A 60,948-nucleotide genomic window follows, 5' to 3' on the forward strand; every position below is an offset into this window, starting at 1 on the left:
CATCCCCTGAGAACATTCTATTATTCAGCCTTCTTCCTAAAGCAACAAACCATCCTTTAGCAGGCATTGTTTTTAGCCAATAATAAGTGGAAATTTGGACAATTACTAAGGGAATCTTCATGAAAGGAAATGTGATACATTTATAGGGATGGCCCATTGAATATTGGGTTATCAAAAGGCAGAGTCTCTGGGACGTGGACATGTCTGTTGTGACAGTTCCTGGGTGATTTCGATGTGGACTGTTGGCTTAGATTATCATCTAAATGACTTTTTTCCCAAATGCTAACCTTTTGTTCTTAACCTTTTTATTGGACAATCTTTCCATTCCCTTTGGTTGGGGCTTTCCTAATTGTTAAATGCTTCTGCTGTCTGTAGGTGCCAGTAGCCCCTAGGCCTTCTCTGAAACAACAGGTATTAAAGGTCATTCGCATCTCAAAATTCATGGCATGCTCTTTTCCTTTAAACTCTTGAAAGTTCCTTTGAAAGGTATGAAAGTTCTGTTTCTTGACTCCTAGGGGCATGATTTAACAATGAAAGATTCGTAAAATATTATGGTGATCTAGAGGGACACAATTTTGTACAGTATTTGATAACTAAGCTTTTTATCTTTTAGGTCTTGTTTGACTGGATGATGAAAATTGGGTACCACACATCCCTATACAGCCTTTCCACTTCCTTTCCCAGAAGGACTCTGGAAGTGGAGAGAGGCTGGTCACTGCAGGACGTAGGAATAACTGTGGATACTGTACTCAACGTGGAAGAGAAAGAACAGAGCAGCTAGTTAAGAAATGCAAACTACCTGTTCTACATTAAATCAGTTATGCCATGACCTTACAGGACAATAAAGGATTCACATTAAAATCATGCCATACCTTGATTGCACTCAAGGCAGTAAACACTTTAATGTTGATCTCCATGGAAATATATGGACATAAAGGATTAGAAAAGGATTGCTCTCCGCATATAATAATTTTTGGAGTGTGCCATCTTGCAGTGTACCAAATGAGAACGAGATAGAAGTGTATACAGTAAGGTGCTCAATAATTTGTATTTTTGCTAGCTGATGCCATTTATCAGTTTCTGCCTCTTCAATCTGTTTTGCCACATTGAACATTTCACAGTTCAGCTAAGCTCTTTAAAGTCTTATCAGCAGGAATGTTTTTTCTGCTGTAATTCTAGAAATTAAACTTTGAAGACGTGTCAAAGCTCTTTTAAGGCTTTAAAGTTCTTTTTTTTTTTTTAATTTATTTATTTTTGGCTGTGTTGGGTCTTCGTTGCTGTGCGTGGGCCCTCTCTAGCTGCGGCGAGCGGGGTCCACTCTTTGTTGCGGTGCGTGGGCTTCTCATTGCGGTGGCCTCTCTCGTTGCAGAGCATGGGCTCTAGGCACGCGGGCTTCAGTAGTTGTGGCTCGCGGGCCCCAGAGTTCAGGCTCAGCAGTTGTGGCGCACAGGCTTAGTCGCTCCGTGGCATGTGGGATCCTGCCGGACCAGGGATCGAACCCATGTCCCCTGCATTGGAAGGCAGATTCTTATCCACTGTGCCGCCAGGGAAGTCCTAAGGTTCTTTTTGATAGTAAACATTGTATGTACTAATGTTAACTAATGTTTGAGATTTATTTCATTTTGTCTTGCACTGAAGTGTAACATTTACAACATTCCAGGTGGATCAGTATTTTTAAAGATAAAACAATGAAACCAGTGTAGGTGAGTTTTTAAAATATATCTGGTCATTTCATTTCCCTGCTTATACTCCTGTAATGGTGCATCCACGCACTGTAATGCCAAGTCCAAACTCCAAGGATGGTATAAAGGCTCTTTTTTCTAGCCACGCCCTTTCTCTTTCCCATCTGTCTTAAGGAGTCAGTTTAAGTTGGCTCCTCTGTGTATTGCCCTTTATTTAATGCTCCTTTAGTCCTCTTCTGTAGAATTTATTACATGTATCATAGCTACGTTTTTGTTTTCCCAAATACATACTTCCTTAAAAGCAAGGATTATATCCTTTTTTCCCCTTCAGAAATACCTAGTGTCTAGTAATGCTTCATGCAAAATATTTGAAAATAATAAGTTGTCTCAACCTTTACCTTTTTTTGTCTCTGGAATATTCCACATTGAAAAAAAATGAAAAAAAAATTCTGATTATAAATTAATTATAAAAGCATTTGGAAAACAAGTTACGAAACAAAAATAAAATCACCCATAATCTCAATACCCAGAAATAAACATGACTGACATTACAGTTCTGTAGGTCCTGCCAGACTTTTCTATGCTTATGTGCCATCGATTAAAAAAAGAATAAAAGACCTCATATTTTTAAACCTTTTGGAAAAACCGATTATTGTAAAAGCTACCAAGTAATTATGCTGCTTAGGAAATGTGATAGCAGGCTCCGAGGTGGTCCCCAATGATCCCTGCCCCCTGGCTGCCACATCTTAGTGTGGTCTTCTCCCTCGTTGTACCAGGGTTGGTCTGTGCAGCCAATTAAAGTGAACAGAAATGGTGTGTGTCACTCTGAGATTAGGTTATACAAGACTGTGGCTTCTGTCTTGGTGTCTGTCCGGTCACTCACATGGGAGAAGAAGTCATGTTGTGGGCAGCCTCATGGAGAAGGCCTGTGTGGCACGGAACTGAAGCTTGCCAACAGCAACGGGGCTTGTGCAGTTAAGTGGAAAGTGGAAAATGGAGCTAACGAATTAAGGCTTCTAGCTAAATATATTCCCAACCAGATTATTGAAAATACCAGTGGCTTCTTCTTGCTGCTTATGGTAAAATGTGAGAGCAAAGAGAGAAGTTAAAGAAGGGACTTAAAGAGGAACCAGGCTCACTGGTTTGCAAGATGCCAAATAACGCAAAATGCCTTCAGAGTGAAGGTTAAATCAAGAGCACTCTTAGGAAAGCATGGTCTAAAGATGAAGCCAAGAGTGTAAATGTAAAATCCTTTGTTAAGATCTGAGACAGATCAAAGGTGATGCCTCAGAATAAGACTCACAGATGATTCAAAGTTTAAAAAAATATATCAGCGGTAACCTGGTCAGCTTGGACTGAAAGAGAGAAGTGAAAATGAAGAGAGGCCTTTGGACCCCCCAAATTCTACTGCTGGGAAGCAAGCTGAGAAAATGGCTTGGCTCCGTTGTAAACCTGTCAAGTAAAAGAATGACTCAGAAGGTGAGGCCAAGGCCTCTGAAGGCCAAGTCAAGAGCCGTTGGAAAGTCATTTCCTGGCAGGAGGACTGAGTTCTAGTCAAGGAATTTCTAACGCTTGCCCAGCTGGATTTCAGAACGGCTCACCAACCAGTAACTTCTGTGTGCCGTTCATTTTCTGTCTTTCTGAGCAGGAATCATGCTGTCTGATCAGCATTTATACTGGGCAAGGGGAGGGGGAATCACGTTTCTATTCACAGGCCTACAGATCTGGAGGAAGTGCTTGAGAGCTGCGCTTACGAGCTACATATACTCCCGTAGTCCCATCTTCGCCTGGACCTGACTTAGGTAAGAGTCTGGACTTGGAGCTGATGCCGTAGTGGGTTGAGACTTTTGTGTCCCTTGGGAGGGGGCGGGCTGTGGAGCCAGCCTCCGAGATGGCCCCAGTGATCCCTCTGTCCTGGTATTCACGCTGTTGTTCCTGCTGTTCCCTCCTGCGATGTACCAGGGTTGATCATAGGAGCAACAGAATTAATCGGAAATAATGACATGTCCTTTCTTAGGTTAGATTACAAAGGACAGCTGCTTCTCTCTTGGTTCTCTCTGTCTCTGTCTCATCAGTTACTCTGACGGAATCATGCTGTTTGCAGCCCGGTGGAGAGGACCCCCTGTCAAGCAATGGGAGCCTCCTGCCAACAGCTCTGCAAGTGAGCTTGGAGAGAATCCTCCAGCCCCAATCATATCCAGAGACTGCAGGCCTGGCTGACACCTTGACTGCATGCAGCCTAATGAGAGACCTAAGCTGCTCCTGGATTCCGGACCCTCAGAAACGGTGGGAGAGGTAATACACGTTGTGTAAAGCTATACGGTTTTGGGGAAATTTGTTATGTGGCAATAAATAACTAGTACAAGAAATATTCAGGGCATTTCCCCCAACAATATGAAGACGTCCTTAGGAATGACTTTTACTTTTCTGGATAGATTCTTTGGTTCCTCTAGGTGTTGATATCTCTTTATCAGGGTTCCTTTCAAAGACTTCTTTGAAATAGACTCAAATGCAAATAGAAATGCAAAAGAAAAAAATCCAAACATTTCCGTATTTACCTGTTCTGATCACAGGCTCTATTTTCAGTTGTCCATCCACATCCATTTCCAAGGGTATTGACTACAGAAAGAATTATTGCCATTTTAAAAAGATCTGTGTTATCTTTTAAAAAGCTAAAATTTCAGTCATTAACAAATAGGTCCTAAAATTTGTGGAATAAAGGTTCCTCCAGCCCCCCACTCCCCAATTTCTAACATAAAAACATTAGGGCCATTTATTTGCCTGGCAATACGTTTTTCTTTAACACAAAGAAAAAACACTGTCAGTCATGTGTACAGGTAAAGGGCTAAAAATAGATGGTTAATTGTTTCCTTGGTGACAAAAGCTAATTCTTGCTCTGAATTTAGGGAAACTACAGATGCCTTAAATCTTTAGATTCTTGGTTAATAATACTATTTTATACTGTAGTCCTCGTGCAATGAGTTGGAAAAATTAGAAACATGATTAAGGAATTATTTTTTCTAGATGTGATGATGGTATTGTGGTTGGGTGAGAGAGAGTCCTTATCTCTAAAGATACATACTACAATATGATAGGAATTACGGTCAAAATTTGCTTCAAAATAATCAGGGGGGACGGTATGTGGGGATATAGATGAATAAATATTAAAGCTAAGTAAAAGGTACATTGAGGTACCTTGTACTCTTATTTCTACTTTTGTATAATTTTCCACGATAAGATGTTTAAAGATATCAACAGCTTAAGATAAAAAAGGGGACAGACTTGTAATGTGTCAAGTGATATATGAGAGAGGTGTGACTTAAAATAGCTTTAGATTTTTTAAAAGAATAGCCCCAGGGAAAAGTAACTTGAATCCTATTTCAGCTTAGCCTGTTTATTATTGTTTTTAATAATATCCTTCAGTGAAGGAGTGATACTGAAAAATTTAGAAGACCTACATCTTAAGTATACTAAAGAATATTCCGAGTGTCGACTGAAAAATAAAAAATGCACGTTTGAGAGTTGTGAGTTAAGTTTTATTGGGGGCAAAATGCGGACTGTCGCCCAGGAGGGAGAGACAGCATTTCAGGGAGCTCTGAGCAACTGTAATGGCAGAGGGGCGGGCGGAGGTCGGTGTTGTACGTGCCTTTAGTGACGGGGCGCGCGCAGTGAAGCACGCGTTTTGGCAGAAGCTTGTCACGAGGAGCAGACGTCACCATGAGGGATTTCGGTGCTTTTCTAGATACGAGGAGATGCAAGAATTGGGCTCATAAAATCGTCTCCTAAAAATATCGAACTCTGAAGACCTGTTGTGCCAGTTTTTCCCAGAGCGCAGAGGGCCTCATTCCTGCTCTCCACCCTGAACTCCTTTCAGGGGATGTTGAAGGTCAGCCGCTGCAGCAGCTCCCGATTTCATCCTTGTCGAGGTGGATGGCGAGTGCCAATTTGTAGTTGGCACGGGTATTTAAAAATAGTGTGCAGTCAACATGATCAGGAGTGCACTCTATAACCTGTTTATCTCTAGCACACAAGCCACATACCCTTATTTAGAGAATTTCCCCTACTTTTATTACTCTTCCTCTCTGTTCCTGCCTCACTTCGTAACTTTCTCCCTCACTGTCTGGACTGATGTGGGAGATCAATTGAGTAATTGGGTTTAATGATACAATGGATGCCTGTTATCGAAACAACCTATAAATGTCATTTCAGGCTGTTCTACTATTGACAGTGACACTAAGGCGTATTTTGTAGTGGGGAGAAAAGAAAATAAAAAGCATAAAGCCATCTTTTTTTGAAGGAAATTTTAAAAGAAATGTGACATTCCTCTTTAAAGGGGCGGGGAGTGGGGTGTAGGGGGAGAGACTAGCCTTAATGAGTTCATTGTTCTGCTAGCTGAAATTGAGATCCTGAAAATAGCAAGTTCTAAACCATACAGCAGTTTTGGACTTCCACTTAGGATCTGAAGAAATCCACTTAGAAAGCTGCAAAAAATGTTTCTCCCACCCTGACAAGAAACGGCTGGATGACAGACAAAAGCGTAACATTTTTGAGCCCTCAGGTGACTGAGGCTGCGAGGTAGACACAGAAACTGAATTCCAAAGAGGGAAAATCCACTGAGAGGAGAGACGGGGCACACAGACTCTCTCCTGTCTCATATCAATGGGAGAAAAGGTAGCTGCTATATAAGCAGGTAAGAAAAATTTAGCTAAGATTTTTTTTTTTTTTTTTTTTTTTGTTTTAAAGTTTATTTTTTAATTTTATTTATTTATTTATTTATTTATTTATGGCTGTGTTGGGTCTTCATTTCTGTGCGAGGGCTTTCTGTAGTTGCGGCAAGTGGGGGCCACTCTTCATCGCGGTGCGCGGGCCTCTCACTATCGCGGCCTCTCAGATTTTAACATTTGTAAAAGCCAAGCGTGGGCTGTTGTATCACTTTGGAACAGGACTGGCTACTTAATTTGTGGGTCTTAGTGCAAAATGAAAATAAGAGAACCCTTGCTCAGAAATGAAGAATTCAGGATGGTGACAGCAGAGCGTGAAACCAGACGCAAGGACCTTCTAAGCGTGGGCTGTTTGTGAGTGCACAGGTCGTGTGCCTCGAAGCCAGTGCTCAGACGCAAAGGCGGTTCCCACTCACCTGAAAGCTGTTCGCCTTCACCAGGTGTCCGCGAGAAGGAGAGAGAGCACTGCCGGCCTCCGTACAAACGAGGAGGTGATTGGTGTCTGTGCAGGAGCAAGCTCAAAGCCCCACTAGCTTCCCGGGCTCCTTCTCCCCTGCAGAGCCCAAGTCTTAAGGTGCTGTGGGTGGTACGCCAGGTACTATGGCCACAGGACACTGGCAGAGATTTACTGTTTCTAGAGAAACAGTAAAAGCAAAACCCACCCTCCCAGGACGCAGGCGAAGACTTGTTGCTGCTGGGGGAGGGGTAGAAGCAAAAAGTCTCTGCTGCTGGGGGAGGGGCAGATACAGGTACCAGATGATGGCTGGCCTGCTGCGGGTGGTGCAAAGAACCACCACCCCAGACCCACCGCAGTTGCCAGCCCGGGTTTGGAGGCCACAGGTAGGAGGGACAGGAGTGCCAAGAAAGCCTCACCCCTGAAGCCAAAATACAAAGGGCCTGCCTGAGATTTGAGGCCGAATTGGGACAAACAGTGTCTCACCTGCTCCTACCACGAGTTTAGCACCAGCCACGAGCAACAGCTGTCTACACCGGGGACGGGGTCAGAGCCTGGAGGAGGACCCTCTCTCTGATACAGGTATGTGGGGGCCATGGAAAGCCGAGGGGGGCACGGGGACACAAGGAAGCCTGGCACCCAGCCCCTGCCCTGAGCACAAGGTAACAGCACCCAGCCCACCATTAGTGGGATGTGAGGCCTCCACAGGCCTGAGGCTCTGAGACTGAGTGATACTGAATTCTATACCTAGTGAAGATATCTTTCAGAAAATGAATCATGAGGGAATGCCCTGGCGGTCCAGTGGTTAGAACTCGGCACTCTCACTGCCGTGGGCCCGGGTTCAATCCCTGGATGGGGAGCTAAGAGCCCACAAGCCGTGTGGCGTGGCCAAAAAAAAAAAATCATGAAGTTTTTTTTTTTGGCAGAAAAAAAAAAGAAAGAAAAAAAATCAGATTTCAGTTGCCAGGTGCAGTATTGGACATCCAAAAAGGCTATCAGGCAGGAGAAATATTTTTTAAGACATAAAAAAGCTGAAGGAATTCATCACCAGCAGACTTGCACTACAAGTAAGTCTTTAAGGCAGAAGAAGAATTATACCAGAGCGAAATATGAATCTAAACAAAGGCATGAGGAGCCCTGGAAATAGTCTATATTTAAATGACTACATAAAAGTCTTAAAGATTTTTATTATTTATATCCCTTTAAATAATAATCTACTGTTTAAACAAAAGCAGTAATGTTCTATGTGATTTTTCTTTCTCATTAAAAAAAATTTTTTGTGTCTCTCTTCCCCCCATTCCCCCCCCAGCACCACACAGCACTGCACCACATGTGGGGTCTTAGTTCCCCGACCAGGGATCAAACCTGTGCCCCCTGCATTGGAAGCGTGGAGTCTTAACCACTGGACCGCCAGGGAAGTCCCTGTGATTTTTAATATGTGCAAAAGCAACAAGTATGACAATAGCACAAAGTTTGGGCAGGGATAAACAGAAATAAGGTTCTTATACGGTATGTGGCATGGTATAATATTACTTGAAGATAGACTGTGTTAAGTTAAAGGTATACCACAAATCCTAAAGCTACCACTTAGAGTAACAAAACGGTAAGCTAATAAGCCACTAAAAAGATAAATGGAATACAAAATATTTAATCCAGAAGAATTAAGAAAAAAGAATGTATGGGACAAATAGAAAACAAAGAGCAAGATGATAGACTTAAACCTAACCGTACTGATAATCACATTAATTGTAAATAGTCTAAGTACCCCCAGGTAAAGACAGAGTGTTAAATTGGATTTATTTTTTAAAATATTTATTTATTTATTTATTTATTTAGGCTGCCCCGGGTCTTAGTTGCGGCATGCAGGATCTTTAGTTGAGGCATGCGAACTCTTAGTTGTGGCATGCATGTGGAATCTAGTTCCCTGACCAGGGATTGAACCCGGGCCCCATGCATTGGGAGCGTGGAGTCCTACCCACTGGACCACCAGGGAAGTCCCTAAATTGGATTTAAAGAATAGCACCCAACTGTATGTTGCCTTAAAAAAACAGTGGTAACGGATAAACACCTCCAAAGAAAAACTACAGCTAATATGAAATATTGGTTGTCTTAGCTAATACAATGATGAAACATGTAAGAAAAGTCACAAAGATTAGGAAGGAAGAAAAGAGCTTTGTATTCACAGACAACATGATTTTGTAATTTAAAAAAATTCTAAGTATAAGAATTAAGTGTCTTTAATATGGCTACTGGATACAAGCACGATACTTTAAAAATCACTTATTTTTATTTATCATCAGTAAACAATTAGAAATTAAAATAGAATGGTATCATGTTTTACAACAGCGTTTTAAAATCAAATAGGAGAGATAGGCAGAGAAACATTTCTGATACAGTGAATCCCGGAAACAGCAGAGAACATGTTAATCTCAGGAAGGGGTGGAGGGACTGGGGAGGGATCCCAGAGGAGATATTCTTGAAGCTGAGTCTTAAAAGCCCCCTGCGAGGAGAAAGAGTGGGGCTTGGGGGAGGAGCCGTGGGCTACGTGCCCTGAGTCCGGGGTGAGACTGGACAGGTACACAGGACCGAGCTAGATAGAGTTTGGGCGCAGAGGAGTTCGGGCACAAAGATTTTGAGAACTTTTCCATGTTTCTGTTGACTTGGTCTAGGGACCACCTGCTCTGCCAACCCCCCCTGCCTCGTTCCTCCCAGGTGCTCCCCACTTGGAGTCAAGGTACCAGGTGTCTAAGCCAGAAACGTGGGAGTCACTCTTGACTGCTCCCTTGTCCTCACCTCCATCCAGTTAATTATCAGGGCCTGCCCTGTCTTCCTCCTAAACCCTCCCCAGGTTCACTGTCTGCGCTCCATCCCCGCGGCCACTCCCCTCCTCCAGACAACCCTCTTCACTCCTGAATCCAGTGGCTGGCAGTGACTGGGTCTCACCACCTCCAAACTTTCACATTAGAGAAATCCTTCTAAAACACATCTGACCACATTCCCCCTCTGATTGAAAACCCTTTTCATCCATCCATTTAACATATACTGAGCAAGCGTTTGTTACATGTCGAATACTGTGGACACAGCGAAGAGTAAAACATAGAATTTAAAGCCGATTGGGGTGGCAGACATCAATCCAGTGATCCTCCACCACCAAAACAATATATAATTACAAACTGGGATGTGTGTCATAGGAGGGCCTGACCTAGTGAGGGAGGTCCTCGAATGCTCCCCAAGGTATCCATCTGAAGTTTGAATAGCAGTCATCCAGATCGAAGAGTCAAGGATGGGGCAAGAGCTGATACAAAAGCCTTAGAGGTGCCTCTCTGAGCCTCAGTTTCCTCATCTGTATAATGGGGATATTTAGAGTTGTGAGGATGAACTGAGTTACTATGTATAAAGTCCTTAGAACAGGTCCTAGGACGTAATAAATTTTCAATAAGTGTTAACTATAATAATAATAACTTAATTTTTTTAAAAGTAGAGCTGTTGGAAGCCTATCAGCAAAGGAGTTAAATGAGAAAGTAGCATTTTTTTAAAGGTCATTCTGGCTTCAGGGAGCATGGATTGGAACAAGGAAAGAACAGATTTGGGGGGTTTAATGAGGATTCTTTTGCAGGGGTCCACTGAGAGCCATGGGACATTTAAACTTAAGGAAGCAGAGGGGACTTGGAGAGATTTTGTGATTTTGGCAGAAGAAACTACTAACCTTGATGTCTGATTGGCTGTGGGATGCCATAAGAGGTGGCAAGGGGCCTCCCGAAACTGTGGCCCTGGCAGCAGGGGGTGGTGGTGATGTTCTTCACGCAGGTCAGGGGAGCCTGGAGGAGGACCAGGTCGGGAGGTGCTGAGCCCAGTTCTGGACATATTCAGATTCAGGTACCAGGGGGCATCCAGGGTGAGGGGCTGCAGAAGCAGCGAACTAGGTCTGGAGTTCAGAGGAGAAATGGTGGCTGGAGACGTAAGATTGAAATTGTTGGCAAATACGTGAAAATTGGACCACAATCAACCCTTCTGGAAAAGGTGGGAGGAAGGCAATAGCTACATGATTTTTAAGGTTTCTCCTGGTTCCAACATGTGTAGGATTCCAGGTGTAGAGGTTGGTAGGACCCCAGAGACAAAAACCCCGCAAAAATAAATAAATAAATAAATAAATTAAATGAAATATGGTTAGATGGCAAGATTTATACACCAAATATAATACCCCAAATAGTATAATACAATGTTGAGAGAAATTAAGGAAGACTTAAAGGAGGTATATGCCATCTCCATGGAGTGGAAGACTCCATGTGAAAACATCTATTCTCCCCAAAGTGATAGATACTACAATCCTGGTCAAAAGCCCAGCAGGTTTTTGGTTTTTTTTTCTCCTATGTGTGTGACTATAACAAGCTGATTCTAAAAAGAAAAAAAAAAATTTATTGTGGTAAAATATACAGACTTTACCATTTTAACCATTTTAAAGTGTATAATTCAGTGGCATTAAGTACATTCACAATGGAGTGCAACCATCATCACCAACGATTTCCAGAACTTTTTCATCATCCCAAACATACTACACATTAAATAGTAACTCCCCCTTCCCTCCTTCCCCAGCCCCTGGTAATCTCTATTCTACTTTCTGTATCTGTGAATTTGCCTATTCTAGGTACCTCATATAAGAATTAAACAATATTTGTCTTTTTGTGCCTGGTTTGTTGCACTTAGCATGTCTTTGAGGGTCATCCATGTTGTAGCATATATCAGAATCTTTCCTTTTTATGGTTGAATAATATTCCATTGTACGTATATACCATATTTTCTTTATCTACTTGCCGGTTGATGGACATCTGGGTTGTTTCCACCTTTTGGCTATTGTGAATAACACTAGTATGACCACTGGTACCTAGTGTATTCTTTGTAAGATTTAAATGAGTGATTCAATTTCTTTAACAGTAACAGTAGTTAGACTCCATTTTTTTTTTCCCTTTTCCATTATCGTTTATTACAGGATGTTGAATATGCAATAGGACGTTGTTGTTTATCCATTCTATATATAATAGTTTGCATCTGCTAGTCCCAAACTTGCAATCCATCCCTCCCCTCCCCCCCCACCCCTTGGCAACCACAGGTCTGTTCTCTATGTCTGTGTAGACTCCATTTATTCTTGAGTCAGTTTGATAAGGTCAAAATACCCTAGTAATTTGCTCAGTACTTCTTTTTTGCTCAGTTTTCAAATTTATTGGCAAATATTATTCATAGTACCCTCTAGACTTTTAAATCACTTCTCTTTTATTCTGCAAATTCATGCCCCTGAATGTTTTCCTTCATTTTATTAATCTTTTCAAGTACCAACTTTGGTTCTGTTGATATTTTCTTTTGAATCTTTTCTTTCTTTTGATATTTGCTCTTAACCTGTTAACTCTTATGGAATAGTAAACACTTACCTCAGTTAATTTTCAGCTTTTCCTCTGTTACAATACAAGCATTTAGTTATAAATTTCCCTGTAAAGCCTGGTTTGGTTGCACTGCACAAGTTTTGTTTCTGTAAACAGCTTCATTGAGGTATATTTTACATATGAAATATTCCCATTTCAAGGGTACAGTAAAGATTTTTGGTAAATTTACCAAAAGGCGCAATCATGACCATAAACCAGTTTTAGAACATTTTCATCATTCTAACAAGAACCCTCATGCCCAGTTACAGTTAATTCCCATTCCCACTGGCCAGGCAACGACATACATTCATTCATTCACTCATTCATTCAGCTAGCTGCGCCAGGTCTTTAGTTGCCGCATGCGGGATCTTTTAGTTGTGGCATTTGGGATCTAGTTCCTTGACCAGGGATCGGACCTGGGCCCCCTACGTTGGGAGCGTGGAGTCTAAACCACGGGACCACCAGGGAAGTCCCAGGACTAATCTTCTGTCTCCATAAATTTGCCTTTTCTGGGCATCTCATAGAAATGGAATATGTGTAGTTTCTCATGTCTGGCTTCTTTCATTAGCATGTTTTGAAGTTCATCCATGTTGTATTATGTTTCAGTTCACTCCTTTTTATTAATGCTGGTTTACTATTGTATAACATTTTTGTCTATCCACTGAACAGTTGACGGACATTTAGAATGTTTCCAGCTTCCAGCTATTATAATTAATGTTGCTGTGAACATTTGCGTGCATGTCTTTGTGTGAACATGTATTTTAACCATCTACGTGGGTAGCTATGAACGAGTGGAATTGCTGGGTCATAGTTACGTTTAAGAAGCTGTCAAGTTTCCCAAAGTGGCTGCACCATTTTACATTTATCAATAGCAATGTGTGAGGGCTCCAACTTTTCCACATTCTCACCAATATTTGTTATTTGTTCATAAATAAGAAAGGCTTATTATACCCTTTCTAATGGGTGTGAAGTGATATCTCAATTGTGCTTTTAGTTTACATTTCCCTAATGACTAATGATGTTGATCTTTTCATGTATTTATTAGCTATTTGCATATCTTCTTTGGTGAAATGTCTTTTCACATCTTCTGCCCATGTTCTGATTGTCTTATTGAGTGGTAAGAATTCTTTAAAAATCTGGATACAAGTCTTTTATCAGATGTGTGATGCAAATATTTTCTTTCAGTGTATGTCTTTTAATTCTGTCCTTTGAAGCACAGAAGTTTTGAATTCTTTCATGGTCCAGTTTATCAACTTAAAAATTTTGTGTACCATTCTTTTGGTGTTATTTAAGAAATCTTTGTTTAACCCACGTTGTCAAAGGGGTTCTGTGTTTTCTTGTTAAAGTTTGATCCATTTTTAGTGAATTTTTGTGTATGATGGGAGGTAAGCATCTAAGTTCATCCTTTTGCATTTGCATATAACAATTTTCCAACACTATTTGTTGAACAATCCTTCCCTTAATGAACTGCCTAGCTATTTTTGCTGAAAATTATTTGACTATAAATGTAAGGATTTATTTCTGGACTTTCAATTCTGTTCATTGATCTGTATGTCCATCCTTACATCCTATACTACACTTCTTTTTTTAAGGGATTTTAATTAATTAATTAATTTTTGACTGCGTTGGGTCTTTGTTGCTGCGTGCGAGCTTTCTCTAGTTGCGGTGAGCAGGGGCTACTCTTCGTTGCAGTGCACGGGCTTCTCACTGCGGTGGCTTCTCTTGTTGCGGAGCACAGGCTCTAGGCACGCAGGCTTCAGTAGTTGTGGCTCACGGGCTCTAGAGCGCAGGCTCAGTAGTTGTGGCACACGGGCTTAGTTACTCCATGGCATGTGGGATCTTCCCAGACCAGGGCTCGAACCCGTGTCCCCCGCATTGGCAGGTGGATTCTTTTTTTTTTTTTTTTAATTTTATTTATTTATTTATGGCTGTGTTGGGTCTTCGTTTCTGTGCGAGGGCTTTCTCCAGTTGCGGCAAGCGGGGGCCACTCTTCATTGCGGTGCGCGGGCCTCTCACTATCTCGGCCTCTCTTGTTGTGGAGCACAGGCTCCAGATGCGCAGGCTCAGTAATTGTGGCTCACGGGTCTAGTTGCTCCGCGGCATGTGGGATCTTCCCAGACCAGGGCTCGAACCCGTGTCCCCTGCATTGGCAGGCAGATTCTCAACCACTGCGCCACCAGGGAAGCCCGGCAGGTGGATTCTTAACCACTGTGCCACCAGGGAAGTCCTGTACTACACTGTCTTGAAAACTGTACTTTTATAGTTAAATTTTGACAGGGAAGTGAACGTGCTCTTTGTTCTTGTTTTTCAAAATTGTTTTGCCTATTCTATTTTATCCACGTAATTTTATATGTATTTTCATAACCAGTTTTTCTAAATTCTGTTTTATGGAAGTTTAAATTTCCTTTACTTCCTCTTTGACCCTTATTTTTGAAGTTTCAAAATATATAGGTATTTCTATAAATAATATTTTTGCTATTAACCTCTAAATTAATTGCACCATAGAGAATGTCAATGTTTTGAAAGTTTTTGAGACTTGCTTTATGGCCTAATAATTGCCAATTTTTATAAACGTTCCATATAAACTTGACAAGAATGTGTATTCTGTTAGGATACAGAGATGTATATATGTTTATTATATCAATCTTATTCAAATGTGTTGTTCAAACCTTCCACAGTTTTGGTATTTTACTTTATAATAACAGAGTTGAAATCTGCCACTGTAATGAAAACTTGTCAAGCTTTCTCTGCATTTGTAAGGCTTTTTGTTTTTAACATACTTGAGGCTATTTTGGTATAAGCATTCAGCTTTAGAATTATGAGATAACTATTTGTATTGATCCTATGCTCTTAAATTTTGTCTCAAAAAGTCTATTTTAATATTTATATAGCTACTCCAGTTTTCCTTTGTTTAGTATCTTTTCTTGGTCTATCCCATCTTCTAATTTCAACCTATCCAAGTCACTTTGCATCTGGTGTGTGTCTTGTAATCAGGTATATAGCTGGATTTTCTAAAACACCAACTCTTACCCTTTGTCTTTTAACTAGAGAATACAGTTCATTTACGTTGATTATAATTTTGAGATGTTTATACCTATTTTTACCATCTTGTTTTCTTATATAAAGACAAAAGAGTTTAGTTTTCCTCTGTATCTTCCGTCTCCACCCCGCAGACTCGGCATGGTCCCTTCTACCATCTGGAATTCATGCTGTACATTTAAACAGCACTACTACTTGTACTAAACTTTATCTGGAGATTAATTATTTATTCTCATTTCTAGATCAAAAGGTAAAGATAAAATAACATTTTGGTTTTTAAAAGATTCTACCCAGCCATATGATATCCTACAGTTTTTAGCATATCATCCATAGTTTAAAATGTGAATAATACAAATTACCTAATGAAATGATGTTTAGAAATAAGAATGTCTTTTATGGCCTAAAAGTTATCAGGTACTCTTAAAAATTTTTTTCTTCTGAAAATAAGTCCTAAACAAAGAACACTACATTTAAAGTACCTCAACACAACTGTTTATTACAGGTCAAGAGATCTCATATGAAGTTACAAAAGAATAAAACTTTCATTTAAAGTGTACCACAGTAAATCAACATGTTTTTGTTTAAAATGGAAAGTTTATTTGCTCAGTACACGAAATAGAATGCAAGCACTGTCATGACAAATATACAGAAATATGCAGATCAACATAAAATAGTAATTTAGTTTAAAGGAAGGGAAATCTCTTTAAATGTTATGACAACGTACTCCCAAGAATCTTTTTTTCAGTTAATTATACATTTCAATAAAATACACGGTAATGAATTAAGTGGAAGTTAGCTTGTGAATTTTTCTTAAAAATAAAAATCCAACCCTATTAATCCATGCCAGTTAAACACTCTAACTAAAATTTCCAAGTAAGTGCAAAAGGAGATGGAGTTAGTTACCTTTTTTGCTTGAACAGTCCCAAGGAAAATGGTTAACTACAAACACAGCAGGCAAACTGTTAAGTCCGACTGATCTAGAACATAGTGTTGAACTAATTTCAGTCTCAAGTTGTGCTAAATGCTCATCATTAGTATGGCACAGTTTGGTCCATGATATGGTTTAATGCCAAGACAGATCCCAATTTGTTACAGAAACACATAGATTACTGTTGCTTTTTTTTGTTTTGTTTCTAAATATATATATTTTAAAAAGCCAGGTATACTTCCACATACAAAGGCAGGTTTTCCCAGGAGGAATTTACAGAAAGTAGTCTGGGGTGCGCCGGGTCACATGAGGCTCTCCACGACGAGGTGCTGGGTCAAACTGAAGGCTATAAATGGCAAAAAAGAAAGCAAATGGTTAAAGGATTTGACGCTGCAGGCAAACGAATCAATAAAGAACAAGACACCGAGGTAGAAAGAGCAGTCCTCGTCTCCCACCTTTTCTGTGTTGTTTATGGCTGGAATGACCCTGGGTAGGTCACTGCAGGTGTTCTCTTTCATAGAACTATCTCACAGAGCTACGGTGAAGATTCAGGCAGACAAGATGTCTGGTTCATGTCTGGCATAAACGGTTTGTAGTATTACTATCAGTTGAATAGAAGTAAAGAGAGCAGACATGCTTGTTTTAGATTTTAGAGGAAAAGCATTCAGTCTTTCGCTATTAAGAATGATGTAATTAGCTGTGGGGTTTCTGTAGGTGACATTTATCAGGATGAGAAAGTTCCCTTCTTTGACTAGTTGAGTACAGCTGACCCTTGAACGACACGGGGTCGGGGTCCCGACCCTCTGCAGTTAAAAATCCGAGTATAACTTATAGCCAAGCCCTCCGTATACGCGGTTCCTCCCTACCTGTGGTTCCAAAGCCCCTGTAGTGCTGTAGTGTTTAGAGTACTAAAAAAAAATCCACATACAAGTGGACTCACGCAGTTCAAACCCATGTTGTTCAAGGGTCAACTGTACTTTTATTGTGAAAGGGTGCTGGATTCTGACAAATACTTTTTCTGGCCTTAATGAGATCATGTGGTTTTTGTCCTTTATTAATATGGTTTATTACAAGAACTGATTTTCATGTTTTGAACCAACTTCGCATTCCTAGGCTAAATCCCACTTGGTCCGTGTATAATTCTTTTTATATACTGCTGGATTTGGTTAATATTTTGTTGCAGATTTTTGCGTCTATATACATAAAGAGTATTGATCTGTAGTTTTCTTAAAATGTCTTTGATTTTGGTATTAGGGTAATATAATCTTTAAAGAATTGGTTGGGAAGTAATCCCTCCTCTTCTGTTTTTTTGTAGGTCTTTGTGAAGGACTGGTGTTAATTCCTTTTTAAACATTTGGTCAATTCACCAGTGAAGCCAACTGGGCCTGGGCTTTTCTTTGTAGGAAGTTTTAAAATTATTAATTTAATGTCTTCATTTGTTACAGGTTTATTCAGATTTTCTATTTCTAACTGAGTCAGTTTTGGTAGTTTTTCTTTTTGTCTTTCTAGGAATTTGTCCAGTTTATCCAAGTTACCTAATTTGTTGCCATATAGTTATTGTATTCCCTTATAATTCTTCTTCTTTCAGTAAGGCTGAAGTAAGTGGGGATTTTGGTAATGTGAGTCTTCACTCTTTTTTTTTCTTGGCCAGTCTAGTTAAGGCTTTTCAGTTTTGTCAAAAAGAGACAACTTTTGGTTCCGTTGGTTTTCTCTACTATTTTTCTACTATTTCATTTTATTTCCACTGCTAATTTTATTTCCTTCCCTATGCTTGCACTGAGTTTAGTTTGCTCTTCTTTTTCTAGGTCCTTAAGGTGTACAGTTAGGTTATGGAGGCTAGAAGTTGGAGACCAGGGTGCCAGCATGGGTGAGTTCTGGTGAGAGCCCTCTTCTGGGTTACAGATTGTCAACGTCTAATTCTATCTGATTTTTAATACAGGCACTTACAGCTATAAATTTCCCTGCAAACACTGCTTTCACTGTATCCCACAGGTTTTGGTACACTGTGTTTTCATTTTCACTCATCTCAAAGTATTTTCTCATTTCCCTGGTGATTTCTTCTTTGACCCCCCCCCCCAAAGGTTATTTAGGAGTGTCTTAATTTGTACCTATTTATACATTTTCCAGTTTTTCTTTTGTTATTGATTTCTGATTTCGTCCCACAGTGTTTGGAGAATATACTTTGCATGACTCCAATCTTCTTAACTTTTCTAAGGCGTGGGCTTCCATCCGAGCACACGGTCGTGTTGGAGGAGGGCCCATGTGCGCCTGAGAAGACTCTGTTCTGCTGTTGCCGAGTGGGGTGTTCTGCAGACGTCGGGTCAAGTCGTAGTGTTTTTCCAGCCTTCTATTTCCTTGCTGATCTTCTGTCTAGTTCTGTTATTGCAAGGGGCATAATAAAGTCTCCAACTATTTTTGTTTGTCCGTTTCTTCCTTCAATTCTGTTCATTTCTGCTCCATATATTCTAGGGCTCCACTGTTAAGTGCATATGTTTATGACATATTTTCCTAATAGTCTGACTCTTTATCATTGTGAAGTGTTCTTCTTTATTTCTAGTAACAGTTTTTGTTTTGATATCTGTTTGGTCTGGTATTAGTATATCCAGTCCAGCACTATTATGGTTACTATTTGCATGATGTATCTTTTCTCACCATTTTTAACCTATTTGTGTTTTTGAATCTAAATTATGTTTCCTGTAGACATTATAAAGCTAGATATTTAAAAACAAAAACACCAACTTGATAATTTCTGCCCTTTGATTGCATTGTGTTGATGACTCATTCAGTGTTATTGATATGACTGGATTTATACCTGCCATTTTCTTTTCTTTTTTTAAATATGCCTTTCTTTGTTTATTGGTTCCTGCTTTAACTGCTTTCTTTTTAGTAAAATATTATTTTCTAACATAGTATTTAAATTCCTTTAATAACTTTACAATTATTTTTCTTTTTTAGTGGTTGCTCTGGAACTTAGAATACACAACTTATGAAATTCTACTTCAGATTTATAAATTCTGGTGATTTAAGAGGTATTTACTCCTAGATAGCATATAGCTCCTTTCCATTTCCATTCCCCGTTTTTGGTATTGATGTTATACACAGTATATGTTACAAACCCCCAAAATTATTATATAATACTTTTAAATATAATTACTATTTTATATACTCTTATGACCCTAAAGAAGCTGAGAGAGAAGGAGAGTGAGTGTATATTTATAGATTTTTGTTAAATAACCTTCTCATTTTTATTTTCTTCATATTCTTCCTTTAATTCAAATTACCATCTGGTGTCACTTCCTTGCTTTAGTACAGCTTTGTTCCCACCCACCTCCTCTGTGCTGTTACTATCAAATCTACGACTGCATTTCTATATATTGTTTCTTTTAAGTTCAATTATACTACAAATATATCCTTACTGTGTCATGCAACTGGTTTTTAAATCAGTGAAGAAGGTGCAATTCTACCATCTTCTACTATTACTACCTTGTGTGTGCAGTTGACTTACTTTCTGGTATCATCTGCTTTCAGCCTGAAGTGCTGCCTCTAGTATATCTTGTATGGCAGGTCTGCCAGCACTGAATTCCCTCAGTTTTTGTTTATCTGGCTATGCCCTTCTTTTGCGTTCATTCTGAAGTTGTGCTGGATATGACCTTGTTTTTTTATTTTCAGCACTTTGAGTATGTTTCATTGCCTTTCTGAGGAAATGTCAGCTGATTATTCAATTGAGGTTCCCTTTTGTAAGTCATTTTTCTCTTACTGCCTTCAAGATTATTTCTTTTAGACTCTCAACATTTTGACCATGATGTGTCTGACTGCTCCTGTGTGGGTACAGCCTAATATACGTGCACAGCCGTCTTGTCTCCCAGAGTTGACTGTGATGATCTCAGGAAAGCTCTTCTTCACTGTCTCTTTCCCTGGTTTTACCTGTTAAAGTTCTCCTTGCTCTCCTCTTTTGCTTGTTGCTACTAGTATCATGGGAGCTATGAGAGCCTTCTTCATTGGTCTCCACCATAATACCCACTGTCGTCAACAAAATACTTAGGCTTGCAATTCTCGACCCTCTGTTCTAAGTAAGGTCAGCCCCCTCAGGCAGAGGTAAGGAACTTTTTGTTCTGCATCTCTCTCTGAACAGAACTTCTATGCCACTGTTCCAGAGTTGCAGGCAGGTATGATGGCCCACTTCTTAGTGACCACCCCTGTTCTAGAGTAGGCACTGAGGCAAGAACTGGGGATACAGCATTTCCTGCCTGCCACACATGACTGGAACAGAGCCTCCACCCTAGGAGCCAGGGAGGGGAGGGAGTCTCAGCCTGACCGACTGCACCCACTGGGAGCAGAGCTTCTGTAACCCTGAACGGGGACAGGTGAGACACGCTGGCACCTGCCCCCCAGGGGGAGAGACCACAGCCCTGGATGGGGACAGGTGAGATACGCTGGCACCTGCCCCCCAGGGGGAGAGACCACAGCCCTGGACGGGGATAGGTGAGATACGCTGGCACCTGCCCCCCCAGGGGGAGAGACCACAGCCCTGGACTGGGGACTGGGGACTGGGGGAGGGGAGAAGCCCCATCTTCTTGACCATACCCACCCAGGACAGAATGACTGCAGTGTCGTTTCTGTACAGGGGACCTGGAAACAGGAGGGAACACTTGTGACTCAAATTCCACAGACTCTGGTGTTATACTGAGAGTTAGCAGATCCAGAATAAGTGTTTCTGTATTTGCTGTATACATTTAGGACAAATTCCAAACACTTGAAACAATTATTTAAAGTAACGTTTTCCACTCCAGTGTTTGTTCCTACTGGGGAGAGGGTTTGCCATGTTCCTCACTCCGCTATTCCAGAAGCAAAACTCCTCTACCTCTAACTTTAATAATCCACATTGCAATTTTCCTTCTGAAAGTGATTACGTACAATTAAAATTTAAAGCTACTTACAAGGAATACTTCAAAGTGTCATCTAATTCCATGATAGCAGCCTGGTTCCCACAACGGTAACAGTAATTCGGTGCACTGAAAATGGTAACCACATTCCGATCGTGACACCAATTGTATCCCTGCAGCATTTAAAAAAAAAAAAAATCAGTATTTCACCATAAAATCATAATGTTGACATAGCTAAGTTTAGAAAACTAAACTCAAAAGTTACGAGTATTCTCTGTGGAAATGCAGTCTTCTGTGTGACCTTATGTGGTGTCCATCTTTAATATGTACATCTGCACTGAGATTCAGCTATGGAGCTCAGTAACTGTTTTTCTGCTTAATCTATGCTTGAGATTGTGGCTAGGATGTATATTCAGATTTCTCCCACAATGATGGAAGATGTCTCAATTCTTCCTCATAAATTATGTCAATTTTTGCTTTATGTACTTTGACTCTATTACTAGGTAAATAAAAATTTAGAATTATTATCTCCTATATAACTGGGCCACTTTTCATCAGCAAAGACCTCTTTTTATTTCTAAATATACTACTGTCTTACAGCCTTTTCTGATTCATATTATTAACTATATTTTGGATAATTATCTAACTGATATACTAATACACCATTTTCCATCCCTCTATTTCTAGTCTGGGGTATCATTATGTTTTAGATAAATCCAAAATAATGGGTGAATTTTTTGATTATTTATCCAATGTGAGACTCTCAGTATTTTAGGGAAGTAAAAATTTTTATCCATTCACATTCCTTATGATTATAATGAGGTTTATCTTTACTGTACAAATCTATGTTCTTTATTACCATGCTGTTACCCCTTCTGCCTCTGTTGGGTTAGTGAAATTTTCTCTAACATCTTGAAGCTACTCCCTACTGGTTTGGAAGGATTATATTCTATTTATATTCCTTTAATGTTTAAAAAATAGTAACATCATGGTAGAGAAATGTGGCAGGCACCACCTTAACTAAGTGATCCAAATTAGTTAATAGCACTAGCACTGGGAAAGATCTCATGACCTGATACGATGGGCTGAGAAGGACACATCATCATACTGTGATATGCCCGCCAAAAGTGCATATCCCGAATCATAAGGAAACATCAGCCAAACCACGAATGAAGGCTATTTCTACAAAATAAAATTGCTTGTAGTCTTCAAAAATGTCAAGATTATGCAAAACAAAGGAAATCTGAGGAATTTCCACATCCAAGGGGACTGAATACAGCATGATACTGGATGAGATTATAGGTGCACACACACACTATTAAATTTTGCTATAAAAAAATTTTGCTATAAAGGACATTTGTGAGATAATAAAAATTTGACTAAAGCGTTTATAGACTTAAAAATTTTTTTTATTATTTTATTTTTTTGGCCGTGCTGCGAGGCTTGTGGGATCTTAGTTCCCTGACCAGGGATCAAACTTGTGCCCCCTGCAGTGGAAGCACGGAGTCTTAACCACTGGACCGCCAGGGAATTCCCTGAATAAAGCACTTAGATAATGGTACTATATCAATGAAAATTTCCTGACCCTGATAACTATACTGTGGTTATTTAGGAGAAAGTCCTTATTTTTATAAAACACACATGGAAATTTGGATGTAAAGGAGGATCTCACCTGCAACTGACATTCAAACAGTTAAAGAAAAAAAGTAATGTGTGAGGGGAAAGGGGAATAGGAAAGGAGAAAGAATGATAAAGCAAATATTAAAATATTTATATTTGAGGAATCTGAGTGTAGGACAGAAAGGAATTTTTTGTTACTATTTTTTTGCAATTTTTCTTGAAGTCTAAATTAATTTCAAAAGTGAGATATAATTTTGCTCTGGCCAACTAGTACTTTCCCTACTTGCTAAAATCAGCCAAGTTTTTTCTCCTTTCATTTAGGTAATGGGGAGGAATGTTTCTGACATTCTAAGTCATGAAGCTTTATTAGAGAGACATTTATTTGAAACAGAGATCATCATCCTATAGGAAAAGGACATACCTCCATTACAAGTTGGTGAGCACGAGAAACCAGTGTGAGACCATTGGCATGGTTAAATGTTTCAGAAATATCTTGTCCAAATGTGTAGCCAGCGCCGCGTGGTGAAATACCCCACCCACCACGATCATCTGGATCTGACCATAACAGATCACACATCGGGCCCTGGCAAAGAAAATGAAGTATGCCATGTAAGTTATGAGTGCTCATATTTAACTAATCTAGGGTTACCACAATGTGGTTATATTTCTTTCTTTTTCATTAAAACTAAGTTTACCTCATGTGGAACTTCTTGTAAACGATCCAGGGCTCTTATATGATCCAGTGTATCTATGGATGGGGAGAGGCCACCATGGAGGCAGAATATCTGTTTATGAATTTAAAAAGAAAATGAATTTGTTTTATTAAATGCTAAAAGTTAATGGAGAGTAAATAATGGTTACCAATGTCAATCCTAGTAGCTTTTCTTTTCAAAATAGCATTTAATAATATTCACAGTGGAAAATGTATAATACACAATGGAAAAAAACAAAAAATGCACGACCAGAGAGCTGTTAACATTTAAATATACTTCTTTTTTCTTTATAATCCTAGGTATTTTATATAGTGTATTTCCACTTTCTCTAGAATGCGATTTCCGTGCTTGTGACCCACGATTAACTTTTTCTGTTGGTTGCTGCTGACAATATAAAAATTTAAAATTTCTCTTACAGTAAAGACCCTACTGATTCCTGTTATTGGTTGTAATAGTTTTTCAGTTTTCTAAGAGTTTTCTGAGTACATAATCATGTTGTTTGCAAAAATATTTTTGTTATTTTGTTCTCAATGTTTATACCTTTTAATTATTTTTATTGCTCAGTGCACTGGCTAGGACTTCCAAAAACAAAATTGAATAATAAGATTTCTTTGGGGGAGGAGGGGAGGGGAGAGATACTACTCCCAGGTCCATTCTCCAGGGATTCTAAGTCAGAGATAATAAAGTTTTAGAGGGCATTTTTCTCCTGATTTTGAGGAGAAGGTTTCTGATGTTTTGCTGATAAGTATAGTCAGTGTAAGTTTCTTCATCCAATTAGTGTTATTTTACTCCTTAATTGAGTTTTAAATAAAGATACAGGACTTTATTCAAATGGTTTTGGTCTGATTTCATTCTTCTGTGCTTGCCATGTCTGGTTTGGCATTGGGGTTATACTAGCCTTACAGAGTGAGTTTTGAAGCTCTCCACCTCTTCCTAAGCTTTGAAACTCAGAAATGTTATGTTCCTTAAAGGTTTGGTAGAATTTGCCTATAAAATACCTAGACCTGGTTACTCTCCAATTTCTTCTTAGTCTGATGGTCTATTTAAATTGGTCTGATTTCTTCAAAACAATTTAATAATTAATATTCTGCTATAATAAATTTCATCTATGTTTTCAAGTTTATTGGAATAAAGCTGCAACTGTTTTTATGATTTGTTAAGTACCTCCATACTTAGAGTAATGCCTTATTTCTCATTCCCAGTGTTTTATGTGACCTCCCTCTCTTTTTCTAGATCAGTTTTGACTATTATATTTCTTTAATAGACTTCTCAAAAACTGCTTTGAGCCATATTGATCAACTATGTATTTTTGGTATCTATTTCTGGTTTTATTTTTAATTAACCCAAGTTTATTTTACTGTTTCATTCTTTGAATTAAATGTAATTTATAAATAAATGCATTTCCTTGCATTTCATCCCTTACTTACATCTAAAAGTTTGGTTTACACTATACTTCCACTTGGTCATTTAGAAATGACTTCTATTTTATGAGTGTTAGCAGAAGACTGTGAAAGTTCCCAAGGAGGTAGATTTGTCCTACTACTCAGAATCAGAAACTGTCACTTAACACATGGTGTATAAATAGATGTATCAATAGATGGAAAGGGAAGCAGGAAGATGGAGAGGATGAAAGGAAGAACTTGCCGGTCTCAACGTGTATAAAACTTACCCAGTTCCCTGTTCTGAAACTTTAAGTATAAGGGAAAGAGGCAGAAAAGGCCAAGGAGATGCAGAAAGAATGTCATGTCAATCTAGACCCTAAATTACTAATAGAAAATCTTTTCCTACTTTTATCTGTCCCCACATACATACCTGTCCATCTACTAAAGCTGTAAGTGGCAGATAGTCAAACAGATCTGTAAAGTATTTCCAAACATTGGCATTCCCATACTTTCGCAGACATTCATCATAAAAGCCATATACTTGGGTAATTTGTCGGCTTTCGTGGTTTCCTCTCAATATTGTAATACGTTCTGGATAACGCACCTGAAGGAAAAGGAAAAGGAAAAGGAAAAGAAACCCATGGAAGTATTTTTACTAGTGTTATGCTAAGCACATTAACCTCTGACCCATTTCTTTAAATGGTCCTCAGTCTGCTAGTACATTAAATGTAAATTCTTTTTCAGAATAAAAAATTTTCTCATTCATCACCAGGTCCTCTTGATTAACCTTTGAAATATTTTCTTATGGCCATCCTTCTTCATACTATGTATCCATACTCCCCTCACTGGAATCCTTATTAACTGGTAACTATTTTATTATAATAAAATCATATCTGACTCTTTGTCTCTAATATCTTTTTCATACTCAAATTATCACTAGTCTTCTTAGTCTTTCCAGAACACTATGACTTTTTAATGCTCCACGGACACAAAAGAGATCTGGACCCAAGACAAACTCTCTACAGACTAACTTCTCCCTCCCTTTTATTTCCCACAGAAGAATGTATTTGTAAACAGAACACAAAAACAGGCCCTGCCTGGCTAGAGATGAAGATGGTGAGGTGTAGGAAGGGAATGAATAACTTTTTTTTATATATCTTTGTTATGCTTTAGTTCACTTCCTAGAACCTGTATATTTTACAGTATTATGTTGAAAACCAACTTTTTATGATGCAATGTTAAAAATTCATAAATAATTAAATATTTGACAATTTTGGGGAAAACAAGAAATTTTAGACATGTCAAAAAAAAAAAAACCAGGCCCTGCCAAATGTGGGCAAGATTTCAAATGTATTTATATAGTTTCCTTTCCATAACAGAACATAGAGACATACTTTATGGCATACTTTTTGGTTAGCAATGTGTCTGATAAGAAGTATAAAAAAGCATCAGATTCTGCAAACCAAAAAGCTGCAAATGCATACTTCACACGTATTCACTAAGCATCCATTATGTGTCCAGCACTAAGCACAGCGTTCAAATCTAGTACCAGGTCCACACAAATATAATACATGAATTCTGCTGGTTAGGGACTAACTTCACTTAAGGAAGTATGAGAAACAAGGCAATAAACCACTATGTAACATAAATAAGGGATGGGAGAATACATTTTATGATAATTCAGAGTAGAAGGAGTAAAGCTAAGGTGATTGAAGGCTTCATGGAAGAGGTAAGACTGGAGCTGAGTCTTGGCAGAAGGGGTAAGAAATCAGAGACAGAGTAATCGTTTGGGGAAATCAGGTAAATATTTGGAGATAGCCAGAGCACTGAATACTCTGATTTGAGGCAAAGAGTTTATGCTACCAACTACTAGCAGCAAATTCAGGCTAGACAGTAGAGGACCAGCCAAGGAGTATGAGCTCGATTCTGCAGGTAACACAGAATCATTGAAGAGTTGGGAACAGTGAAGTAACAAGATGAATGTTAAAAGAGAGATTTAATCTGGCAGCATATGCCAGGTAGATCTGGAGGGGTCAGATCTTGGAGGCAGAAATATTAGCTACCACACTACTGCACTAATTAAAGTGTGAAGTGATGAAGATATGCATTGTATGATAGTAAAAATAAAAAGACAGGAATAACAGATTTTGCAAGGCAAGAATTTTTAAAAAACTTACTAGTTGACTATATATGAGGGATAAGTTGACTAAAAATGATTCCAAGACTTCAGCTATGGATTACCTGCAACAATAATTTACCAGAAGTAGGCAGGAGAGGTTTAATGTATCGTTTTCATGTCTCTCTCTCAAAAGATGTAAAATGAACTATTATTTTAAGGGGCTATAAAGTGAATGGATCATAAACTAGAACATCTGATATGCAATGCCGCCACTCTTGCCTTTTGCCGATCAAAGCTTGAAAAAAAAAAAAAACTTCATTAACCATACCTTTAATGCCACAAGAAGAGTCACAGTCTCCACAGAATAATAACCTCTGTCTACATAGTCACCCATGAATAGATAGTTTGTATCTGGTGATTTCCCACCGATTCTAAAGAGTTCCATAAGATCATGGAATTGACCATGCACATCTCCACAGACGGTAACAGGACAACGGACCTCTTGCACATTTGATTCTTTTGTTAAAATTTCCTTAGCCTGTTAAAAAAAATGAAATCAACAATTAAAAAAAATTCTATCACAAATTTGAAGGCATCATTTCTTGTCTATTAAAACAAAATCTGGAGGAAAAAACCACCTGAAATGTGTATTATAAAATCATAAAACTAAAACCACAACAAGATACCACTTTACACCTACTAGGATGGCTAAATAAAGAATTACAAGTGCTTTTGAGGATGTAGAGAAACTGGAACTTTCACACAGTGTTGGTGAATATCTAAAATGGTACAACTGCTGTGGAAAACAGTCTGACAGTTCCTCAAGGTGTTAAACATAGAATTACCATGTGATTCAGCAATTCCATCCCTAGATATATACTTAAGAGAAATGAAAACTTAAGTTTACACATGTTCATGGCAGCATTACAATAGCCAAAAAGTGGAAACCACCTAAATGTCCATTAACTAATGAATAGACAAATATGGTATTATTCAATGGACTATTATTCAATAATAAAAAGAAAAAAATGACATACTGACACATGCTATAACTTTGAAAACATATTAAGTGAAAGAAGACAGTCACAAATGGTCATATATTGTATGACTCCATTTACGTGAATTGTTTAGAACAGACAAATCTACAGAGACAGAAGATTAGAGTTGCCTAGGGCCGAGGGGTAATAACTAAGGGGCATGGGATTTCTATGCCTATTCTCATACCCTATAGGCAGGAATGCACATATTTGGAAAGCTAACAAAATGTAAACTGATCTGAGGCAAAGACTGCCTAACCTCAATATCCACTATCCCTTTCCTTCTCAATAATTAAACTAATTGTATTCAATCAGATAGCCATGCTCAGAGCTGAAAAACTACATTTCCCAGCTGTCTTAGTTCAGGCTGCCGTAACAAATAACAGACTAGGTGACTTAAACAACAGAAATTTATTCCTCACAGTTCTGAAGATTGAGAAACCCAAGATCAAGGTGCCGGTTGATTCGATTCCTGGTGAGGACCCTCATCCTGGTTTGCAGAGGGACGCCTTCTTGCTGTGGACGCCTTCTTCACATGGTATTAAGAGAGAGAGGTCATCTCTCTAGCGTCTCTTCTGATAAAGGGCACTAATTCCATTCATGAGGGCTCTACCCTCATGACCTAATTACCTACCAAAGGCCCCACCTCCAAGTACCATCACACTGGGGATCAGGCATCACCTATGAATTTTGAGAAGATACAAATATTCAGTCCATAGCACCAGACTCTCATGCAACTACAAATGGCTGTAAGACTAAGTTCCGGTCAGTGTGATGTAAGGAGTGTTATGTGGGAACCAGAAAGTTTCCTTAAAGAGGGGGTGTGCCCTTCATCACTCTTCATCCTGTTTCCTAGAATGTATATGTGATGGCTGGACTCCAGGAGCCACCTCTACCATAAAGAGGGGCTGCTCCCTAGTAAGAGCAAGCAGAGTGTTGGAAGATGTGGCAGGCTGAAAAAACACACTGCAAAGAGATACTCCCTTCCTGATCACCAGAACCTGTGTATATTACCTCGTATGAAAAAGATGTGATTAAGCATCTTGGGGGAGGCACTTATCCTAGATTATCCCAATAGGCCCTAAATGTAATTACATATACCCTTGTCAGAGAGGGAGAGGGAGTTTTGAGACAGACACACGGACAGAGAAGTCCATGTGAAGAGAGAGGCAGATTGAAGTGATGTGGCCAAGGAATGCCAGCAGTCACCAGACGCTGGAAGAGGCAAGGAACGGATTCTCTCTTAGAGCCTCCAGAGGGTGCGTGGCCCTGCTGACACCTAGGTTTTGGACTTCCAGCCCCCAGAGCTGTGAGGGATAAATGTCTGTTGTTTTAAGCTGCCCAGTTAGTGGTAATTTGTTACAGCAGACCCAGGAAACTAACACAGCAAGATGTCTGGTTTCCTGATACCTCAGTGGAGTTATCACCCCTGGACTGCTTATCTCCAGATTTTCCTGTACATGGAGAAATACAAACTGCAACCTTGGTTAAGCCTTTATTATTTTGGATTTTCTGTTACACAAACCAAACCTAACACTAACTGATACATGGTTACACTACTGGACCAAGCAACTCCACTTCTAGGCATCTACACTATGAATAAAATCAGCTAAATATGTATGGATATAAGTAAAGGAATGTTTGCTTTTAAGGAAAAAAACGAAACTATAAATGTACACTGGATAGTTAAGAAAACAAATATGAAACATCCATAGAATGGAATACTAAGTAGACATTAAGAATGTTATAGAAGTATATTTGATATAATGAGTATTTGGTATATAAATGAAAAAGGCAAGTCACAAAACTACAAGATCACCTGTTTAACAAGAAAAACTGTCTAGGAGTTCCACACCAAGAAAACTGCTCTAACAATTTTTAGGTATGATCATGTTAGGTTCTTCAAATAGCTGGTTCAGATCACAGGACCAAACTTTCACAGCAGAGTCATTCAAGTCAAGCCCAAAGCATTAATGCACTGGGGTTAAAGACAAAAAGTCCTTAATATAAGAACCAATTTATAGGGACTTCCCTTGCAGTCCAGTGGTTAAAGACTTCGCCTTCCAATGCAGGGGGTACGGGTTCAATCCCTGGTTGGGGAGCTAAGATCCCATGTGCCTTGTGGCCAAAACACCATAAAAAACATAAAACAGAAGCAATACTGTAACAAATTCAATAAAGACTTTAGAAATGGTCCACATTAAAAAAAGAAAAAAATCTTTAAAGAAAAAACAAACCAATTTATAGAAGCCAAATCCCAAAGTTAAAAGGATCCTAGTATAACGGCTGAAGATTGAGAAAACAAGTAGCAGAGGTCTTTCAAGAGCAACAATACCTCCTGCAATAGAACTAACAACTGGAAAAAAGTCATGGCAACAAGCTTAAAGCGAGTAAAATCATTATGTCACCTGCTTAGCAAGCATCAAGTAATTTGTTTTTCAAGTCAAATGGGAGCAAATAACCAACATTTTCCAGAAATATTTAAAACAGAATCCTCTAGTCATGTAACATTAAGAATTTTTAACAAGCTAACCCTACTTAAAGAACCTACTAAAGGAAGTATTACCAAAAACAGAGGAAAGATTACTTAATATATAGTTCCCACACAGGACAAGTTAGGAGGCTGATAAACTATTCACTCTGATGCACACCATCCACCGCAATCACGTGACATATCAAAATATTCCTGAAGAGTAAGGTTCATGTATCCATGTCACATCTGCCAAGTGTCTGTTATAGGCCAGGCACCAGAGAGAAAAAGAGGAACAGGTAAACTCTCCACCTCAAACACGCTGGCTTTGATGAGCTCAAACCAAACAAAATAAAAACTTCTGTATACAGAAAGAGATAAAAGAAAAAGCCTGGGGAAATATTTACAGCACACAGGATAACAGAATAATACTGACATCTGTAGTATAAAGATATTTGTAGAATAAGTTACAATATGCCTCAAAAATAATTGATTCAGTCAATCCTAATTAAGAGGTCACATTTTTGAGAGGCCCAAGAAAACTATTTATATGAAAGCATTTGAGAATATAAAGCTCTGAATTAGCCTTCACTGTTTAAACTGTTAAACAGAAGAAGGTTTTAAACTATTTTTATAACAGTTGACTTAAAATGTAAAGTTATATTTTCTGTATTTTAAATCAAAAAGTTAATTTTTAAGTCTAGGTAGGGAGATTTTCTACATTGGTGGCTTTATTAGTTCCCAAACTTGTATTAGTGACACTATGAAGTTTTGTTGAAAAACTTTTATTCACTTACTATACTGATCTCAAGTTTTAAGAGTAAAAAGGGGTCATGAGACTAAAAAGCTTGGAAATCATTATATTAATGCATCTGTTCTGTGGACTTACATGTAAGATTAAAGATAAGGGTAAGTCGGTTCACGTTACTACAAAGACATGTATCATTCACCTCAACTTGCTTTCTGTGACTATTTCGTCCTATTACACCAATCCAAAACACTGATGTTAGAATACATAAAACAAAATCCCAACGAAAGTCTGTATACACACTGTTAGAATCACAAAGAAAGTCAGTCTACCTCCAGGTTCATCTATGCCAACTGGATGCACCTAGCCCAGACTTTTAATCTGAAGTGACTCTAAGCACTGGGGACAATGGCAAGTTCTACTCCCACACAGGTGTTCTCTCCAGCGTTCTAAATCGTTGCTATGGTATGATTTTGACTGTGGCTCCAATCTCTCTTTAATTTCTGCAAAATTTCCAAGCTTGGTTCTCCAGCTTGCCTTCTGATTCTAGGCTACTAAACATTCTTCTGGCAAATGACATTTCTGCTTAAGTTAGCCTGGTAAACTTTCCAAGAGTTATGAACAGTGTAGTCCATATTTTTCTTCTCTTTGCCTGTAATTAGTTAGAATGAGATTATACGTGCAGAAATCTTCCAGAAAAATGAGTTCTCCTCCCATTTGAAATCTAATTGTGTAACCCTAAGACCTATATACCCTTCAGTTTCTTCACTGAGACTAGTCTGTATCTCTAAAATGTGAAGTCTTACCTTCCACATGTGTAATGTGGAAATAGCTATGCTTTTCCAAATTCAAATTCTCTAAGGGTTGATTCTTAGCTGTGTGGCAAAATACAATATTTTATTATCATCATGTTACTGAAGTATCTTTTTTTCAGGTGGGAAGAGAAGACCTAAACTGTGGGTTTATTTTTCTCATGTAACAAGAAGCCTGGACGTAGGCAGCGCTGGGTTGGTGCAGCTTCTCAAGGGCCATTGGGGCAGCAGACTCTTTCCCTTCACCTTCTCTGCCATCCTTAGTAAACGGAATCACCATCTCATGGTCATAAAATGATGATGCATCTGTAGGCACTGCATCTGGTATCTTACTCAGCAAGAAGGCGCAAAAGGCCAAAGGGCACATGCCAGTCTAGTCTATCCATCTCACAAAGCTTTCCCAGGATTCTCACTGGCCAGCTGAGACACATGCTCCCTGCTGCCCAATCAGTCACTGGGATGGGGTGAGAATGAGGGCAGAGCTACTACAAGGTGTAATTCCAATTAGAACTGAAGGAAATTTTAGAGATTATCAAGCATCTCCTTAAAGGTCTGGCAAACGGCCAGAAATGTCCGAGATCACAAATGAAACAGCATTTTTACCAAGTTTATTCATAAAACAGCTTCCCAATTTTGTTCAGAAAAAAAATCAAACTGAAGAGCATAAGTCTAATTTAGAGAGTTCAATTGGACCCGATGTCTATTTTTGTGATTATTAATTAAAAAAAAAAATACTCAGCCAATGGTTCCAACTCTAAAAAGGAAACCTGCTTCATATATGAACATTATCATTACTGTCTCACTTTAAATATAGAAATAAAAAGCCCCAAAATGTAAATATTATCCAATTCAATTTTTTTTAAAAAAAATGATTTATTTAATTTTGGCTGTGTTGGGTCTTCGTTGCTGCAGGCGGGGTCTCTCTAGTTGCAGTGATGGGGGGCTACTCTTCGTTGCTGTGCGCGGGCTTCAGTAGTTGTGGCACGTGGGCTCAGCAGTTGTGGCTCACAGGCTCTAGAGCACAAGCTCAGCGGTTGTGGCGCACGGGCTTAGTTGCTCCGCGGCATGTGGGATCTTCCCGGACCAGGGCTCGAACCCGTGTCCCCTGCATTGGCAGGTGGATTCTTAACCACTGTGCCATGAGGGAAGTCCCTCAATTGTTCTTTTAAGGACATACGGTTATCTTAACCCAGCACAGGTTTCATAAAACTATGAGGATGGGTTAAGATACGTGATTTACAGTGTGTGTGTGTGTGTGTGTGTGTGTGTTTGCTTTACCATAAGACTTCCTGAGCTTTTATCTACATAACAGTGAAGTACTTTGTCAGGCCAGAGCCAGCCCCCCTCCAATATTTTTATCTTTACTGTACAGATTCCTGATGTTTCTAAACACTTGATTTATAGCTCACACCCTTTACTGTAAAGTGGTCTTACTGTGAGATCACTCTGGCTTGCCTTCAAGGAAAGAATGTGCTGGACTGGCAGAAGTAAGTATACAGTTCACCTGATACTTGGAATTCTCAGTGTAAAAACCCTTGTGTGTCAGGGGTCCCCAAGACCAGCCCCAGGTTTGGTGGTGATTCACAAAAGAAGGTCCACACAACTCAGCACGTAGTTGTACTCATGGCTATGATTTATTACAGCAAAAGGATAGAAAGCAAAATCAGCAAAAAAAGGCGCATGGGGCACAGCCCTGAGTAAATCAAGCGCAAGCTTCAAGAGTCCTCTCCCAGTGGAGGCGCAGAGAGTGCGTCTAACACCTGCAGCAACAAGCTGAAACTACACGTGTGAAATCTGTCACTCACGGGGAAGCTCATTAGAGGCTCTGGGCCCAGGATTTGTAACGGGGAGCTGGTCACGTGGATACCCACTGCCTAGCATGTACCAAAATTCCAGACTTCAAAAGAAAAGCACGTGTTCCACATAAATCACATTGTTTGCATAAACAGTTTAGGCACAGTGAGCCACGCTTAACAGGGAATGGTGGGAAGCCTCCCCACATCCAAGTTTCCAGACACCAAAGACAACCTTGAAATGAGGCCCTTCTACATACAGTGGTCTTAGGACCGCTACACTAACTCTTTTCTGTACACCGCGTAATTCTATATATAATTCTCACGAGTGCTTTTTAATGTGACTTAGCACCCAAAGTTTAATTATCTCTAAGACTCTGACAAGATCAAGTTTAAACTGTGAAGTGAAGGTCTGTGGTGATGGTAAATGCCACCTGGCACAGACACATCCAGGCATAAAGCTTAACAGTATACCAGCAAGTTTAACGCATCGCTGTATACCTATCCATTCAAACTTGCTTCCTTTCTCACCCATCTAAAACATATTCTTTCTTGTTGCTATAAAGTCAAATCTATCTTAGGAAGAGAATTGTGAAAAATAAAACTTTGGGAATGACATTCACATACAATACTTTATTTTTCCTCTACCCACATTTTAAGAATGCAGAATATGTAAATGTCAAGTCTCCCCAGCTTCTCAACAGGTGACATTCTATTTTTATTTTTGTGTTGGTGCCCACTGCCAGAGCCATAATCCCAAAAGGCTACTGTATTTGGTTCTGGCAGAGCCAGTACACAAATTCTTTTCTTTCCCCTCTATTTACACATAAATAATCTGCTATAAACCGTCAGAGGCTACCTCTTACTCCTACAGGCAAATTCATCTGAAGAAAGCCACAGAACAGAGTGATCTCCAAAACAGATGAGATTAAACGAAGCTCCAAATCCCACAGGGCTAGATTAATATAAGTAGGGTGGCCTGTCCTCCTACAGTTACAAGGTTCTTCCATAAATGAAAACTGACCTTTTTTTTTTTTTTTTTCAATACAAAGAAACAAACCTTTTCTTTCAGTTCAACCACAGTCAAGAGTCTGTATGCCAAGCAATGCCAAGCTTGGAAACACAAGAATAAATCATATAGTCTGTCGACATTAAGATAGAATGAACTACATGTATGTACACAGGCCAAGACAGATTGTTTGGTTAAAAAAAAAAAGATTTTAGTATAACTGTGATCCCATTTTAATGAAAACAATACACCACAAACATCCTCCCTACCCCCCAAAACCCACGTTTTTTGCACACAGAGAACAAGGCCTGGAAAGCTACCTAATGTTTGCCTCTGAGGCAGGATGGTAGTGGACAGGGAAAGTGGGTGCAACAGTGGAGAGCGTTTGCTTTTCCCCTACATTTCTGAAATGTTCAAATTTTTAAAAAACAAATATGTATTACTTTTTCAATCTGAAAAAAATAACTTTTTAAACTTCACAACAAATTCCAGATGGCAATAACTTAATTATAAAAACAACCACAGTGCTATATTCATATAAGGGAATTTTTATAAGCCACAAAAAGGAATGAAGTACTGACACATGCTCAGCATGGAAGAATCGCCAGCCAGACACAAAACATTACATATTACATGATTCCATTCATATACAATGTCTAGAACAGGCAAATCCATAGAGACAGAAAGTAAATCAGTGGCTGCCAGTGGATGGGGGGAAGGGAGAATGAGGAGTGACTGCTAGTGGGCAGAGGGTTTCTTTTCTGGGGTGATGAAAATGTTCTGGAATTATATGGTGGAGATGGTGGCAAAACTTTATGAATATACTAAAACCACTGAATTGTACACTTTATAGGGCGACTTTTATAGTATGTGAATTACATCTCCATTTAAGAATATGAGGAGGGACTTCCCTGGTGGTCCAGTGGTTAAGAATCCAGGCTCCCAATGCAGGGGGCCCGAGTTCGAGCCCTGGTTAGGGAACTAGATCCCGCATGCCGCAACTAAAGATCCTGTGTGCTGCAACTAAGACCCGGCGCAGCCAAATAAATAAATAAATATTAAATATATATATATATGAGGAAAAACCCCAAAACTAAATATGAAATGTTGTTGCAGCTCTGACTTAGCCTTCTTTGAAGATGACAGTGATTTTAATGCCATTTTTCTTAGAAAATCTAAGTTCAGAAATATAGTTTACATAGTCTAAAGTGCAGTGATTGTTTTGGCATTAATTTTATCTTCAATTTCTGGTATTTTGGTTTCCTTTCATCAAAGAGGACTTCATTCACCAAGTCCTTCAGAGCATTTGTCCTGAAAAAAACACTGAAGGAAAAATTTCTGCACGATCTTCAAAGTAGAATAAAAGGCATATGTTGCAAATAAAACTACTCCATGTGAAACGTTTATAATGTATCTTCATTTTTTCTATCTACGAACATGATTTTACACATCATATGTAAACTCGAGAAATGATGAATTGATTTTAAAAGGTCTGTTTTCTAGTCATTAGCAGTAGTTCATGTTAGTCTAGTTTGGTTTAGTTTCTTTACCTGTCTGCTATGAAAGGTTGGCTTAGATAAGCACGGAAAATGATGATTTGTTCAGCCAGTAAAATTGGGTTTTAACCTCATATTCCACTGTAATCATGTCATTCTTTGTTATAGTAGAAACGAGCTACTTTCTATCTGTGTCACTGCATTTTGAACTATATCAATGGCCACTAGAGCTGGCACTAACCCTTGCTCAAGAGAAGTTAAAATGAAAGTAATAGTTAAGCTTTTTGGCTGTTAAGACCACCACTTTTAGCTACAAACTATTAAAGAAAAGTAATCGAGAGATTTTTCTCGACTCAGAAAAATCATTGATTTTTACTAGGATCTTTTTTCTTTTTTTCTTTTTTCAGTATTCATTTATTTGGCTGTGCCCGGTCTTAGTTACAGCATGTGGGATCTTTGTTGCGGCATGCAGGATGCTTTAGTTGCGGCATTTGAACTCTTAGTTGCAGCATGTGGCATCTAGTTCCCTGACCAGGGATCAAACCCAGGCCCCCTGCATTGGGAGCGCAGAGTCTCACCCACTGGACCACCAGGGAAGTCCCCATTTTTACCAGGATCTATCAATAATTTTCATTAAGATAGTTTTAGGCATTCAAGAATTTAAGCATGCTATTTCACATTAATGAAGTAAAGTAATATCCTAAAGATACTTCTGCTTATTTCAACGCTGAGGCCAGGACCCAGGAACATATCCATTAGTCCAATGTAAAATTTACATATATATCTACACAAACCTCAAAATTTTTCTAAGTAGGCACTGTATAATCATCAGCATAAAGATCTGCTAGCACACAATTAGGCTAAATTTCCCTCCCTACTTAGAATATCATCACCAAGGTTCTTCAGTATAAAATAAAGTTTATCAGGTCGAAGAGCCTAAAAAATTTATCTTCCTGAGACTACCAAACAAATGTTAAAAATAGTTCTTGTCACAGAATGTCCTTGACAGTGCCAGACTGGCTCTGCAGGCACACCATCTTTCTAAATCACTGTGCAAACTGCTGTTGCAGAAACAAATGGCAGAAGCAATCTCTCTACACACGTAAGACGGGTCAAATGTACAAGCAGCTCCAAAGCTGGACTGCTAATTTAAGTTCATGTTAAGAGCTAGTCATCTTCTTGGAAGACATGCCTTAACTATGTTATGCAAACAGTTTTTCTCTAGACAGAAATTAACGTTGAAGGCCAGACATACCATATCATTCATACCCATATTTTTTGTAGCTGTTCTCCAATTGGCATTAGGATGGGTTTTATTTTTGCCACTACCTCAGAACAGGGCTTTTTCCAGTACCACTTTGGTCTTAATTTCAGCTGACTCCTTCACGTTTTAGGCAATCTGAGTTAGAACAGGAATTTAATTTTGAGGGAGAAATCACCCTCACAATGATGTAACTTTCTATAGAATAATATTTCTAACAGACTCCAAAAAAATCATGTTACTTAAAAAAAAAACCCTAAAATCTAGCCACAAAGAATTAAACAAAAAGATGATATTTACAATTAGGTTTGACTTTTTATTGTCTCTTATATTCTTTCTATATGCCTGCCCCCAATGCAGGGGACACAGGTTCGAGACCTGGTCCGGGAAGATCTCACATGTCACAGAACAACTAAGCCCGTGTGCCACAACTACTGAGCCTGCGCTCTAGAGCCCTCGAGCCACAACTACTGAGGCCACGTGCCACAACTACTGAAGCCCGCGTGCTCTAGGGCCCGTGCTCCGCAACAAGAGAAGCCACCGTAATGAGAAGCCCGCTCACCGCGACAAAGAGTAGCCCCCGCTCACCGCAACTAGAGAAAGCCCGCGCGTAGCAACGAGGACCCAACGCAGCCAAAAAAATAAAAAAATAAAAATAAAATTTAAAAAAGATATAATGAAACTGCATTTTTCAGAGTTCTAGAACCACTATATAGAAAACCTCTTTTGAAGTACATTCTCCACAGAGAAGTCATATCAACACATCTACTTATTTTGCATCTTTTTCCAAAAGAAAATAGGATGACATTTAAAACAAGATAAAATAGCTACTTTTATTTTTAGCTTTTCTTCATTTAATACTCATTGCTAATTTCTGGTCAGGACTTTACACCAGTAGTATCTTAATACAACCACCCCAGGAGATCAGCAAGTACTATCATCCTTGTCTTAGATAAGGAGGTGCAGAGACTGGCAGCCATCAAGCTGTGGAGCCAGGGTTTGAACTCAGGCTGCCTACTAGAGTTTGTTATAAACAAACACTGCACTTGGCAGGAAAAAGGCGGGTAGAGGTAGGGAAATAAAATGGAACTTTAGACTAAGGTTAAAAGACAGAAAATACACACCACAAAGGTTCACCACAGCTGCTAGAAGGGGGCTGCCGCACTAAGCACTGCTCAGGGGGTAGCGAGGAAGGACTACCGTCACTCTCCTCCAGCCCATCGGCAACCCCATCAAAGGGGTGGAGGACAAAGATGAATGACGGCGGATTTTCACTTAAAAAAATCATGCTTAGTGGAAAAGTACAAGTATACAAAGAAAGAAGTGGGTAAGATACCAGCTTAAATATACCTCAGAGGTCCTGGAGATGGGCAGTCCAATTTATTTAGGAGCTGAAGTTAAAATAATCTCTCTGGGCAAATTCAGAAAGCTTGCTCAAGTGGTTAAGGCTCAAGTGTGACTGAGTAGGGGTACAACATTCTTCTCCAGGAAGACATCTCAAAATTATTAGAGAGTCAAAGGTAAAACCAATTCAACTACCAACTTTGCCCATAACTTCAAGTCTACATCTACTGTTCACGGTGAGGTCAACTGACTCAGCTAATTTCAGAACTGGATATTTCACCTGACACTACAGCCTGAGAGATCAATTTAAAACATATATTCTAAGACATGAAATTATAGTTTATCACACAAGAAAATTGAATGTCGAACTTGAAGCGGTAAGTAAACAATTTGTTTCAGAAACACAAAAATACCATTTGCTTGGCAGTTCTATTTACAGAACTAAATCCTCTTGAGTCAACATATAGTTATTTAATAGACTCACAGACACAGAAAACAAACTTATGGTTACCAAAGTGGATGGGGGGGGATAAATTAGGAGTTTGGGATTAACATATACACACTACTATATATAAAATAGATGAACAACAAGGACCTACTGTACAGCACAGGGAACTATACTCAATATCTTGTAATAACCTTTAATACAAGAGAGAATCTGAAAAAGAATATATATATATATGTAAAACTGAATCACCTGACCCTGAAACAAGATGGAGGAGTAGAAAGACATGCTCTCACTCCCTCTTTTTTTTTTTTTTTTTTTAAGAAATTCACGTTCTTATTTATTGATTGATTTATTGATTGATTGATTGCTGTGTTGGGTCTTCGTTTCTGTGCGAGGGCTTTCTCTAGTTGTGGCAAGCGGGGACCACTCTTCATCGCGTTGCGCGGGCCTCTCACTATCGCGGCCTCTCTTGTTGCGGAGCACAGGCTCCAGACGCGCAGGCTCAGTAATTGTGGCTCACGGGCCCAGCTGCTCCGTGGCATGTGGGATCTTCCCAGACCAGGGCTCGAACCCGTGTCCCCTGCATTGGCAGGCAGATTCTCAACCACTGCGCCACCAGGGAAGCCCTCTCACTCCCTCTTGCGAGAACACCAGAATCACAACTAGCTGCTGGACAATCATCGACAGGAAGACACTGGAACTCACCAAAAAAGATACCCCACATCCAAAGACAAAGGAGAAGCCACAGTGAGACGGTAGGAGGGGCGTAATCACAGTAGAATCAAATCCCATAACTGCTGGGTGGGTGACTCACAGACTGGAGAGCACTTACACCACAGAAGTCCACCCACTGGAGTGAAGGTTCTGAGTCCCACGTCAGGCTTCCAAAGCTGGGGGTCCAGCAACGGGCGGAGGAATTCCTAGAGAATCAGACTTTGAAGGCTAGCGGGATTTGATTGCAGGACTTTCACAGGACTGGGGGAAACAGAGACTCCACTCTTAGAGGGCACACACAAAGTGGTGTGTGCATCAGGACCCAGGGGAAGGAGCAGTGACCCCAGGGTAGACTGAACCAGACCCACCTGCTAGTGTTGGAGGGTCTCCTGCAGACGCAGGGGGTTGCTGTGGCTGTGAGGACAAGGAAACTGGCAGCAGAGATTCTGGGAAGTGCTCCTTGGCGGGAGCCCTCCCAGAGTCCACCATTAGCCCCACCAAAGAGCTCAGGTAGGCTCCAGTGTTGGGTTGCCTCAGGCCAAACAACCAACAGGGAGGGAACCCAGCCCCACCCATCAGCAGTCAAGTGGATTAAAGTTTTACTGAGCTCTGCCCACCAGAGCAACAGCCAGCTCTACCCACCACCAGTCCCTCCCATCAGGAAACTTGCACAAGCCTCTTAGATAGCCTCATCCACCAGAGGGCAGACAGCAGAAGCAAGAAAAACTACAATCCTGCAGCTTCTGGAACAAAAACCACATTCACAGAAAGACAGACAAGATGAAAAGGCAGAGGACTATGTACCAGATGAAAGAACAAGATAAAACCCCAGAAAAACAACTAAATTAAGGGAGATAAGCAACCTTCCAGAAAAAGAAGTCAGAATAATGATAGTAAAGATGATCCACGACCTCGGAAAAAGAATGGAGGCAAAGATCGAGAAGATGCAAGAAATGTTTAACAAAGACCTAGAAGAATTAAAAAACAAACAAACAGAGATGAACAATACAATAACTGAAATGAAAACTACACTAGAAGGAATCAATAGCAGAATAACTGAGACAGAAAAACGGATAAGTGACCTGGAAGACGGAATGGTGGAATTCACTGTTGAGGAACAGAATAAAGAAAAAAGAATGAAAAGAAATGAAGACAGCCTAAGAGACCACTGGGACAACATTAAACGCAACAACATTCGCATTATAGTGGTTCCAAAAGGAGAAGAGAGAGAGAAAGGACCCGAGAAAATATTTGAAGAGATTACAGTCGAAAACTTCCCTAACATGGGAAAGTAAATAGCCACCCAAGTCCAGGAAGCGCAGCGAATCCCATACAGGATAAACCCAAGGAGAAACATGCCAAGACACATAGTAATCAAATTGGCAAAAATTAAAGACAAAGAAAAACTATTGAAAGCAGCAAGGGAAAAACGATAAGTAACATACAAGGGAACTCCCATAAGGTTAACAGCTAATTTCTCAGCAGAAACTCTACAAGCCAGAAGGGAGTGGCATGACATACTCAGAGTGATGAAAGGGAAGAAACTACAACCAAGATTACTCTACCTGGCAAGGATCTCATTCAGATTTGATGGAGAAATCAAAAGCTTTACAGACAGGCAAAAGCTAAGAGAATTCAGCACCACCAAACCAGCTCTACAACAAATGCTAGAGGAACTTCTCTAAGTGGGAAACACAAGAGAAGAAAAGGACCTACAAAAACAAACCCAAAACAATTAAAATGGTCATAGGAACATGCATATCAATAATTACCTTAAACGTGAATGGATTAAATGCTCCAACCAAAACACACAGGCTTGCTGAATGGATACAAAAACAAGACCCATCTATATGCTGTCTACAAGAGACCCACTTCAGACCTAGGGACACATACAGACTGAAAGTGAGGGGATGGAAAAAGATATTCCATGCAAATGGAAATCAATGGAAAGCTGGAGTAGCAATACTCATATCAGATAAAACAGACTTTAAAATAAAGAATGTTACAAGAGACAAGGAAGGACACCACATAAAGATCAAAGGATCAATCCAAGAAGAAGATATAACAATTATAAATATATATACATCCAACATAGAAAGCACCTCAATACAGAAGGCAAATGCTAACAGCCATAAAAGAGGAAATCGACAGTAACACAATAATAGTGGGGGACTTTAACACCTCACTTACACCAATGGACAGATCATCCAAAATGAAAATAAATAAGGAAACAGAAGCTTTAAATGACACAACAGACCAGATAGATTTAATTGATATTTATAGGACATTCCATCCAAAACCAGCAGATTACACTTTCTTCTCAAGTGAGCACGGAACATTCTCCAGGATAGATCACATCTTGGGTCACAAATAAAGCCTCAGTAAATTTAAGAAAATTGAAATCATATCAAGCATCTTTTCTAACCACAACGCTATGAGATTAGAAATGAATTACAGGGAAAAAAACGTAAAAAACACAAACACATGGAGGCTAAACACTACGTTACTAAATAACCAAGAGATTACTGAAGAAATCAAAGAGGAAATCAAAAAATACCTAGAGACAAATGACAATGAAAACACGATGATCCAAAACTTATGGGATGCAGCAAAAGCAGTTCTAAGAGGGAAGTTTATAGCTATACAAGCCTACCTCAAGAAACAAGAAAAATCTCAAGTAAGCAATCTAACCTTACACCTAAAGGAACTAGAGAAAAAAGAACAAACAAAACCCAAAGTTAGGGCTTCCCTGGTGGCACAGTGGTTGAGAATCTGCCTGCCAATGCAGGCGACACGGGTTCGAGCCCTGGTCTGGGAAGATCCCACATGCCGTGGAGCAACTGGGCCCATGAGCCACAACTACTGAGCCTGCACGTCTGGAGCCTGTGCTCCGCAACAAGAGAGGCCGCGATAGTGAGAGGCCCGCGCACCGCGAATAAGAGTGGCCCCCGCTCGCCGCAACTAGAGAAAGCCCTCGCACAGAAACGAAGACCCAACACAGCCAAAAATAAGTAAATAAATAAATAAACAAACAAAAAAACCCCCAAAGTTAGCAGAAGGAAAGAAATCATAAAGATCAGAGTAGAAATAAATGAAATAGAAACAAAGGAAACAATAGCAAAGATCAATAAAACTAAAAGCTGGTTCTTTGAGAAGATAAACAAAATTGATAAACCATTAGCCAGACTCATCAAGAAAAAGAGGGAGAGGACTCAAATCAATAAAATTAGAAATGAAAAAGGAGAAGTTACAACAGACACCACAGAAATACAAAGCATCCTAAGAGACTACTACAAGCAACTGTATGCCAATAAAATGGACAACCTGGAAGAAATGGACAAATTCTTAGAAAGGTATAACCTTCCAAGACTGAACCAGGAAGAAACAGAAAATATGAACAGACCAATCACAAGTAATGAAATTGAAACTGTGATTAAAAATCTTCCAACAAATAAAAGTCCAGGACTAGATGGCTTCACAGGTGAATTCTATCAAACATTTAGAGAAGAGCTAACACCCATCCTTCTCAAACTCTTCCAAAAAATTGCAGAGGAAGGAACACTCCCAAACTCATTCTATGAGGCCACCCTCACCCTGATACCAAAACCAGACAAAGATACTACAAAAAAAGAAAATTACAGACCAATATCACTGATGAATATAGATGCAAAAATCCTCAACAAAATACCAGCAAACAGAATCCAACAACAGATTAAAAGGATCATACACCATGATCAAGTGGGATTTATCCCAGGGATGCAAGAGTTCTTCAATATACACAAATCAATCAATGTGATACACCATATTAACAAATTAAAGAATAAAAACCATGTGATCATCTCAATAGATGCAGAAAAAGCTTTTGACAAAATTCAACACACATTTATGATAAAAACTCTCCAGAAAGTGGGCACAGAGGGAACCTACCTCAACATAATAAAGGCCAGATACGACAAACCCACAGCAAACATCATTCGCAATGGTGAAAAACTGAAAGCACTTCCTCTAAGATCAGGAAAAAGACAAGGATGTCCACTCTCATCACTATTATTCAACATAGTCTTGGAAGTCCTAGCCACGGCAATCAGAGAAGATAAAGAAATAAAAGGAGTCCAAATTGGAAAAGAAGAAGTAAAACTGTCACTGTTTGCAGATGACATGATACTATACACAGAGAATCCTAAAGATGCCACCAGAAAACTACTAGAGCTAATCAATGAATTCGGTAAAGTTGCAGGATACAAAATTAATACACAGAAATCTCTTGCATTCCTATACACTAATGATGAAAAATCTGAAAGAGAAATTACGGAAACACTCCCATTTACCACTGCAACAAAAAGAATAAAATACCTAGGAATAAACCTACCTAGGGAGACAAAACACCTGTATGCAGAAAACTATAAGACACTGATGAAAGAAATTAAAGATGATACCAACAGATGGAGAGATATACCATGTTCTTGGATTGGAAGAATCAATATTGTTGATATTTGTTCCAAAGCAATCTACAGATTCAATGCAATCTCTATCAAATTACCAATGGCATTTTTTACAGAACTAGAACAAAAAAATCTTAAAATTTGTATGGAGACACAAAAGACCCTGAATAGCCAAAGCAGTCGTGAGGGAAAAAAATGGAGCTGGAGGATTCAGACTCCCTGACTTCAGACTATATATACTACAAAGGTACAGTAATCAAGACAATATGGTACTGGCACACAAACAGAAACATAGATCAATGGAACAAGATAGAAAGACCAGGGATAAACCCACACACCTATGGTCAACTAATCTATGACAAAGGAGGCAAGAATATACAGTGGAGAAAAGACAGTCTCTTCAATAAGTGGTGCCGGGAAAACTGGACAGCTACATGTAAAAGAATGAAGTTAGAACGTTCCCTAACACCATACACAAAAATAAACTCAAAATGGATTAGAGACCTAAATGTAAGACCGGACACTATAAAACTCTTAGAGGAAAACATAGGAAGAACACTCTTTGACATAAATCACAGCAAGATCTTTTTTGATCCACCTCCTAGAGTAATGGAAATAAAAACTAAAATAAACAAATGGGACCTAATGAAACTTAAGAGCTTTTGCACAGCAAAGGAAACCATAAACAAGACGAAAAGACAACCCTCAGAATCGGAGAAAATATTTGGAAACGAATCAACAGACAAAGGATTAATCTCCAAAATATATAAACAGCTCATACAGCTCAATATTAAAAAAACAAACAACCCAATCCAAAAATGGGCAGAAGACCTGAATAGACATTTCTCCAAAGAAGACATACAGATGGCCAAGAAGCACATGAAAAGCTGCTCAACATCACTAATTAGTAGAGAAATGCAAATCAAACTACAGTGAGGTATCACCTCACACCAGTTAGAATGGGCATCATCAGAAAAATCTACAAACAGCAGATGCTGGAGAGGGTGTGGAGAAAAGGGAACCCTCTTGCACTGTTGGTGGCAATGTAAATTGATACAGCCACTATGGAGAACAGTATGGAGGTTCCTTAAAAAACTAAAAATAGAATTACCATATGACCCAGCAACCCCACTACTGGGCATATACCCAGAGAAAACCGTAATTCAAAAAGACACATGCACCCCAATGTTCACTGCAGCACTATTTACAATAGCCAGGTCATGGAAGCAACCTAAATGCCCATGGACAGACAAATGGATAAAGAAGATGTGGTACATATACACAATGGAATATTACTCAGCCATAAAAAGGAACGAAATTGGGTCATTTGTAGAGACGTGGATGCATCCAGAGACTGTCATACAGAGTGAAGTAAGTCAGAAAAACAAATATCGTATATTAACGCATATATGTGGAATATAGAAAAATGGTACAGATGAACCGGTTTGCAGGGCAGAAATTGAGACACAGATGTAGAGAACAAATGTATGGACACCACGGGCGGAAAGCGGTGGGGGGGGGGGCCGGGGGATGGGGGTGGTGGTGTGATGAATTGGGCGATTGGGATTAATATGTATACAGTAATATGTATAAAATGGATGACTAATAAGAACCTGCTGTATAAAAAAATAAATAAAATAAAATTCAAAAATTCAAAAAAAAAAAACTGAATCACTTTGCTGTATACTTGAAACTAACACATTGTAAATTAACTATACTTCAAAAAAAGTTATTTAATACATAAAGACCCTAAGCAACATTACACTTAGTTAAAAAACACTATTCTAACTACTTAATATTAGCTATTACTCCTCCATTCCTAAGATGCTTAATTTTAAGGGTACCCTATAAATAATAATGACAAAATCTTTCTTTAGTGCTTTTCTGAGGCATCCTGACTTCCAAACACAATCATGAAGAAAGTCTTACGGATTCTGGCTTAAAAAAACCCCCAAAAAACCCAAAAACATTAAAGAATAAATAACTTCGTTACTCCTTCACATGGGACTTTTTTACATAAAAATTTAGTCCAAACTACATAAAAGATGAATGAGAAAAATAAGATGTAAAGTCCGAAATAATTACAGTGGTTAAAAAAACAATGCACACAGAATTCAGAAAGTTGTCTCAGATCACACAATCAAGAGCAACTGTAAACAGTAAACCACCTGCATATTTTATTACTTTCTGGAAATGAAAAAAACCTTACACATAATAGAAATAACCTTCTGAAAAGTGCTATCCTGCACGAAAAACACATACCCCATTAATCATTTCAGGCAAGCACTGTTGCCAAACTTAAGACTTGCCGTCTTGTTTCTGAAAATCAACAATTTTTTGCTTCCAAAGAGCCTCTCAACGTTAAGACCAGTCACCATCTGTCTCAACTAAAGTCAACTTCTATTTTAAAAATCACAGTCTGTCATCACACCCACCTCTCTACAAACAAATGCTTGACGCATACCAATTTACTGATTCTTGATGGGCCCGAGTCACCTGAGAAAAAGCCTGGGTATATTACCGAGCGCGTTGATAGTCACAACACCCAGGTTCGTTTTCGGTGCATTTTCAATTTCGAGACCGCACGAGATTCATCTGCCGGCCAGCTAAAGCGCCGGGATTGCTAGTCCGCACGGGAAATGCTGAGGTGTCAGCAATCTCCCCAGAAGAGCGTCGGCGACCCCAATCACACTCAGGGCGTGGATTCCGGGTGCCACAATGCCCCCGCCCACCTACCCGGGACCCCACAGGCCAGGACCGGTCCGGACCGTGGGCTGGGTCCCCGGGGGTCCTGGAAGGGCCCGACCCCAACCGGGGGAGAATGCCCAAGCCGAAGACGCAGCCCTGCGGGTCCCCGGACCGGCGCGCCGGGCACAGGGCTGGCATCCCGGGAGGAGAGGGGAGGGGAGGGGGGGAGGGGGAGGAGGAGGAGGAGGAGGAACGGGGTCCCCGCCCGCATCTCGCCCCTTTTCTCTCTTACCTTTTCGCACAGCGTCCGCACCTGGTTCTCGTTCAGTTGTTTACACTCGTTTAGCTGCTCGACCCACTGGTCCAGCTCCTTGGTGAACGCCTTGTCGTCCATAGTGGCCCGAGCCCCTCCCCCGCTGCCTCCCGCCCCCCTCCCCGCCCCCGCGCGCCCCAGCCCCGGGCGCCGCTCCCCTCGCCCGGCGCCGCCGCCGCCGCCAGCTCCCAGCGGGAGGGGAAGGAGCCGGGGAGCGCGACCCCGCGCCCCGCCCAAGCCCCGCGGGCGGCTCCGGGCACACGGCCTCCGGGAGACCCCTGCCCGCCCTGGCCCGTCAGGCCGCGCGCCCCAGAAGTCGGTGAAGGGCGCGGGGAGGTGCGGGGCTTCCGCGGAGCTCCCGCCGGACGATGGGCACCTGCCGCCGCCGCCTCCCGCCCGCCGGCCGCTCCCGGTTCCCTTGCCCCTTCTCTCTAGCTCTTTCTCTCCCCTCCCTCCGGGTGTCCGTCATCGCCCGGGCATTTCCGCCGGGAAAAGGCGAGCAGGCGGCGCCGCCGGGGCCCGGGACGCGGGGAGGGGTGCAGCGCCCCCGTGTGGCTCGGCGGAGAAACGGGCCGAGGGGCCGAGGGTCGCGCCGCTTTCTCGCTCTTCCTCTTTGTATCATCCTTTTCCACTTCGGGTCCGGACCAAGCGCTCCAGGTTCTTCCTTCACATTCTTTTCTCTGGGAATTCTGTCCCCACCTTACTCTCCTGCAGTGCTTTCTCTTTTCTCTCTCTCTCTCTTTTTTTTTTTTTAGCGCTCTGAGGAGGGAATTGGTAAGCTTGTGTCTCTCCTCGACCACATAGACCCCAGAGTCTAGCACTCTCCTATAGCAGGCATTCCGTATCTATTAAGTAAGTAAGTAAGTAAGTAAGTAAATAAATAAATAAATAAATTCTTTCCGGTCTTAGCTCTGTCATTAGCTACCTGTGGGGCACTGACATCTCGAATCCTCCCTTTCAGCATCAGAAAGACGAGCCGATTGCTCTGTGGTATCAATGTGTCCCTTCCAACTCCAGCATTCTTCACCGCGTTTATGCAGTGTTTACTGAATTCTGATGATTTGTTCATTCAACGAACATTTATCGAGCAACTGCTAACTGCCAGATCCCCTGGGGCGCAGGTGCTAACCAAGCATACTTCCTCTATCAGGATGTTGCCTGAACCCAAGTGGCAAGCAACATCCTGTATCAGAAGGCAAGGGCTCCCTCTTGGCATTGCCAGCCTCCTAGCCGTGTCCTTGGACAATCACCGGATCGCCCCCAGCCTCAGATTCCTCATTTGTTAAAAGGGCGCGGTAAGGCCTATCTTTTAAGTTGTGATGATTAAATTCTACAAGTGCTTATCCAATAGTACAGTATGGGAGCCGTGTTCGTTGCCTAATCCTTCCTAGGCAACAGCTACCAAAAGCTTTAGAAAGGTGACATTCGAACGGAATTTTGAACCTTCTCCCCAGGCAAAACCTTGAAGTTGCCTGGAGAAGAGGAAAGAAACTTTTTTTTGGAGGGTGGCAGAGGACAAATGTGTGAAAGACCGTGGTCAGTTTGGAAAGCTATAAATACTCCTAGCAACAGAAATAAGTCATATGGTGGGAAACAAGGTTGGAAGAGCTCCTGTTCTCAAATGACCTGTAAATAGCAGCAAACCAACTGAAGGACAGGACATGAAAAGATGGTGAAACAGTACTGAACAGAAGGGGTACCTGCATGATTGCAACAGATTTGCAGTCTCTGAGGAGGTTAGTCTGTAAATGTTGAAAGGAGGCTGCATCTCAGCTAAACCTGGAAAGCTCAGAATGAGAATGAGAGGATGAATGGTATTTCTGGAGTTCCTACAGAGGACGGACTGAGAACAGAAAGTATACCTTGAGGAGAAATGGGAACTACGAATAGTGTTTAGGGAGGGAGGTCCTTGACATAGAAGCAAATGTGTTTGGGATTAATGTGCAAGAACGCTCTTAGAGCTGGGAGTAGAGGGGTGAGTTTGCGAGAATAGGGCTTCTGAAATGTTTAGTCAGGTTATGCTGTAGAGCAAATAAGAATGCTCTTTTGAGTGCTTCTTAGCTGCTAAGTGTTTCAAATGTATTTAGTACTTCAATAATCCTATGACCCAGGGGCTGTTGTTACCCTCCATTTTACAGATGAGGAAACAGAAACGTAGAGGTTTAAAAATGCGTTCGCGTCACACAGATGGACTGGTGGACTAAGGATTAATGCCCAAGTCTGTCTGACTTCCACTCTTGTCATTTGTGTTATGTGACCTCTGCAGTCTGGATGGCAGTAAGGAAAGCTGGAGGTTTCTTGGTGATTATAATATCAGTTTTCACTATTTTGGTTATGAAGCCATCTTAATTAAAAATAAAAACTATAATTCTTAAAATCTTTCTTTCTTCACTCTTTGCTTCTGTTGTGTATGTATGTATATGTGGTGTGTTTTCTCCTGTGGAACATAACCATTATTCTCCAATCCCTGCTAATCGCTTGTCATGCAACGCTGCATTTAATCTTAGGTTTGCAGACCAGATCTAAATTTGTTTTCAAAGAAACAACCAGAAGTGTTTGTATTTTTGTTTTGTTTACCTCTTCCCTTCTGGTCACAGAATTCTTAAATCATTAATTCCAGCAAACCCTTTGCCTTAAAATTACATTTTAGATTTTGTTCCTACAAAATTGTCTGCGTTATTTTAAAATATGTAAACACTGAGGGACTTCCCTGGTGGCGCAGTGGTTAAGAATCCGCCTGCCAATGCAGGGGACACGGGTTTGAGCCCTGGTCCGGGAAGTTCTCACATGCCGCGGAGCAACTAAGCCCGTGCGCCACAACTACTGAGCCTGTGCTCTAGAGCCCGCGAGCCACAACTACTGAGCCCACGTGCCACATCTACTGAAGCCCACGTGCCTAGAGCCCTTGCTCCCCAACAAGAGAAGCCACTGCAATGAGAAGCCCATGCACCACAACGAAGAGTAGCCCCCGCTCGCCACAACTAGAGAAAGCCTGCACACAGCAACGAAGACCCAACGCAGCCATAAATAAATAATTTATTTTTTTTAAAAAAGCGCCTATTTACCTAAAAAAAAAAGAAATTGATATATGGAACTCTGCATCAGAACCTCAATCAATAATGATGAGACTTAAAAAGACAAAGTCAATTTGGAAATGCTTTCTTTGAATTTAAAAACTACAAATCACTGTTAATAAAAAGATCATAGTAGGTGTTCTCACCCTACTGCTCAAGAAACATGGTTCTAAAAAAACCTTTTCAAAAGTATCAAAAAAGACTTTTTTTTTTTTTCTTTTGGCTGCACCGAGCGGCTTGCGGGATTTTAGTTCCAGACCAGAGATTGAACCCGGGCCCCGGCAGTGAGAGCAAGGAGTCCTAACCACTGGACTGCCAGGGAATTCCGAGATGGAATTATCTGAAGATAAAGGAATCAGTGCAGATGTGATGTTCAATATTTTGTCCTTTTTTGTGGTTGCCCTCAAGAGGCTTGGTTCAAACTCCCTAGCACAGTGGAGTTCTTTATCTTTACACATTTTATACCTGGCTATTTTTTTTTTTAATTAAGGTATAATTAGCATAGAACATTATATTGTTTCAGGTGTACAACATGATTTGATACTTGTATATATTGTGGAATGATCACTACAAGTCTGTTACCTAACCAAATTTGGGTCCTCTCACCCACACGCTATAAAGCCAACCTACCGACACCAGGTTGTGGTAAAGGAAGGTGTGTGCAGTGTTTACTGCAGGGCCAAGCAAGGAGTCCAGGCAGCTAGTGCTCAGAACACGTAAACTCTCTGATCGGTTTCAGGGAGGCTTTTTTTTTTTTTTTTGCCATGTGGGATCTTAGTTCCTGACCAGGGATCAAACCCATGCCCCTTGCAGTGGAAGCACAGAGTCCTAACCACTGGACCACCACGGAATTCGCCAGGGAGGCATTTTTTAAAGGCCAGGTGAGGGAGGGGAGTTGCAGGGTATGTGATCAGCTCGTGCACAGTACTCTGGTTGATGGTGAGGTAACAGGGTGGTGTCACAGGGGTTAACATTATCAATCAATACTCAGACTCCAATAGGCTTGGGGCTATGTTCTCATGGTCATCAAGTAGTTAACTTCTTCCATGTGGTGGGGTTTTAGCATCTGTAAAACAACTTGGGAAATGTGCTTCAGATACTGCTATCCAGGTACTTCAGAGAGGAGGTAAAGCAGAGGACAAGGGGGTGGGGCCTGTCCCAGGAAGGCCCCATAGGGTCCTGCTTGATTACAAGTCTAGTTAACATCTATCACCACATGAAGCTACAAAATTTTTTTCTTGTAACGAGAACTTTTAAGAACTACCCTTAGCAACTTTCAAATACGCAGTATAGTGTAAGTAACTATAGTCACTATGCTATATATTATATCCCCAGGATTTAATTATTTTATAACTGGAAGTTTGTATCTTTTGACCCTCTTCACCCCTTTCGTTCACCCAATACCTAGCTATTCTATATTGCGTGTCTGACAACGCCAACACTGCCAATTCTTAAGTGACTAAAGATGTTTCTCTTGCTTCTGCTGACCTTACTCATAGTGGCTTGAACAGATTTGGTGGAAGTACCGTTTGCCTTCCTTGGGAGGCTTTCCTCTAGAAAGTTTGCTTCTATATCTCTGGTAGCCTTAACCCAGTACCACTTCAGCAAGAGTTTTGGCTCAGAATGAGAGTGTCAGTTCCCCCACCTCACTGCTGTTTCAAGGTTCAGAGTCCCTATAGCAGCATGTCTTTAGGAATCCAGCCTCAGCCAGCTCACTCATCTGGCAGCCATCCTGTTCAGTCAGGCTCCCTGCTGGTTCACCTCAGGCCTTGGCTCTTGGCCTCGTGGCCTCAGTTTCCAGCTGCTTTGTCCTTAGCATCCAGTTCTTCTCAAACTTTCAGATGGCTCAAGCCCCAGATTCTTTCCACTCTAGCCCCAGGTTTTCTCATTCTGGACTAAATTCACACTAGTTTATTTTTTTGGAAATCTATGGAGACCTATCCTACTTTTGCAAGACCATTGAAGCCTCAGAAAAATGTGTACTGTCCTGGGTCTGGTTCTTTTGGAGCAGAAGTTCCCTTAGACATTTATAAAACTGGAACTGAAAGACCTATTTTATCTTTTTTTTAAAATAAATTAATTAATTTTTGGCTGTGTTGGGTCTTCGTTGCTGTGCGTGGGCTTTCTCTAGTTGCAGCGAGCGGGGGCTACTCTTCATTGTGGTGCACGGGCTTCTCACCGTGCTGGCTTCTCTTGTTTTGGAGCACAGGCTCTAGGTGCACAGGCTTCAGTAGTTGCAGCACACGGGCTCAGTAGTTGCAGCATGTGGGCCCTACCTAGGGCATGCAGGCTTCAGTAGTTGTGGCGCAGGCTTAGTTGCTCCACAGCATGTGGGATCTTCCCGGACCAGGGCTCGAACTCACGTCCCCTGCATTGGCAGGCGGATCCTTAACCACTGCGCCACCAGGGAAGCCCTGAAAGACCTGTTTTTGTTTATTTATTTTTGGCTGCGTTGGGTCTTCGTTGCTGCGCGCAGGCTTTCTCTAGTTTTGGCGAGCAGGGGCTACTCTTTGTTGCTGTGCGCGGGCTTCTCATTGCGGTGGCTTCTCTTGTTGTGGAGCACAGGCTCTAGGCTCATGGGCTCAGTAGTTGTGGCGCGTGGGTTCAGTAGTTGTGGCACGTGGGCTCTAGAGCGCAGGCTCAGCAGTTGTGGCGCACGGGCTTAGGTGCTCCGCGGCATGTGGGATCTTAGTTCCCCGACAACGGAGCGAACCTGCGTCCCCTGCACTGGAAGGCGGATTCATTACCACTGGACCACCAGGGAAGTCCCTCATATGATTTTTTTTTTTTAACAATTAGTGAGATTGAGAAATTTTTCAATTTTTTTTGACATTTATACTGTGTATGTGAATTGTGTTCACCATTTTACTAGCTTTTTCACACCCTTATTATTTACAGGCTGCTTGATATACGTTTCAAATATTTTACAGTGTGTTACACGGATTTTATATTTGTTTGTAAGAGTCTTTCCATATAGAAGTTTAAATTTTTTTTTCCTAACGAGTATTTACTGTCGGGCAGTATTCTAAGTACTTACATTATTGCCTCGATTATTCGCTTCACTACAACCCTATGAAGTAGGTGCTATTATTAGAGTTTCAATTAATTAACTGAGGATACTGAGGTAGAGAAAATAAGTGACTGGCCCAAGTTCTTTCATTTGGAGCTGGGAAATGAAGCCAGGTAGTCAGAGCCGATGGTCTCCAACTTCTGTAATACTCTGCCACCCATCCTGTCAATAACTTTGCTTAAGGCTGTTTAAAAAGTCTCCTCTGCCCCAAGATTACATGGATATCTTATTATGTATTTTATAGACATACATAAATGACATATAGAATTTACTGTAAATTTTATACTAATATTCCCTTGCAATACAATTTATTTGGGCAACTTTTATGTTGTGGTAAAATATAATATTCACATTTGAACCATTTTTAAGCCTATGATTCAACAGCATTAGGAATATTCACACTGTTGAGCAACCCTCACCGCCACTATTTCCAGGACGTCTTCATCCCGAACAGAGACTTGGTGCCCATGTAAACAGTAATTGCCATTTCAGCAGTTGTGGCTCGCGGGCTCTGGAGCGCAGGCTCAGTAGCTGTGGCGCACGGGCTTAGTTGCTTCGCGGCACGTGGGATCTTCCCGGACCACGGAATGAACCTGTGTCCCGCACATTGGCAGGCGGATTCTTAACCACCATGCCACCAGGGAAGTCCCTGCTTATTAGTATTATCACCAGTCTTCTTTTCTACAGGGCAACTGGTAAATCTTTGTCCAATATTAGAGTGTAAGATTTACCTTTCCACTTATATCTTTTATAAGCAACAGTGATATAATAAAGAATATATCTGGTCTTTGACCCTGGTTTCTGGCACAGAGCTTCCAAAACCCTTGGAATTTCAGAGTGAGAGGAGTATCTTTGTTATACTGATGAGGTAGGTGACTCAGGATCGGGGCTGGTCACCAGAAAGACCAACCCTGTGACTGGTCAGCCAAATTTGGGCCAGCCTGACCTCAGGGGAGGGGATAGGGCTGGAGATGGAACTCCATGTCATCAAGGATTTAATTACACATGCTTCTAACGAAACTCCAGTAAAAACTCTGGTCACCCCAGCTCTGTGGAGCTTCCAAGTTGGTGAACACATTGATGTGGTGGTGGGGTGAGATGCCTGGATCCCACAGGGGAGGGCGTAGAACCTCTGCATATTCCTCCACTCCTAAAGAGTATTTCTCAGTTTGGTTGCTCCTGACCTGTACCTTTTACAGTAAAACTGTAATTCTAAGTATAATGTCTCAGTGAATCCTGTGAGTTGTTCAAGCAAATTACTGACCTTGAAAGGGTTGTGGGAACCCCAAATTTATAGCCTAGTTAGGGTACACCTGAGGCTTGTGGCTGGAGCCTCAAGTGAGGACAGTCTTGTGTAGGCCTTTGCACTTCTCTTGTGGGCTCCGTGCTAACTCCACGTAGTGTGAGAATTTAACTGAATTACAAGCACTCAGTGTAGAACAGTGCAACACACTATTTTTTAAAATGTCTTTTGTAATTTAAAAAACTATTAAACAGTTTTTAACATATCTTTTGACAGCTGAACTTATGACATTTACAGTCTTGGTTACAACTATATTTAGCTTATTGTCATCTTAACACTTTAAAAGATAAATTTTAAGTTGCCATAGTTACATGATAATTTTTTAAATGCATGGATATAATTTATATCCTTTCATAGTTTGCTATGGAAATTAACTCTCCACTTTCTTTTGGGTCTCAGATGCACAAGTATAATTAATCCTTTTATTTTATGGCACATTGTGAACACGTCTGTGCAAAAACTCGTTTTCCCTTCTCATCCCTGATACACAGTTTCATTTCTCTTCCTTAAAACGTATCCTCTAATGTTTTTGGTATATATCCTTATATTATCCATGTAAAATATATAGTATTATGTACTTAATATGCATATAAATATATTCATATAGTTCTGTACATTTCATTGTTTCTAACTTCTTTCACTAAATGGTGATTATTACTGTATTTAGTATTTGTACAAATAACAAGCTATCATGTTTGAATCTAAAATGCTTAAAATATAGCGTTTTGTTCACCAAACAATATGGTTTTAAAAAACATTAGCTGTGATTATAGCAGCATCTTCTTGTCTATCATAATCACTGTCTTACTTGCTTTGCTTCTTTCTCCACAATTTTCTTCAACGTGTTCTCATCTGGTATGGGCCTCGTAACACACCATGCAAACCAAGGGCTACACATGAAACCTTAAATGTGGTGAAAAAGCCTTTAGGACAAACATACAATAGTTGAGAAAGGTTCACATTGAGTATTAACTGTGATATCAAGACACCTATCCTGTTTTTGACACTCGGAGCACTTTTAAAAATGTGAGGATTTCCCTGGCGGTCCAGTGGTTAAGACTCTGCACTTCCACTGCAGGGGGCACAGGGTTCAATCCCTGGTCAGAGAACTAAGATCCCGCATGCTGTGTGCCCCCCCCCCAAAAAAAGTCTGTGATTGTAATATTCTATGTATTTCGACCAAGACTTTTCCTATACATCATGTTGTTAAAATGTTACATCAAGCTTGGGGGACATAAATATTTTTTCCAATATTAAACTGGCTGAAAATATATCAAGGAATATATCAAAGCAGGGTCTTGAAAAGATATTTGTGCACCAATATTCACAACAGCATTATTGACAATAGCCAAAAGGTGGAAGCAACTCAAATGTCCATCATGAATGAATGAATAAAAATGTGGTCTCTACATACAATGGAATATTTTTCAGCCTTAAAAAGGAAAGAAATTCTGACACACGCTACAACATGGATGGGCCTTGAGTCCATTATGAAATAAGTGAGTCACAAAAAGATGAATACTGTACGACTTCATTTATGAGGAGTTTAGAGTAGTCAAAATCATAGAGACACAAAGTAGAATGGTGGTTCCCAGGGACTGGGGGAGAGGGGGAAGGAGGCATTGTTTAATGGGTTTATAGTTTGTTTTGCAAAATGTAAAATACAAGTTCTGGAGACTGGTGGCACAAAAATGTGAATCTACTTAACACTACTGACTGCACTGTTAAAAATGGTTAAGATGGTAAATTTCGAGGCTCAAGAGGGAGGGGATATGGGGATATTTGTATACATACAGCTGATTCACTTTGTTGTACAGCAGAGACTAACACATTATAAAGCAACTATACTCCAATAAAGATGTAAAAAAAAAAAGGTCAATTTCGTTTCACTACAATTAAAAATAAAAAATAAAAAGGGAGCCCTGCCAGGAATACCTTAACCAGGGATACGTTCTGTGGGGTGAGCCTGCACTTCCTTTCACTCCTGTGGCAAACCCAGGGTTGGGTCAAGGGATGAGGCCAAGTCACTGCCCTACACTGACAGATGCTCAAGAATGTGAAGCCTATCATGTCTCTTTATCAACTTAAATCATTCCACGGGAGGGGGGTGTGATGTGTGTCCCTCTCACTTCCCCATGATACCTACACCCACAAATGCCGTATCAGTAGAATGCTTTATGTTATATTCTCGTTATGTGTTTCCTCCATCCAAAGACCTTATTCTCACCTTTCCAGCATGTATAACTCAAACAGATTTTCAAGACTCACCTTAGGGTTGTCTTACTCATAAAAAGTGTTCCTAAATCCAGTAGGATTAATTATATGATTAATTATATGGTAATCCTAAGACCTGTACACCAAGCACTAGCATCTATCACACCTCACTTTATTTTCACGGTTGGTTTCTTGCATGCCTCTCTCACTCTACACAGACCTTTCAAGCGAGAAGTGTCTCATTGATTTTTCAATTCCAAACGTCCAATCATACAGCTAAGCCCAGCAACAACAGAGTGTGCTCCATAAACATTTGTTGTTTGTAACTTGGTACTGTATCTACATTGAATGGAATGGATTTTCACTTTTGACTTTATGAAAGTAAACAAACTACTGTCATTCTCACCCTCAAATCTTTCTTTGGGTTTTTTTGACTTTGACTTGTATCCAAAAGAAACACTCATGATGAAATATCATTAACAGATTATTTTTACTTTGTCATTTGATGGATACCAGTAGATGGTTAGAGGGAAAATTTTTTCATGATTGCAGGTTCCTGGGCCAAGAAACCCAGAAGGCAGGGTAAGAAAATTAGTTTTTAGTCTGACTTAATGTTTTGCCCTGAAAAATTGGTGGAAGACTACAAAAGTAACCTAGCTGACTCAGCAGGTTCTATGCGTGCATTTTTCAATAGATGGCATGTTTGAAACATTTTTTTATGGTTGACCTGTAAGAAAGGTTAAGAGGGTGGGTGTATCTCTAAGAAACTGTCACAGAAATGAATGGTCTTGAGATAGTTTTAGAAAATAAGGAAGGATGAATGGAAGGTAGAGAGCCTGCCTTTCACCAAAGGTTACTGGAGGATAAGCTTCAGGATAGCATTTGAATAAAGTGGGAGCACAGTCAATTTTGAGAAAACTGTCCTTTTCATTAACATTCAGATGCAGTTGTAAAACACCCTGGTTGAGAATCAGTGGATTAGGAGTCATTAGTTACTTGATTTAGCGTAACTCCTAATACGAAAAATATATTCACTTCTCAATATAACTAAAATAATCTTAGCCAAGGGACTAGAATTGTTTGTATGCACATAGAGGAATTGTTTCTTAATCAAATGTGAAAAATCTCAAATTACTGTATTGCTCTTTGCACATTCTATATTCAAAATTTAAAAGAAGGGATTATGTATCAGGTTCACAAGTTGACGGCTGGAATTTAAAAAGCAAATAACATGTCAAAGGAGAGAGATTAAGACAGATCTTATATTCTTTTCAAACCAACAATACTGGAAATATTAACTGATGTTCACAAAGATGACTTGAGGTGCAAAATATCTTGAAGGGCCTTCTGAATGAATGCATTCATAAAATAAGGAATTAACATTTTCCTTTATGGGGTTGATATAAAGATTAGTTGGTACACACACAAGCAGAATAGCATACCTTTAGCACCAATCAAATCATATGTTCAGTAACTGCTGAGTGAATACAATCTTTAATTAACCATGCTCAACTTACTAGACCAGATTTCTCAAAACATAGATTCTCATATTTTAAAAAAAGAAATGAAGGAATCCCCTGGTGGTCCAGTGGTTAGGACTCTGCACTCTCACTGCCAAGGTCCTGGGTTTGATCCCTAGTCAGGGAACTAAAATCCCATTAGCTCCATGGTGCGACCAAAAAAAAAAAAAAAAATCTGTCATAGCTCTAAATTATTCTTACCTAACAAAGGAAAATAGACTTTAAAAATGAAAGGAATTACAAATCCTAAGATAAGTGGAGTTTCCTGTGACAACAAATTAGAATGCAGTGTATTTTGAGATTTAAGGGTTCCACAGGATATTTCAAAGGAAACTTCTTACAAATACCAGAGGGATTCTTTTAACGGTTAAAAGATTCAGAAACAAGATGGTAACAGTAAAAACAGACAGATCTTTCACCCCAAGAAATGAGTAAAATTTATATCCTCACAAAACGTTCCTCTCTTAATCTCTATCTAATGAATTCTTTTAAATCTTATTCCCACATGGCATTACTAATCAATGACCGCTTACCTTCTCAGTTTCTCTTCATTAGCACTGCTAAGAATTTGCAGTTACTTGGGGCTTCCCTGGTGGTGCAGTGCTTAAGAATCCACCTGCCAATGCAGGGAACATGGGTTCGAGCCCTGGTCCAGGAGGATCCCACATGCCGTGGAGCAACCAAGCCCGCGAGCCACAACTACCAAGCCTGTGAGCCTAGAGCCTGTGCTCCAGAACAAGAGAAGCCTGCGCTGCAACAAAGAGTAGCCCTCACTGGCTGCAACTAGAGAAAGCCTGTGTGCAGCAATGAAGACCCAACGCAGCCAAAAAAAAAAAAAGAATTTGCAGTCACTGCTCCTAGAATTGTATCCATCAGATCTAGTTTAAAGAATGCTTGTCTTCTAAAAATAACTTAATTTTCTTCCTCCACAATCCTTTTTTTCAAACTGCACGGATAATTGGGAGTTTATCATGGTACTCAAGCAATTACCAACATTGTATGAACTGAAATCAAACTATGCCTGTAAAAAATTTTAATAGCTTTAAAATACCACATATACCTGAATGTAAGTTAATTTTTCTCCTAAAATTACTCCCATTGAAAAGAATATGGAGCCTTACTCTATTTTGAAGACTTAAGCCCATTACTTTAAGGAAGGTCTTTGGGGAGGAAATTAGCTCGAAATGACTTCAACCAAATGTAATTTTAGATATGTTCACAGGTTTAAAAAGCATACATCTCAAAGAATTTAGAAGTGAGGATGATATGCTTTGGAAAACTCTGTCATAGGGCTCCAGAAAGCTGATGATGTCAAAGATGCATGAGAGGACACCGAATGAAACTGTTCTGTGTGTTAAAAAAAAAGAATTTAAAGTATTTTTATATAACATACAATTGAAATTTAAACATTTCATTTATATCTCTAAAAGTTTATATATTTCAGCTTACCAAAAAACTTGTTTTGAGGAATCTTCTCATTGGGGAAAAGTAAGTACAGCCTTACATTTGGCTAGATTCAGAACTCAAGTTTTAGAGGCACTTTTACATTATGCATATTAACAGAAGGCAGACTGATGTAACTAAAATATATGAATATGAAAGTTAGTTTGATTACCTCATCAAAGAGGCTCCCCTGAACATCTCAGCTTACGGATCATCCAGTAATTCTCTATTACTTTGTTTTGTTTTGTGTATGTCACTTCTCACGATGTGAAATAAACTACTGTTCTTAAATATTTATTACTTGTCTCTCTTGACTGGAATGAGAACGGCACGAGGGCAGGGACTTTGGCTTGTCCTATGAAACTCCAGGCAGGAATGAAGTTTGTCAGAGTCAGGGGAAAGGAAGGAATGAGATGAAGGTGGAAGCCGCTGGAGTAGACGGAGTGTCCCAGCAGTTTATTTAATCAAATTCAGTTCTTTGTGGACTCTTTTTCTTATAATGAGTATACGTATAAACAAAAGATTATCCGTATATTATTTGCTCATTAGTCAAGAAACACAAAAGGAGAAAAAAAAACCCTGAAACTAGAAGGACTAGAAGGAATTCAGCTTATTCAGATAATTCTTCAAGTTCCAAAACAATAATATTTACAGACAAGCAGGTATTTTTAAAAATAACGTTCACTCAAATTTTAATTTGTTCTTTTTTTTATTTTTAGAACCAAGACACATACTTGAGGGGAAAAAACACTCCATTTTTCCACGTCCCGTTTCAAAGTGCAGATTTTAAAATG

At 40.0% G+C, this 60,948-nt stretch overlaps 2 protein-coding genes and 1 long non-coding RNA gene across 5 annotated transcripts in view; 2 read left to right on the plus strand and 1 right to left on the minus strand.

Moving 5' to 3' along the window:
• The window catches only part of UBXN8 (UBX domain protein 8), a 25,580-nt gene extending 24,403 nt beyond the window's left edge, over positions 1-1,177 (plus strand). For all 3 annotated transcript variants that reach the window (XM_061177334.1, XM_061177335.1, XM_061177336.1), the window contains one exon: positions 614-1,177. In XM_061177334.1, coding sequence (XP_061033317.1) covers positions 614-781 — 168 coding nt within the window. In that variant the 3' untranslated portion in view covers positions 782-1,177. The remainder of the gene's footprint in view (positions 1-613) is intronic.
• Positions 1,178-3,367: 2,190 nt separating this feature from the next.
• LOC133081198 (uncharacterized) lies at positions 3,368-5,831 on the plus strand. The gene is made up of 3 exons (XR_009698756.1): positions 3,368-3,484; positions 3,787-3,977; positions 5,425-5,831. It is a non-coding gene; the product is annotated as an uncharacterized LOC133081198 (long non-coding RNA).
• Positions 5,832-15,884: 10,053 nt separating this feature from the next.
• Positions 15,885-47,649, minus strand: PPP2CB (protein phosphatase 2 catalytic subunit beta). The gene is made up of 7 exons (XM_061177274.1): positions 47,510-47,649; positions 27,284-27,493; positions 25,267-25,440; positions 23,437-23,526; positions 23,163-23,324; positions 21,176-21,294; positions 15,885-16,584 (listed from the first exon to the last, which is right to left on the minus strand). Exons 1-7 carry the CDS (start codon positions 47,609-47,611, stop codon positions 16,512-16,514), a joined length of 930 nt encoding a protein of 309 aa, XP_061033257.1. The 5' UTR covers positions 47,612-47,649; the 3' UTR covers positions 15,885-16,511.
• Between the last annotated feature and the right edge of the window lie 13,299 nt (positions 47,650-60,948).

This window comes from Eubalaena glacialis, chromosome 20 (genome assembly GCF_028564815.1).
Source record: "Eubalaena glacialis isolate mEubGla1 chromosome 20, mEubGla1.1.hap2.+ XY, whole genome shotgun sequence".
In the NCBI taxonomy this organism is placed as follows: domain Eukaryota; kingdom Metazoa; phylum Chordata; class Mammalia; order Artiodactyla; family Balaenidae; genus Eubalaena; species Eubalaena glacialis.

What these genes read in the sequence shown, in the direction of transcription:
- PPP2CB (XM_061177274.1), bottom strand. Translation starts at nt 47,611, where the DNA reads ATGGACGACAAGGCGTTCACCAAGGAGCTGGACCAGTGGGTCGAGCAG. An exon ending in TACAAGAAGTTCCACATGAG is followed by an intron (nt 23,325 to 23,436) that starts GTAAACTTAGTT and finishes TTTCTTTGCCAG; the next exon opens with GGCCCGATGTGTGATCTGTT. An exon ending in CTCACCAACTTGTAATGGAG is followed by an intron (nt 21,295 to 23,162) that starts GTATGTCCTTTT and finishes TAAATGCTGCAG; the next exon opens with GGATACAATTGGTGTCACGA.